At 46.7% G+C, this 72089-nt stretch overlaps 2 protein-coding genes across 2 annotated transcripts; both read right to left on the bottom strand.

Annotated features, from left to right (window-relative positions):
• Nucleotides 1–23013: 23013 nt before the first annotated feature.
• Nucleotides 23014–24249, bottom strand: LOC125760300 (uncharacterized). The gene has a single exon (XM_049420180.1). It carries the CDS (start codon nt 24247–24249, stop codon nt 23014–23016), a length of 1236 nt encoding a protein of 411 aa, XP_049276137.1.
• Nucleotides 24250–25464: 1215 nt separating this feature from the next.
• Nucleotides 25465–55868, bottom strand: LOC119372362 (uncharacterized). Its single transcript, XM_037642836.2, has 2 exons — nt 55640–55868; nt 25465–26745 (listed from the first exon to the last, which is right to left on the bottom strand). The coding sequence occupies exon 2, from the start codon at nt 26689–26691 to the stop codon at nt 25675–25677; it is 1017 nt and encodes a 338-aa protein (XP_037498764.1). The 5' UTR covers nt 26692–26745; nt 55640–55868; the 3' UTR covers nt 25465–25674.
• Nucleotides 55869–72089: the final 16221 nt, after the last annotated feature.

Here is a 72089-nt window from a genome sequence, read left to right as displayed (position 1 = left end):
CGGCACCAGGGGTGCCGAAGTAGTGTCCATTGCCTGCTGGGAGGCACTGGATGCCCGCACGTGCGAGCTGGTGGCTCGAGTTTCGGGCCTCGCCTGACGAGACGAGGCCTTGAGACCCGATGACCCTGGAGTCGACGGGCTCTCTTTGCGAGTCGGCGGAGTAGATTGAACTACTGCCGCCTTGGGGGCAGGCGCCACAGCCGACGGTTCGCTCTGCGTGGACCGAGGGAGTGGCGGAGGCCGATGCGGCGTTGCCCCCCGGCGCGCCGCATCAGCGTAGGGTGTGGTGTGAAATGGCGAGCACCTTTTACGGGCTTCGCGGAAAGAAATGTTCTCCTTGTACTTTAGTGTGATTATTTCTTTTTCTTTTTGCCAGTTTGGACATGCGCGTGAGTACGCCGGATGATCGCCGTTACAGTTGACACAGTGCGGTGCGCCATTACAGTTGTCGGATATGTGGCCTTGAACACCGCATTTAGCACACGTTTGATGACCACGGCAGCTCAATGATCCGTGGCCGAATCTCTGGCATTGGAAACAACGTCTGGGATTAGGAATGTATGGTCTGACAGTTAATTTAATGTAACCTGTTTCGATGGTTTGGGGGAGAACACTAGATGCAAATGTAAGAATGAGATGTTTCGTGGGGATTTCCTTGCCTTCTCTCCTAATAACGATCCGTTTTACATGGGTCACGTTTTGGTTCTTCCATCCCTCTAGAAGTTCATCTTCAGACAGGTCGATGAGGTCGGTTTCCGAAACGACTCCGCGTGAGCTGTTCATGGACCTATGGGGTGACACTGAAATGGGTACGTTTCCAAGTGTTACGAGACTGCCGAGTTTCTGGTACTGTTGTTTGGCTGGGACCTCGAGAAGAAGGTCACCGCTTGCCATTTTGGTTACCTTGTAGCCCGGCCCAAAGGCTTCGGTCAAGGATTTTGCAACTATGAAAGGGGAAATAGTTCTTGCTACTTTTTCGGGGTTCTGGCTGTGGAGTACATGAAATTTAGGGAACGTTTCTGTTGGTCGGGTCAAAGAGTTGAGTATTTCGTCGGTGCGCACCCTCTTGTGAGGGTAACGATCAAGGAGGCGAGGGAATGGAACAGTTTCCATGATAAGTGTATGTGTTTCGGCAGCAGTGGCGGCCACCCACCATGGAGTCCAACAAGGGGACGCTGCAGCACTTAACATGTAAGGCTGCAAACGCCAGCCGTACAATGCCGCTATAACCTAATATACTATGTCCAAGAGAGGACACATATACACGGTTAACCCGAGCCGCCTACGAAAACAGGGAAGTAACTGAAGAAAAAGGAGACAGGACAGAAAGGAAAGAAGATAGGAAAGAAAAAGATAAGAGAGGGGGATAGGAAAAGGCGACCGCCGATTTCCCCTGGGTGGGTCAGCCCAGGGGTGCCGTCTACGTGAAGCCGGGGCCAAAGGGGTGTGTTGCCTCTGCCGGGGGGCCTTAAAGGTCCAATCACCCGGCGTCGGCTCAACCCCCAGGATCCCCTTTTCCCCGGACACGGCAAAGCCACGCACGGCTAGGCGTGGGAGGGGTCGAAACCCCCCCGTTAGCTCGGGTCCGTGGTGTCGCTACACACCAAACGCCTGCTTGCGCAGACGCCCCTGCGGGGTCGAATGATTTAGAGCGTAGGGGGTTCCTCGCAAGTGCACTTGTATTGGTTGCCAAGGAAGCCTATAAGCGCAGATCCATTTCTTCGGGATCTCAGTAAAATTACAATGCTTTATAGCGTAGTGGGTTCCTCGCAAGTGCACTTGGATTGGTTGCCAAGGAAGCCCACGAGCGCATGATCCATTTCCTCGGGGTCTCAGTAAGTTCTCCCCCCCCCCCCCCCCCCCCCGTCTCTCTCCCACGTTCATTCTCCGCAGAATGACGAATAATGGCTCAGTAGGTGCTTCCCAACTTCACCAAAATTGTGATTTATGGCGTAGTGGGTACCTTTCTAGTCTACTTGTATTGTAGCCCCAAGAGAGCTTACAACTGGCTCTAGAAACGCCGCTCTTCCAGCTTTCGCTGTGACTGTGCTGCGGTTTCATCGCAGGCCTGGCGTTTTTTGACTATTTCCTTTGTATCTCAGTTTTATTTTACTTCTCGCGGTGAGAGGCCACATGCGTGCTTCCTTTGACGTCTCTTTCTGGTGCCTGTAATTTTGCTATTTGTTCATTTCCGGGTGAAGGGGCCAGAGGTGAACAAACTCAGCTCCAACTCAAATCACTTCACCTATCCCGCCGCACTCATAGCTCTCTGCAGTGGATTCTCCTGGACTTGATTCCAGATTCAGGCTTACGCCTCATCATTTATAATATGCCGTAGGGCATGCCGCGAAAAAAAAAATCCAAACTCGCTTGGCCTTTTAGGAGAGAACATCAGGTTCTGCTTTGTGAAAATTTTGAGTGAACTACTAAAAAATTTTAGTCAATATCACAGTTACGTTGGTTTTATAGCGAGTCTGTCGTTTTCGTATCGCACGGAGTTTTTTTTTTGTGTGTGTGTGTCTGCAATGCGTTCTGCCGCTTCGATGACACAAATTTTCATCTTCGCAGAATTCGATACCCGGGCGCATTACCCCTCCCCTTCTGTGCTGCTTCAGGACTGTAGCCTACTGCGCTACCAGCGATGGTAAAAATATCTACAATCTCTCTCACATAATGGAGTAGCCGGCAGCGATTTTCAGTTCACCAAAACGTATCACGCGAGCCTGCGTGTTCTGACGCAATCTCGGGGATCTGCTGCACACTACCACGCCGATTTACTCTCCTTCGAATCCACGTTATGTCGCGCGAGATTCGTGCAGCAACTACGAGGGCTGCACAGCTGGCTGCAGTGGGTACGAAGCCTTGTCGATGATGTAGTTTGGGATGACTTCATATTCATACCTGTAGGTGGGACTGCGGAGCGACGTTTTTAAGCTCATCGATTAGATGATTGCGCGTTAATCACGTATCGTTGTTAATAATCGTTATATATTTTGTTTAGCCTAGTCTGTGGTATATGAGCCTGTCTAATGTCCCATAAGCGCTGCACGGTTTTGAAGAAGACAAGATTGTGGTCAGCAGAATCACTCTTAGATCAGACGTGAGTTCATGGGTGCCAGAAGAACGAAGGAAGAGTATATGTGGGCTATAAGTGGAACCTGCGTAGCTGCGTTATTGTGACCCGAGTCACTCAATTAAGGTTTGGCGTGATATGACATCTCTTGGCGTACAATGCTCTATGTATAGTTCGAGCAGGTTTATTTTATTTTATTTTTTACAGAATTCGCACTTTGCGGTGAAGGTAAGGTCGTGTATAAGTTCAGCTCATGCGAGAAACGTTGACAGCACTTGATTCCGCCTGTTTGCTGCTCTCTTGTTGCTTTTTTTTATGTCATCATCATCGTCATCATCAACACATCAGGCCATCACCACCAACATCTTCTTCTTCTGCAATATGATCCATCAAAATCAATCACAGGATATGCTGTTCTTCATAAATCTCTTGCAACTGTTCACATATAATTTGTTGCTTTGCAACATCTACTGCGTAGATTTTTTTTTCAGGCAGGCATTTATTTTTTTATTTATTTACTCTCGTACCAACAGTGCCATAGAGGTATTGCAATGGAGGGTTGTGTAGAGCAAAGCGAACAACCTACGGTACTCTAAAAAATACAATGCAATGACAGCGGTGCAGGGTACCCAATACATTACTGTGAATAGCATTACCGTATGAAGCACGATTAAGACCACGAAAGAACAAAAGTACTCATACGTACGTTGTGCTGCTAGGGCTCAAACCAGTTACTGAGATTACGTGATTGGTCGAGCACTTTATCGATAAGCATTCCGGGATTGGCGACAATTTAACCGGAAGAAGCACTATCTATTTTTTTTTTCTTGTTACCCAGGAGAAATTTTTGTCAAACAATTATTTTCTTCTATTCGCTTTCAGGACGCCCGTACAACCCCGTAGCCTCTGGTCGCAACGTCTTCGTGGCCTGCCGATGCTCGTGTTTGCTTCCAATTATTACTAATTAACCCTATAAGTTAACAGTGATGCGCACGTTTCCTCTTGGACGTCATTCGTGATATACGTATCGCTGAAACGAATACACGAGTGCGGGATAGCCAGCTCTGGAGTAGCTCTCTCACGTCTTAATACCCGAATGCGAAAAAGAAGGATGATCTCCCGTTTATCGAAACAATTTAGTGTTCTTAAAAGTTTCTTACGAGGCGCAACACATTTTTTTTAGAATGTAGAAGAAGGTGCTCTATGACTTCTTCAACTTCTTCACATGAGCACCTAGCACTGTCACTGTTTCACATTCTACTATGTTATGTGGGGACATTGCATCTATTTGAATATTTGTGTTTCGTAAACATTTGTGTTGAATGCAAAGTTCTTTGTATTGAAGAACAGGGACTGAGCACGTCAGGGTTCTACCATGTGCCTTCGAATAGTTTTGTTTTTGTTCTCTTCTTTGCGATGGTCTATTGCGCAACAGAAGAGGAGTAGCTGGCCCCATGCATTAGTCCCAACCTCTGCTTGCATGCATTTAATTTAAAAAAAGAAGTAAATGCGATGGGTGACCATCGCGATATATACTCTACTGTGCTTTCGGTGATTTCACCCGCACAGAGAGAAAGAGAGAGAAAGAAAAGCAAGGGAAAATGGGGAGGTTAACCAGACGCACGTCCGGTTTGCTACCCTGCACTGGGTGATGGGATGAAGACAGGGGCGTAGCCAGGGGGGGTTGGGGAGGTTGAATCCCCCCGAATTTTTTTCAATTTTGCATGTGTATATATGCACGCACACATACAAACGCACGTACGAATATAAAAAAGGATGGTTTAACCCCCCCCCCCCCCCCGAAAAAAATTTCTGGCTACGCTTTTGGATAAAGAAGCGCAAGAACATTTACCGTAATCTGACGTTTTTATCTCTGTATGGCGATTTAGACTATATATTTTTCTCATGCCTTTTGTGTATCTGTTAAGAAACAAATCGATGTTTATGAGACAGCTAGCCGTGAGTTAGCTCCGTCACGTTTTAATACCCGAAATAAATTTTTAAAAAAGTATGCCATCACACCAATCCTCCATAGTACAAATGGGTCTTACCGTAGCGCACTTGGCCAGCGGCTGCAGATAGGTCCCAAATCCAAAAAAACGTGACAAGCGCGACGGCACGGGTACAAACACCAATACTGCAGCCATAATCCATGGCTCTTGCAAAATATTCGCAACACCGGCGTGTGGTACGAATCGTATTCCAGACTACTATGGAGTGACGCGCGATGCCCAGAAAAGTTCGTCCTCAAAGAGGCAAAACTCCGAGGTAGATTGTTTTTCGATGACTGGAGAACCAGCGAGGGGCCCTTTTTTTTCGTGTTCGCGCGCGACGACGCTCTGAGGCGAAGTGGCAGCAGCCGTTGCCGCTGTTTTCGTTCGCCGCGCCGCGCCGAGGTTGGTTGGGACGCGCGGGAGAAAATGAACCCAACACGTGGTTGAAGGGCGTGCAATAGCGTGCAAAACATAGCTGGTTGGATGATCTTCATGGTAAAAGCAGCGCAAAAATACGACAAGAAGAGAAGAAGAACGACACAGGACAGGTGCTGGGCCCTGTGTCGTTAATTCTGTGTCTTCTTCTTCTGTGTCGAAGAACGACAGGACAGCGACTGTCCTGTATCGTTCTTGTTCTCGTGTTGCCGTCTTTGTGCGCTGGCTTTACCATGAAGGGCGGCTTCGCTTCAGCAGGTCGCTGTGCCAGTTGGTAATAGTTAAATATGCCCTGCCGACATGCATTATGATCGACTGTCCAAAAATCCCTAAAATCTATATAATTTGATGCCGAGTGTCTGAAGACCGCACTCAAAGCAAGCGTGATTCTTTGAATGAATTAGTGTATCTTAGAGTAATTAACTGCAATGACAACATCAATAATTCCATAATTATTGTACAGTCAATCATGCTATATTCCTTAGTGAACTGAATTTAACGACCCAGTCAAAAACAAGCGATAGTTACCTGCTGGCAGCGATCATTCCTAAAAAGTCAAATAAGTTATTTGAAATTCCTGCCGAAACCTCGAAATCCAACGTCTCGTTAAACACGGTTCTGTATTAGCCAATGCGAGCGTGCGTAGTAAAATATTTCAACCAGAAGTGACGTAAAAGAACTTTAGGCGACAAAAATGCTTCATTCACCATCGGCTCACAGTTTGCGTTCTCTTCCATGCGAATAATACAGAGAAATCACAAAAGATAGTCCCGTGTCCAAATGAGGACGCCGTGTCGCAGAGGGATATGAAAATCAGGACATCTTTGTCGAAATCAAGGAAGAGAAATGCGCGTGGGTGGGCCTGTAGCGGGAAGGAAAATAACCGCTGGTCATTAAATAAGGGTACCAGACTGGGTTCCAAGAGAAGGCAAGCAGTTGAGGGGGAGGCAGAATGTTAGGTGGCTTGAGTTTCTCTGTGCATGTCGTCTTCTTCAATCGTCTCCGATACGCATTTAAAAGGTGGCAAATGTTCCGAATTTTCGCTTAAATTATGCGTCCCATATGGACCAAACACCCGTGAGTTCTCAGTCAAGCTTAGATGCTCAAGCAGCCCACATTCGTCATAATAATCACCTTAGTTTTCATAATCATACTTGGGTCGGACAGCATACAATCGCCACGACTGCGGGGTCCGTCAAACAACTTTCTTGGTTTGTATAGTAATCATGAACTGCGACATCGTTTTTTTTTCTTTTTGTATACCGAATGCCATTAGCAATCGCCCGTGATAATCACGTCATGTCGCGGCACATCTGGCTGCTGAAGGTAATGTTGCCTCAGATGTAAGTGTACGACTCAAAATTACGCCGATATGATGCAAACTGTAGAATCTGGAAACAAAAGAACGCGTATTACTTAGTTCTAAATTTTCGCGTGCCGACAACAAAGTAAAGTTTACAAATGGAAGTACATGCCGCTCGCTTATTGTCGGCGCAAGCTAAGCCTTTCACTTAAGCCTTTCACGTCAGCACAGGATGCCCCATCAGTGGAGCGCACAAGACTGTTACGAGGTCTCGTGCAACAACACTGCATACCTTATCGTGTACCATGAAGTGAACAGCGTCCCGCTGAGGCATTAAGATGGAGGGGGCACCATAAGCGGGGTATGGATGAAAGGCCCGGCCTTACATTTTGAAGCCATGCCGAGGTTGTATACTTGAGCTGTGTTATCTCATTATGCAAACACGCGCACCTACACGCCTCCGAAAGTGCATCGCTTTGCCTTCCCAGTCCACTCCACTCCATTTCCATATTACTGTCTGCGATATCGTTCGCTTTACCTCGGCAAGCTTCGTAGGTGCGCATATTGGGGCGTAATTAGAGGGGAACCACGTTGTGACCCGTGGCTAATAAGCTTTGGGTCGTCCTCTCTGGAAGGGACGATATTGCGTTGCCGGCAAACGACGGTCCATCTCAATTGACGCGTCGATGAGCGCCTCGGGGTAGAAGGGATGCGGAGTAAAGCTTAGGTATTACCGGATCTTTGGTGGAACTTGCAAGTTAAGGACATTGAGGGCAGGTTGTCCCGGTATTAAAAAGCGGTGTTAGAGCTGATCCTTCAAATTATCGGCCGATATCGCTCACTTGTATCGCCTGCAAACTTCTCGAACGCATTATCTACTCTCATGTTGCCTCTCATCTTGAAGTGAACTCCTTTTTTTTTCAGTAATCAGCATGGCTTCCGCCCAGGACGCTCATGTGAAACCCAACTATTTGAATTCACCACCGACCTCCATCTAAATCTTGATTCTCTCCTCCAAACACACGTGATTTACTTAGATTTTTCAAAAGCCTTCGACCGCGTACCTCATCAACGGCTAATGGTCAAAGTAAATAGCTTATCCATCCATCCACTAATCTCGTCATGGATCCGTTGTTTCCTAATTGGCAGATCGCAGTCCACAGTGATCGGGAACCGCCACTCTACAGTCACCGAAGTATTATCAGGAGTACCGCAAGGTTCAGTCCTTGGACCCCTTTTGTTTTCAATTTTCGTTAATGACCTTCCCACCTGTATTTCATCTTCCATCCGGCTCTTTGCCGATGACTGCGTCCTGTACCGCCGTGTAAGCTCAGATAACGATCAAATACTTTTACAACGTGATACCGCTACAATTAAAAAATGGTGCACTCAGTGGATCATGCAACTAAACGTCAAAAAATGTAAGTCCATGCACGTATCGCGGAGACACTCTCTCATATCATACTCCTACTCTTTGCATTCTCTTCCTATTGAGCTGGTTCAATCGTACAGGTACCTCGGGGTTACCATCACAAGCAAGCTTACATGGTCGGAACATATTCATAATCTGGTTATTGCAACTAACAAATCCCTGGGATTCATTAGACGGTCACTATCATCTTCATCACCTGTGATCCGCAAACTAGCATATGATACATTTATCCGCACTAAACTGGAATTTGCATCGGCAATATGGAATCCACATCAAGCGTACCTCGTCGACCTACTAGAAGCCGCCCAAAACCGCGCAGCCCGGTTTATTACATCCCAGTACGACCATCGGCTAAGTGTCACAAACATCAAATCATCCTTGGACATCAAATCATTAGCATTTCGCAGAAAAACCTCTCGGTTATGCGTCTTTCATAAACTGTATTACAACTTCCCACACTTACGTGACCTGCTTCTTTTTCCGAAGCAAGACTGATAGTTGGGCTAGTTGGTGATACATTATGGGCCAAACCGCACATCACGCCGCCTGTCAAACTCCCTCAGTCTTCAAAGAATTCATGGCTCTACTAATTCCTTCAACAACTCCTTCCTGCCATTAGCGATTGCAGAATGGAATAGCTTACCTGACCTTGCTGTCACTAGCGAGTTTTAGTATAGCGGAAAACAGCAAACGCAAGGATTTAGCGTTAGCGTTAGCGTTGCGTGCTCCTAACTGCGCATGAGCAGAACGTAAACGTAGCCCGAGCACTTACGTACGAACGCTATTTCTGGAATATAGCGTTCAACGCTAACGCACGCAAGAGATCCCGTACGTAGGGCAAGATGGCGGTGCCTGTTGAAGCGAGAGCCGTCCACTTGGAATCTTTGTAGCCGTCGTCCTGCATTATAAAACTTATTCATTCCCTAATAATGTTCGTGTTTGATTTAGATTTGAGTAATGAGGCTTCGCCAACCGTGTACCGCCGATAAAATAGCTCCGTTTTTGAGATACAAAGTGGATTTGCGCTGCAGAAGGCTTAGAAAGATTTGTTTGCAAGGTTCGCTCATGTTTTCTGTAGCAGCGCAGAGATGGCGACGCTGTCTTTAGTCGCCTCTTTCCAAGATACGGCCACAAGTCAAGCAGATACATGTCAGGCGTCGTTTCCCTTCATGCCTTTCACGGCAGTGCATGAATGTGACGCGTGATGCGTCCCAGCTTAAAAAGGCCAGATAATAGGGGTCTTGAAGAATTCTCGAACGCGGCATGTCGACAGAAACCAGTGTGTTAGAACTCAACACTTCTGCAAACGCGACATGGAGACGCAACAGTGGTGACTTTGGATCAGCTCGACTTGGTGGGACTTTTGTGGATTCTACAGTGCATTTAGTGTTGTTATGTCTAGATGGCGCCGTATGTGCTTGCGTTAGCGTTAGCGGGAATGCCTTCCGCTGTACTAAAAGACCACCAGTTGGCACGCAGCGCGTTCTGTTCTAGCGTTAGCGTTGAGACGCACGCTAACGCTAACGTAAGCGTTTCCCGCTATATTAAAACTCGCTACTGTACGTGACCCCACCAAATTTCCAAACGTACTAATTTATTGAGTGCTGCTGCGTAACGTATTCCGAGTTTTTTTTTTTTTTTTGTAGCGCATTATTCTACCTGTGTATTTTGACTGTCTTGTAGTTTCACCTCGTTCCTTTGTATATGTTACTTTTATTGTATTTTTAGTGACTGTTTGAACGCTCCTTTTCTCTTATGTATGCTCCCCCCTTATGTAATACCCAACAGGGGCCTTTAAGGGTTAATAAATGATGATGATGATGATGATCCAATGGCGCGTGCATGGAATCTTAAGCAAGCAAACAAATCTAAGTGGGTGTTGGTTTCAAGAGATCAGTTTATAGTGCCATGGTTTGATAAGGTTACGAGATTCAGGCGGGAGTACTTGACGTAGAAGCGTTTACAAGAAATTCAGACGGCCCCCTTATGCATTTGCCTAAGACGACTCGACGGCGAAAGCCATCTTGTTTATCTCCTCAGTCGACTGTACTGAGCATCCTCCCCTCCCCCCTTCTCGGACAGCTTTTGCAGCGAAGGTGGTTTTGCAGTGCATCCAGTATATCGACCCAACTTTAACCAAGGGAAGATGTCATGTAATGACATCATAGCGACGTTATGATGACGTCACAAATTTTGGCTACCAGTGAAGTCATCACGTGATGACGATTTTTTTCAATCATTCATGTATACTTCGACAGTCGCTTTTCAAGTTTGATGAGACATCTAAGGCTTTCGCCTCAATATAGTCGACTGCGAACGTAAAGGCTAACCGGTTCGAAATCTCAACGTGTCACTTATGCACTGCAGCAACACAATGCAAGGAATAATCCCCGTTGCAATGCAACAGATAATCACCGGCGACTACAATTACTCCATCCAGTAATACGGGCTAAACAAGACGAGGTACACACTGAGCCGCAATATGCATGTCGCGCGTAAATTATAACTGGTCCGCCTCCGCAGTCACAATTCTTCGAAAGCAGCTTACGGGTTTGAATATCCGGCATTTGCGAAACTACAGCGGCACACTCTTAACGAATGCCAACACAAAGGAGGCTCTCCGGCCTGTTTAATGTAGAGCATAAACGTTTCGACGAGCCTGACGTAATACTTCGAACCATGGAGACTCGTTTAAAGCCATCGCCGTCAGGCGGCAAGCGTCACTGAATAGCTCCAAGCTACGCTTACATACCATTCGAGTATGTGTGTGTTTGTCTGTGTGCAACTCATAAGCGCATCATTTATTCGCTAAAAGCGAGGCTTAGCCATAAAATGGTTAAGTATAGTTAACCCCTGTGGGCGTCATGCCCCGATTCTCAAGAACCTCGCGTGGGCGTACAAGTGTGACAGTTCTCATTTAAAGCTCGGTTTTAGCAAGGCGCCGCTAATGAGGCTAGCCGTCTTGACGGCGGTCGAGACAGTGCGACGCCAGCCCACTGTGTATGGAAATCACGCTCGCGTTACGTGGCTCTCGTTCCCTTAGTGCAGTTCTCCGCTTGCTACGAGTTCTCACACAATGTCGAAGGAACGTTGAGCCCGTTCCTTCCTCGTTGTACGAGTCTCAAACGCTACGAAGTTTTTCTCTCTGCAAACGACAACGCGTAAACTTTCCCAACAGCTTCTTTGCTCAATACTAGTGCAGTTAGGTAGGCAGTACACTTAGGAATTATAGAAGTCCGAGTCAACGCACGTTCGATACGTTTATTTTAAGCTGGATAGTATTGCAAATGTCATTGCGAAGGAATGGTTCAAAGCCGAGAACTTCTTAGGTCGAAAGCATTGGATGCCTTATCAACCGCTCATCTTTTGCAATAAGCAAGATCATGCGTCGTTAATTCTTGCGTCTTGTTCAGAGATTTCGTCTAATACGACCAAGATTGTCATTCTTTTTTTATTGCCTCTAGAAAGGTTGAACTTGTCGTAAACCGTATTTCGCAAAGGACCTCGCTGTGCGAGTAACCCATTAATACGCATGCGCAAGTCTTGACAGCGGTACGGGTATACGACAGCCGGGGCAAGCGAAGGCACTCTAATACGAAACAATTACTTTACTTCCTTGATGCTGCATAAGCCATTTTGGTAAAGAGATAGTGGTTCTTTATGACATGCGCCCGGGATAAAGCGCATATGCAAATTAGAAATGAACCGGAAAGAACATGTTCAGGCAAATGAAGTCAAGGAACGTCTTCAGAGTCTCTTGCAAGGCTGTGCCCATATTGCCTTTTTTGTTCTTTTTCGATATTCTAGATCAAAAATCAGCATCATTAATCAGCATTGTGGCAGGCGACGCATAACGTGAGCAACAAAGTCGTTAGTGTAGATACCTTCGCTTACCATCGCCCGAGGCGTTTCATTAAAGCTGGAGATGCGACGCCATTCCCTTGAAAGGGCTTACTCTCTGTTTCTGAAAGGATTTATCTGTCTGAGCAAATGCTAATGAAGCCGCAAGCTATTGTAACCGTATGTTTAAGCCACTCACAGCAACGGGAAGCGTCGAAAACGTGTCTCTGATAATCTGGTATTATTTGTGATGTCTTAATTTAGCTTTCTTTTTCAGAATCTGTTTACATGTTTCTTCAACTTTCAACTTTTATTTTGTGACGATGCGATGGTGCAACCGTGGAGAATTGTTTGATTTAGATCCAGTGGCGACCACCGATGAAATTTCTTCCGATTGTCTTCCGAATTTATGCAACGATCAACTGGAACTTACTTCCGGCGATCCCGTCTCGTCATAAACCGATGTCTTTCTTACTACTTACCAGAGCTTCTTTTCTGTGGTGTTAACACGCACATGCATGCACGCACGCACGCATGTACACTCACTCACTCACTCACTCACTCACTCACTCACTCACTCACTCCCTCACTCACTCACTCACTCACTCACTCACTCACTCACTCACTCACTCACTTGCACTCGAACATATTCGAAAAACAGCGCAAACACGACTCGGACACGACGAGTGAGCTGTTTTTCGAATTAATTCGAGTACCATCCCCAACGGGCCCAACTTGCGATTTTTACCCTCTCGCACTCACTCAATGTCACACTCGCACTCTCACTCACTCAATGTAGCACTCACTCTCACACTCACTCATTCTCTCTCACACTCACCCTCCCATCACTCTCACGATCTCACTCACTCTCACACTCTCTCTCACACATACACACTCTCTAGCTCTCTCTGTCACACACACACAGTCTCAGACACACGCTCTCTCACATACACACACACACTGTTCTCTCACACACACATACACACACACACACTCTCACACAAACACGCACACTTTTTCTCTCTCTCACACACACGCACACACGCAAAATTCAGCCACGTTCCACGCCGTGAAAACCGATGGGCAGCCAAGCTTTAAAGGGACCGACAGCTGATTTTTCTCGGCCCAGTTTTTTACGGAGCGACAGGAAGCTCACCCTTCGTAGCGTTTGTAGCTGCAGTGGTTTATCCGAAAAGCACGTAGTTATTTTATAAGCAGTATTTTTCGATCTGAAAGGCTCCAAACACGCATGGAGGCTTGCTCCAGCAACTCTGAGAATTGATAGCTCTGCCGCTAGCCCTTGTGAAAGCTGTCGTTGTTCTCCTTTCGCAGGAGTTACTGTAGCTATGCTTAACCACCTTTATTTTTAGCTTTCCAACTATTTTTGAGAATAGCAAGCTGTTACAATGAGATGTGTGGCTTTATACACCTTCCAGGTATTTGTACAGCGTTGTGTGCGCCTGCGCCCGAGGTTGCCTGCGCCTGTGTCATGGATGGCTTGTCCCGGCGTCGTTACTCTCTCGATACACGAGCCAAGCCAAGTAATCGAAAACGTAACTGTGCATATGCACGGCCGCACCGAGTAGCAGCGCGTGTCATTTCTGAGACGAAGTGTAGGTAGCAAAACTATGTCGCTCCAAAATCTTAGCGACCTGCAAACTGCGTGCACGGTTGCATGAGCACGCTGAAAAGTTGCTCAAGACGCGCTGATGAGCATGGGATCATTACGTCACGCGAAGGCAGCACCACTTTAATGCACACTACTAACGCAGGCCTATATGCACATTATTATGGAGTAATACCTTTTAATATAAAGAAACGAACAATATTTCAATACTAACAAAAAAATCGTCGACTGCGTACAGCAATCAACGGTCACGTGGCCGTCTTCATCGGATCATTCATGTTTTTGCCGCGAGAGGCGCCACAGGTCATTTTTCGCGACTTTCAATTAAGAAATAAAAATATAAATCCATCTCTCACGAAAAAAACAGGGTTGGTTTGAGTCAGTGCAACGGACAATCTTTACATCAGCGTAGTCACCTCATTTCATATTCTGGGCAGTTGTCGGTCCCTCTAAGCGCGCGAGTGTACGCGATTGGCTAGCGAGATCACGTGACCTGCAGGTGGTGGCAGTAGTGGCGTAGCGAACGCCTACCGCCACGTGATTTGTCCGCGGCGCCGCCGGAATCCTGCTCAGTGTGCCCTACCTGTTATCTTCATGACCCTCTTACGAGCCCAGTTGCCTTCCCTTGGTTCCCTTGGTTTATTACAACTATTGTAAGTATCTGATTAATGTAATACTGAAAGGGCGAATTGATATTCAGGTATTTAAACAAAAATCATCATCAATATCATCATTTCGAGCACCATCTTCATAATTTTTTGTTTATGTGAGAAAAACCATCATCATATCTTTTTGTTTATTTCTTTAGTCACTCCCCTTCTGGTCACGTGGCCTGCTGAGGCCAACTACTACTACTACTACTACTACTACTACTACTACTACTACTACTACTACTACTACTACTACTACGATGACGATGGCACAGGATAGATAGCTTCGCTGTAGAAAAAACAACTAAAGCAATAGTGCGAGTTCACTTCATGCGACATCTATGTTGTGCTCGTTCGCTGCAGACCTGATCTCAGGTTAAGATCGGTTGCATGCTAATGGCAACGGTTTGCCCGCGGCGATAGCCTCGATTTTTGCGGATGTTGACGCACACGCAGTCTTCAGTGCACCACTCTAGGCAAATGCCATTTACTCGAGGAAGCCATTTGAAGAATTCACTGGGGGATACAGACAGAATATCCTTAGGCATGGTACATACATCTACTAGTGTATGCGTACTTTCTTTACGCTATTCTGTTACGTTTGCCTGGGATCACGTTCTGCTTTGAAATTCGCTTATTATTTCGTATATTTTTCCGGTATGTTTATTTAGTTGGATTTCTGGGAGCAATGCTTGTAGTATGTAGTTAGGATACGCGCTGATGAGGCGCGTGTTTACACACGCATTCTCGAGGCGGACAATACGCGACACCATTTGTTTGCGCAGCCACTTATGAGTATGAACTGAGGGGCTCATTTTATGCGCGCTTAGCTGCGCAAATGTAGTTATGCAAACAAAATGTGTGTTCGCTACAAAGAATTGAGATAGGCTTTTGTGAACCATCACAATTAACCGTGTGAAAAACACCAGGGCTGCACGTTTCAGCTTCGGTAGTTAACCATCTCTACGGAGGTCCTCGTGCGGTGACATTTTGTTATGGCTTGCTAGAGTTAACAATTTCTACGGAGGTCCCCGATGACACCCTAAAGGCGCTGCGGACATACATACATTACCTACTTTGCATTCATTTACACGCTCAGTTCTGATTTCTACGTGGTTGTCATAACGGGATCTTTTCTTCTGCCCACACGTGCATGCTGTGCACAGTTCGACAGAGTTGGAAAATGAAATGCAAGAGTTAAACTTAACGCCATCTGAGATGTTGATGTCGGCAGTTTTTCTTGCTTTCTTGAAAGTGCTTTAATTTTCTCTTTACATGATCATAGATATAAACATATCTGTACTGATAGCAGGGAAGGCAAATTTCCGGTCGCGAGTTAAAAATAAAACAGACAGGTCAAGTCCAGAATTTTACACCGCGTATTGTATTACATGTCATGATGTCCGTCGCCCGTAAACTACTTCAATTGTCGCGGTTACAATCTGTACATTTTTCATAGAGTTGCGGGTTTAAACCATGGGCCACATGATCTATTGCGCCCGGAACATACAGTGTCCCAACTTACAGGACCACACTGCGAATTCGCATACTACAGCGCCATGGTTGCAACACTGTAAGCCTTGTTCACTAACATTAAGGGAAATGTTGTGAGGATAAATTCGCTCGCTTTGTACTGAAACCGAAATCGTAGCAATTTTACCGGATCGTTACACCATCAGCTACGACAACCGTTTTGTGGTTGCGAGGGCTAAGAATAGAACTGTTTATGTAAGTTGAACACCAATGTTTTTGTCTAGCTTTTAATTGCGGAGCTGCTTAAGCCCAGCAATGGTCTGCCACACTTGAACAGAAATGACCGTTGGCATGAACCGGCACGCGCTCTCTTCGTCCTCTTCTTCTACTATTTCACTCCCAGAACACGTTCGTCGATTTGTCCGGCGTGACATGCGATAACTCTGATGGGCTACAGAACGAATACAGAGATAGAGAGAAAGAAAGATATATGGCGAAAAAATTTCTTAGCGAGGCGGGATCTGAACCCGCGTACCCACGATTCGAAGGCGAGCGTCCTAACCAATCGGCTATCCAGGCATGCTAGCAGAGCATAGCATAGCCGTGTATAGTATAGTATAGCAAGGGGGTTTGAAAGGGAAGTGAATGTGAGGAGGAGAGGTCTGAGGGTGAAAAGGAAGGAAAACAGGAGGGAAGGGTGTCAAGCATAGCATATACAGATAGAGAAAGGGAGAAATAGAAAGAAAGGTAAAAAAGAGAAAGAAGGATCGAAAGAGCAAGAAAGAGAGATAAATAAATAGAAATAAACAGTCAAAGATACATAAAAATAAACAGAGACAAGAGAGGAAGCAAGAAACAGAAAACTAAAGACAAACAAAGCAGGCCTCCCAGCTCCGCGCTTCCGTGAGGCTTGGCGCCATTCGTGAGATGCTGCTTTAATTTTTTTTTAGTTAAGTTTTCTAGCTCGCATGTTTTTTGTAGCCACAAAAACTTGGAGTAGTAAAAGAATAGACACTAGGCCTAATTACCGACAAGGACTTATTCCAGGTAACCATTGTGATTCACATACACAGAGCTGCAACACTTCATCAGTGCGCAGTAGCGTGAAAACGTAGAGGCACCAATCGTATATTCTACTCAACGATACATATCTCGCACGAAATTAATAAAGCTCTAGGAACACATTAAAGTATTGTGGGAGGCATTGCTACCAAACTCCGACCTTCAATGCTAGGACGCTTTATTGGGAGGGTCAGGCGGGCAGCCGAATCCAGTGGTGTCGGGGAGTGAGGACGCTCCCCACACAACTCCCTAGTTATCTTTACAGCGAAAGCTGTTATGAGATGACAACAGACGATTTTGGTTGCGTAGTTGTCCGCCGCCGCCGGTGCCCGTAATAGCTATCGCGACCAGTGAAAAACAAGACAAAAAAAAAAATCGGCAGATCCCACGCGTTGTGGGAATCGGTTTCATGCGAAGCACTCGGCGAGCCAAACTCGCCTCACAGAACCTGGACCCACAACGACGTCTCGTTGCCAGGGCCAAGGAGGCGGCGAAGCGAGAGGGCTCCTGGAATGAGGAGGCCTCCCGCCTTGGGTAGACGCGGGACAAGCACCGCGATGCCGTTTCGTGCAATAAACGTTTATTCCTCCTCCGCTTCCGCAATGTCATTTTGACTTCACGAAGCCTTCACAACTCCAGACACAAATTAGAGAGACGGAATGCGTTTCAACGCAACGAACGCAGCCCTCAGACATCCGCTTGTGGTAGCACATCTCTGAGGCCGTGAAATAGCTCTGATCGTGTTAGCCATCGAATTAGGTTCAATCCTGCCGCCCGTCTAACGCACCTGCGAAGGTCGGTACGCACTCCGTGCATCGTTCTCAAACACCTGGGACACATTCATGTGAAAGTTCAGACTTGACAAGTTCCGGTTGTTGCATATTTCGTCCACTTTCTTCTTACGCTGGGAATGGGCTGGCGGGTTTGGTGCGTCGACGTGCTTAAGAGTGTGATGGCGTCACGGCTCGCCGTTTTAGGGGCGAAGCTCCTTAAAGCGGCACGCGTTCGTCCCTCGTAGTTGTCGTAGTCGTAGTGCGTAACCAGTCGTAACGCTAGTACCAGATCTTGACCTCCAAGGTGGTGCCGGTGGGAGATTTTCCCTGTGCTTTGTTGAACAATAAAACATTCGCAGCGTGCGCGTTAACTAAAAGCCGAATTCTTCTGTCTCTCATTCCTCATTAGCAGCCATTGGCATGTTCCAGTAAGAAACGTTAGTAGAAGTAGAAGTGTAAGTGTTAGCTAAAAGCCGACTTCTTCTGTCTCTCATTCCCATTAGCAGCCATTGTTTACCTCCAAGGTAGTGCCTGGTGAGATTTCTCCTGTGCGTGATTAAACAATAAAAATTGTGTTCAAAACGCCGTTGATTGATGAAATAAACCAACGAAAGACACCAGATGTTTTCTAAAAGCAAAACGAAAGAACGCCAGACGTTTCTAAAGCAAAACGAAAAGACGCCAGCTACTTAACGAAAGACGCCAGATGTTTTCTAAAGCAATGGTTTTCTAAACAATGAAAATTCACAGCGTACATGTAAAATTAAAGTGAGCTGCAAGTCGTCATAACTCATCGAACCTTTAGTATACACGCGCCCGATCTCACGTCGGTGATGATGTACTGGGCAGAATTCACGGAAGATTCACGGTTTACCGATGAACCTCCGCAGCTTCGCCCACTCATCATCATTCACTCCGTGGATATGCTGTGATTTTTTCGAGTAACTGAATCCGCTCTGACGAAAGGATTACGGATATCTCCTTTAGACGGACACGTCGAGAATAGCTTCCCGGAAGTTATTTGCCCTATCTTTCTCTCCTCCAGAGGTCTCACGAGTATTGCCTGATGACAACGCTGCGGCTTCCTCCGGCCTTTGACGTCGATGACCCAACTCGGTGGATAGCATATTCCTGGAATCTTGGACCAAGTGCACCCTGCATAGATAAATAAAATAGATAAGTAATATATAGCGATGCGTTAGTATGCTTTCTTCTTTCATTTATACTCGAGTAAATTGATAAACAAATATGAAAGTAATGGCAATGAAAAACTGAGAATAAGAGATAGCTGAGCTAGTTGGTAGGTATTCATGTTGAAATGACAGGACGTGCAAAAGCGAACACAGAAGAGAAGATAAGTAACAGTTATTTGTCACGTAGACCACCGCGCTCCTGATTGAAAGGTATTGCTTCTTGCCCGGGAATACGCATATAAGTATTTGTGTCCACCTTCTTTTCCGCCGCTGTATGATTTTTCACTTGTTAGCGGCGATTGTGGTGTCTTGACTACTTTCTTGGGTCCGTGTTTGCACGCCCGGCAAAAGGGCCCCAAAACGTCCTCTGAAAATACAAAAAACGAGCGCGTCATTCTTTCTTGGCGTTTCTTGTCTTTTAACACGAAAGTGTTTTATGCCGGGGTCCACCAAGACTTTCATGACGTATTTCCGTCACGGAAGTACGTCAGCAAAATGAATGCCATCAGATGGCAAAGAAAAGAACAATAAGAAAAAGTCCGCTGACGGGAATCGAACCCATGACCTCTCGGTCCACGATGATAGCTGGCGAGCGTTTAGCCCGCTGAGCTACCGCCATTTTTTTTTTGTCTTTATTGCAGGGCTTCAGTTTTCAACCGTGAGAAGAGAGTACATCCTGTCTACAATTGTTTCATGTGCAACAGCAATTGCATGCGAGGTACCCAATCGGGTACATCCTTTTGCATTTTTTGCAATTCAAGAAACGAAGTCAGCGTCTCACAAAAGTAATCTATGGCTCGCCGAGCGTCAACATCAGCGTTACGTACAGCCATTCGGGATCTCCAAATGCTGTAAAGCGGCAATAACATTGTGATATCATAAGGAAATCCATCATCATTTTCAATCATCAAATACCTTATGCCCTGTGCGTCCAATGGGAAATCCTTCTTTAGTGTCCTTTGCAGGACGTCCCAGAAGAACACCCCGTCCCAGCATTCCAGAAAGACATGCTCAATGGTTTCTGGTTTGCGACATAAAAAGCACTGGTCACCCCACGGAACGAACAACTCCTTTTCAGACAACCACGTCTTAACTGGCAAGACACCAGCATGAAGCTTTAAGAAGAAAGTTTTAACCCCCGGACGCACAGGCATGCATTTACGCGTTTTAGCACTTTGCTCCATTTTCCACCACAGTACTGAGAGCGGTACAAGGGAATGGGGAGAACAACATCACATAAGTCTTTATATAACTTTTTACGGGACACAGTGCCTAAATATTCAATAGAAAATCGTGCCTTGAGGAAGCGAAATGACTCGATAATCTCTTTAAAGTAACCTTGTGTTCGACCTTTCAACCTAACAGAAGACACTACAAACTCAGGCAGAGCATTGGCCAACCGCACTTGGCAGACCGTGCGCAAAAACGGGTCTTGAACGTCACGAAGGTACAAGAAGCGATTTACAAGCTGTCGCAGAAACAAATGCGACAAACCCAAACCACCGTCACGCACACGTCGAAAAAGATTCGTCCTAGTAGTCTTCTCCCAGGTGGAACCCCAAATAAAGACGGCAAGAATACGATGAAGTTTTTGAAGGTTGGCTCGAGAGCAATGAAGTACTTGCAACACGTACCACAATTTTGTAATAAAGAACACGTTACAAATGGTAGCGCGTGCAAAAATGGATAAATCCTTGGCCTTCCATTTTTCTGCTTTTTCTCGGATTTGAGATGTCTGCCCGTGCCAATAAGGTTCACTGTCGCTGTAATTTTCGAGAGGAATGCCTAAATACTTAACCGGTGTTTTGAGCCACTGGACGTTCATGAAATAATTTGGCGTGAGCTCCCAATCTCCATGCCAGAAACCAAGACATTTTCCCCAATTCACTGCGCTTCCACTAACCTCACAAAAGCGTTTTACGATGTTAACTGCTTATGCAATACTTTCGAGGTTTGTACAAAAAATCGCTATGTCATCAGCATACGCCAGTAGCCGCACTTTACATGCATGAAGCCTGAATTCTTGAATTGCGTTACTGTTCAATATACTGAGACAAAAGCTTTCAATGAATATGCAGAAAAGGAGAGGAGAGAGCGGGCACCCTTGGCGTACAGAGCGCTGCAATTCCATAGACTTTCCTACCTCTTTGTTAACTATCAGGCGAGTAGTACATCGTGTATATGCCATCTTAACGGCTTCTGTTATCACTTTACCAACGTTCACGTGCTCTAAGACTGCTATGAGCAAGTCATGCGGAACGCGATCGAAGGCTTTCTCCAAATCAACCTGAAGCATCGCAACCGGAGAGTTCATGACATCGCTGCACTCTAGTACGCACCTCCCTTTATGAATATTCGTGAAGATGCTCCTCCCCTTTATTCCACATGTTTGATGCGTACCTACAATTTCTTTTATTGCGCCCTGTAACCTACGTGCAATTATTTTCATAAAGATTTTGTAATCTACATTGGTTAGACTGATTGGTCGATAAGCGGAAACCTGCCGCAATTTGATTGGATCATCTGTTTTAGGAATGAGAATAGTATGGGAGGACAGAAATGACGGAGGCAGAGATTTCACCTCAAATGCTTCGTTGAAAAGGTGCGCCAAAATTGGAGACAACTCGTGCTTGAACTTCTTGTAAAAAGCCGCACTTAGGCCGTCCGGTCCAGGCGACTTGCCGCAGTTGAGGTGATCGATCGCTCTCTCTACCTCACCCACCGAGACAGAGAGTTCCAATCTATCTTTAGTTTCATCAGCAACCTGCGGCATGGACGACAAAAATTCTTTTGTGAAGTGGTCACGATCTACAGGACCTATTGCAAACAGCTTGCTGTAATACTCGTAAAAAGCCTGCGCAATGTCATCTCTGGCATTTGTTAGAACACCATTGTACACAATCTGTGTTATTAAATTACGCTGGGCATAACTCTTTTCCATACCCAGAGCGCGTTTCGTCGGACTCTCATCAGTTACCATTTTTACCGCGCGGGCCCTAATTATAGCTCCATGATATTTCTCGATGTCTAGAAGTTCCAATTTTTCTTTAACAGCACGAATGTCTTCCTTAAAGTTTCCCGGCATTCGGCTCTCTTCCTCTAAAAGTGCGTCCAAGTTTGAACGTAAAACGTGCTCATTTCTGCGTCCTTCGAACTTAAGAATAGTGGACTTTTCTATAGCTTTCATTTTTATTCTTTGCTTAAATGTTTCCCACTTTGGACCAGTTCTAGAGCTATTGTCGTCATTTAGCTCTTCTATGCTCTCTTGTATTAATGTTTGGAAAACGTCGTCATCAAGGAGTTTGTTATTCATTTTCCATAAATCCCAATTAAATTTTCCTTTCCTTTCTTTTCTGCTGCAAATGGTAAACTTAACCAAACAATGGTCAGTGAAAGATAGAGGAGTTACAGAGTAATCTGTACACAAAGGTACAATATCAAGCGACACGTAGGCACGATCAAGGCGAGAGTGACTTAATCCCTGAAAATGCGTGAATTGGACGCGATGGCCACTCGAAATACTTTCACCTAGATCCTCAAGGGCGTAATCATTTATCATATCTGCTAACTTAATTGTACTCGCCTCGCGATATGGGGTAGAACTCGTTTTGTCCCGTGCCGAACAAACGCAATTAAAATCGCCGAGGAGGTTAAGAATGCGGTCAGTGTTACAATAATCACATACACGGCAGAAAAAGTCTAGACGCTGAGCAACGTCAGTTGGTGCATACAAACAAACAACTCGCCATTCATTGCCGGCGAAAACAAAGTCGCAAATAACAAGGCGACCCGATTTACAGCTTGTGACCGACTGTATTCCAATGCCCAAGCAGTTACTAATAAAGAGAAGGCATCCTCCGGACGAGCCAACAGCATGACTAACACACACATTGTAACGCGCCGAAAAAGGGCGTACCATGTCATCGGTCCGGTCTGCACGTTCAATTTTCGTTTCCTGAACTGCAATTATATCTAATTCCTGCTCCGTCGCAACACGATATAATTGGTTTTGTCTCCTTTTAGCTGCCAATCCACGAATATTAATTGTTCCTACGCGCAGGGACCATTCCAATGACACAGTTCTGCCGCCGTTCGAGGCCGACGGCAAGACGCCCTCGTCATGCATATCGACGCCTTGCACCCACGCCATTGTGGCGGCTAAAGATTTGCATCTTTGTCGCCCCTTGATAGGGACGAAGCACGCATGCGAACAGCACCGCGCGCTTTCTTCTTTGCAGCACTGACACCCACAGACGCTTCTATCTGCCTCATACGCTGATCCTGCGACGCGGCAACCACATCCTCATGGCGACGTTTTGCTGGTGCTGCCTCGGCGTCCATCTCCTCCGCTGCAGTTGCGATGACCGCCGGTTCTTTGCCCGCTGCCTCTGGAACTTGAGAGACGCTGCATGCGTCCCGCTGTTCTCTGGCAGATTCCTCCGCCAGGTTTCCCACGTCGACGCCGTCCGCGTTCGCTTCCACCGGCTCTTGACGCTTACCGACGCCCGCGTTGTCCATCGCCGACGGTGGGCACCTGGAGACGCTATCGTCCTTGGCCGCTCCCTGGTCTTTTCCGTTCATAAAAATTGCTACAGGTGCCGCAGCCTGTTCTGCCTCTTCCTCGTCCATGATGAGCTCGCTCTGGTCTGAAACAGCAGGCCGTCCTACCGCTCTGGCGTAGCTCCGCGTGCAAGCCTCCTGTGTGTGGCCAAATGCATGACATTCGTTGCATTTTGGAACTCTGCAGTCCCGCCGTATATGGCCCGTATGTTTGCAGCGAAGGCATAACGGTGCTCGCCCTGGCGCAACAATGAGCGCTGTACCGCTGCCTAGACGAATCTGATGCGGTATATCGTCAAGTGCAACACCTTCCTTCAAAATTAGTCTCACAAACTTCGTCAGGGAGTCAGCACATTCACATCCTTCCACTTTCCACCTGTCGTTTGTCACCTCCTTTACTTCACCATACTCGCTAAATGTCCTTCGAATGCTTTCGTTAGAAACATCTAAAGCCACCCAGTGCAACTTTAGACGCACCTCTTGCCTGTTAGGGTCAATGACGATGCACAGCCGGTCCTTGACTACCAAGCGACCTGCTTCCACAAGCTTCTTTTTGGCCTCATCTGTCCGCAGGTTGACAAGCCAGACGTGTGACATCTGGTAGGCACCGATAACCGCCACATCTTTGATGACACCGGCGTCTTGCAAGGGCTTTCGAAAATCTTCGATGCGATACGGCCTTCCTGAAATATCGCAGTGCAATACGACTGCACGCTTCATAGCATCACCTGATGAAACAGTGGGCAGTACAATCCTGTAGTCCTTTGGCACGGTAAAAGATGGGGTACCACGGCCGTAAGCGACCGCTGTCGCAGCTCTCTGGGAGCTAACCATCCTGCGTCCGCACGCGTCGGTGACCAGAAGCAGAATGAGCTACCGCCAAACACATTACGGAGGCGACATGAACGCACCTTTTATCTTTCACACTTGCCTCTCACAGTGACCTTGGATAGATGGATGCTATGAGCATCCCCTTTATAACGGGGCAGTGACATCTGTGCCACCAGGCTCGCAAAAAACAATAAAAAAAACACGGCGTTGCAACGACTGTCCCATTCGGCGCGTTTCCAATACAAGTTTAATTTCATCAACGCTTTAACACACCGTGAGGTGGCGGTTTCAGCGCAAGCCTCGCTCATAGCATCCATCCATATCGACAAATAGCTCTCCGACGCTCGCCTGACTGTCGCACCGCGTTCCCTGCTCTCCCTGTGAGAAGAAACGGCCAGGCTATAGAGGAAAGACACGACGCACGTAGCGTTTCTCTTCGCATTTCAAGACGCTTTGAAGGCGTGTATATCGAGAATTAGTGTTTATTATGTGCTTGTTGATGCCATCGTTGCGCGGGATTCACCCATATACGGAATCCACATATATGTTAAGAACCTCAGCTACCGCAAGGGTTAAATCATGATCAAGGGCGTTTGTGCGATGAGTCCACATCAAGCAGTGCTATATCTGCCAAACAACAGTAGACATTGTACAAGCTCTCATATACCAATGCACAATAAACAATGAACTACTTCTGTGACGACACGCTTCATTTTCGTGTTATACCGATTCCTATGACGGAGGGATCAACCAAACATCTTTTTGGAGCACTTCGTGGCGCCAGAACGGTGATTCACATGACATCATTAGGGTACATATTCTCGATTGTTTCATATACGAGCAATATCAGTTGTGAATTGTCTCCCAACTTGCTCTTACTGCTTTTGATTTGCGGCTTTTGAATACAACGTTTGCATTATGCACTAAATTAAAAATCGCTTCAACTCTCAAGCGGAGGCCCGAGTGACACGATTACGAACACATCTTCTGGGACCTTTTTATGAAGCTTAATTACAAAATGCCACTTTCTTACAAACCCCAAGAGGGTTTCCCACTAAAATTACCACAAACAAATGATACTGAAAACATATAATACACAGTAGAATCAGCGGTAAAATATGAAGAAATGCTACCGAAAAGTTGTGTAAGAAACAAGCATTATTAGGAATTATACAGCACGTGTTTTATTCAGCCCCCACAGTTTAATCAGAAAACAAAATTCGTCGACACAATCACACCTAAAACTGAAATGATTTTACTAGTGCAGCATGTATTCAATCAAGAATGACGAATTGCAGTTTTTCTTCTTTATGTGATGCTATGACATGTTCTCTCTTACAGCCAGCGTTATTGGAATAAAAGACACAAACATGACATACACGAAGGGTGAAGCGCAACCCTAGGTACTCGAGCGTCGTGCCTAGCATGTTATTCAGGTGAGACCATGATTCCAAACTTGACGTTTTTGTCTAGTACGCATATCTGCATTGTCTCGTCAGTTTGTATTTCTGAGTCTGTGCGCCGAGAAGTTGCCTCAGTGGTAGCATAGCACTCGCAATCACTTCCGTGCCAATAGGAATCAGGTGGAAACGTTCCGCTTAGATCGAGCTTGATGACAGGGGCCGGAAAGGTCAAGCCATGATGCTTCCCATAAAACTGAATTCGAACTCCGAGTTTGCATTCATAGACGTATAGTTGAACAGTAAAATATGAGTCGCTCGTGTGTAACACCGTCACATAAGCAATGTTTTTTTCGTGCGATTTCTTATGCAAGGGAACGTTTTCGAGCGTCACACCATACGTCACAATTTCACTTACTGTCGTCCATGTTCGTGCCGTCGACAACGTGCCTGTTAGCTCTATATCGCATTTAACACCTTCAAGGAGATACGTAATGGCATGCTTTGGGTAATCTTGTGAGGTAGTATTGCGCATCGCATTCAGAACACCTTGTGAAACGTCTGCAAATGGTTCCGGCTTCTGAGGCACCGCTGGTTTCTTGGAGCATGATGCAGACGACGTGCTGGCGTCCTCAGTCGTATTCTGCCGACAAGTTCTCTCTTGGCAAGAGCTCGAGGGACTCGGTGTTGCGTCTTGATCCATCTCTGTCCTTACAGGTGCTGCGACATTGTGAGGGAACACAGTGAATCTGGATTCCTGGCTCCTGATCTGTTCAATCACTTCATTCATTGGACACTGAATCGCAAGCAGCAGCTGCTTGTGGTCATTCCTCAACAGCGTCTTCAGTTCTTGGAGAGCAGCTGTCATCTTTTGAAGGGTCATTGCTATAGATTTCGACGAAGTGTTCTTTCTGCCTGCTAGGGAAACAGCGGCATCGCATCCGGCCGCGTAGTGCTTTGACAGTGCCCTGTGCGAGACATGCACTCCGCATCGCAAACACTCCACGGTGTGGAATGTGCATTCATTCTCGTAGTGTCGCAGCATAAAGTCCACAGCTCCTTCAAATTTGCAACCGTGCGCTTCGTTCCAGCAATGAACCTACGTTGCAAGAAGAACAAGAAACAAACGAACATGATTTCTTTAGAAGACATCCGTTATCTAATAATAGGTGGACGTGAAGAAAATATCTCAGCTGATAGTTTTGGACTTACTAGCATGTATGCGCCTATCTTATGTGACGACACAGTTTGGCGGCTTAAGAATTTGTTCTCTTTCTTTTTCTCTGTCTCTCCCTCTTTGAAAACAACAGCTGCTGCTTGATGAATGATAACCTTGATGTCGGTATTCTTTGAAGGTTAAAAAAAGGCAGAATTTTTTTTGTTGTTGTTCTTGCCTTACGGGGCCTGTTCAATGACCTGGTTGGTTGTCTTCTTTTACAATTAAGCAAATACGTTTCACTGGAGAACAACGTCTCACCTGCCCACGATTCTTTGTTGTATGCACACTTACAAAAATGTTTCAACTAACGACTCTTATGGAGTGGAAGGTGACCAATGTTCACGTTTCATATGGCTTGTTTTCTTGCGAGCTTTTTCAACGGTTCTCGCAACTTCACTTACCTTCGGTGGAAATCTAACCCATGCACTTCAAAGCAGTGTGGGTACGCATAAAGATTAGTGAATAACGATTAAAGAAGCTTTCCACTAAACCCATTTTTCGGGTATATCATTTACAGTTTGCGTTAGTTACAATTTCATGAGGGCTAACTTAGTTCATATTTAAATCAGCGGATGAAAGAGCGCGAGCGGTTGCCCCGTGGCCTTCGTTCCTTCATTGTCATTGTTCTAATTGCGCTCTTCCATCCTTCGTTTTATATTCACGGCTTGTGAGAGCTCTAGATAACATTCACACGCCTCAATGACCAGCCGCTTTCAGAGCACTCAATTTTCTATTGCCAGAACTTTTGAGCTTCACACCAGAAAGCGACGAAGGCGCTGCAGATGTTTCCGCTGTAATCTGTCCTCGCTGAACAACTGACACTCTTTAGCTTAAGTGTATGTCTCTCTCTGTCATGACACAGCTTATGATTTTTGAAGCTGGATAACCCGATTGATTAGCTTATTATGTTCATTAATATCTGGCTTACAGAACACTTGTTCTCTGGCCCTGGCCCGAATGCTAATTGAATGCCATAAGCGACAAGGTTTGCGCTTGGCAGTTGGTCATCGATTAAGTAAAATGTCCGTCGCGCGGGTATCGAAAAAGAAGGAACGGAATTCCTCTCGCACTTGCTAACTTGTCACATTGGTTTGAAGAGGCAGGTTTTGCTAAATCACGTGCAAAGCGGTCGCTATTGAGATATATCCTATATAGTTAGTCAGGACATTGCTTCAGTGAGATTGGCGTTTACCTAAAAGCGTTTCAATCTGAATCTGCTTCGAAACAACGAAATTTTTCCAATGTCCTGCAATTTTTATCGTTGTGAACTACGTTTACTCTGGTTTTTCGTGCCTCTATTATCTCATCTGCGAAATATTGTGTGCCCAAAAAGCCAGTGATCGGAAACATTTTGACTTCGCAATGAAGCACTGTACTAATATGTTGAACGCTACAACGCTTGCGCTCGTTATCCTCATGAACTGTATGTTAAAGTCACGTAGTAAGATATACAGAAGTATCACCTTATAATAAGCGCTTATCTTAACGTTAACCAGTAGATGAGTTTGACTAGGCAATATGACCAGCCTCGCAGTGTTAAGCGCGCATATATGCAGCTACGAAATTCGCGCTTTTCATTGTACGAAGACGGACCGAGTACACACAAACACAGAGAGAAGACTAACAACTGGTTTATTTATCCATCCATCAATATTTCTTAAAACAATATCCACTTCATACGAACAAATTAACTCTTTTCATGCGCATGGCCCATTTGAATATTTTATCTTGCTTCGGGTTTTTGCGATGCTTTCCTTTGGGTATATATGTGAGGAAAATGTCTTGAAATAAAGCAGTTGCTACTCTGCGCTTTGTGTTTGTGTGTACTCAATCCATCCTCGTACGATAAAAGCACGAATTTCCAAGATGCAACACCAACTAGCCCCTATAACTGCTCGTATTTCATATATGCAGCCGTGCAAGCAATGCATTGGAAGAGTTTTCCGTAAGAACGACCGCAACGATACGCTTACCTTCAGAGCGTTCGCTGTTCTCGTAGGCCAATCACTGGCTAACACATTGCGCTTCATCGAACCGTTCCTTGATCCAAGGGACACCGCCCACCGTATCCTTGGGAGTTGGCTGCGTGGCACGACTGGCATAGAACGTGTGAGCATGGCAACAGCACAGTCCTCATTGGAATCATGCGACAGAGGCCACACACACGCGAACTGGGCACCTCGTCGACAAAGCGAGTCGGCCGCCAGTTGACGCCTGCGACGGCGTGGTCGCGGAAGCAGTGCACTCTAAGATCCGGCATGGTGGTGTGAATTCAGCCGCGAATGCTTTACCCGCGCATGTGAGCGAGGCTGGCTATATATGTCCTACCGCTATTGGTTTGTCTCATACACTTCGGCTGTCATAGCAACCAGGAGAGATAACAGAAGAACGCATTTTTGTTATCGCGCATAGCACGAGGCTCACTTGTCGGGCGTTCTTGCAACGCTACCAGAAGCGACACAGTTATCATCCGCGGCGGTAGTGTTATTCCTGCTTTTCGTTTGCCTCAGATGTCGCACGATATGGCACTGATGAACGCGTCTTGCACTTCGTTTACGCAGGCACCACCGTGCCTCGCTGACCAAATGTGTTGGGAGTCAAGAATAGCATGAATACGATATGCAAATTCAAATATTCAGTTATGCCAATAAACATCTCTGAAGAAGGTTTCCTTTGATAGAACGCACTCGGTTTGCAGACACCTGAAACTGAACGAATAAAAGAAGCTTACTGTCCGATTTTACATGTAAGTATTATTCTTTGCCCCCTCATCCTCTGCAACTTCTCAATATCTCGCCCGCTCCCTCTGCATAGTCAGATGAGCGGTCATATGCACAGCGGAAAAAGTTGTTTTCGAATGGACAGCCTCTGCTTCCCTCTCTACCGTGTTATTGCAACAGTATGAACGAATTACGCTCTTCCCGACGCTGTCTTGTGGCTGCGGGGCCCATTCCGAAACAATGCCTCTATGTCGATTCCGAAACAACGAATTAAGGGCTGCTGCGCGAGAATGGGCTCAACTATGGGTTTATGCAGACGGCGTGAGACAACCACCCGGTGTTATAAGTGCATTGTGTTCGAAATTATCGGGCAAGTCTCGGCAGTGTTAGGCGCCGCCAGAGAATGTGAGTGGCAGGAGAAAAGCGAAAAAATATTCTCGGAGGTGGAGGGGGAAGGGTGAATTGTCATCCACCATTTGTTTATGTTCGTGCGTCTGTTTGTAGGTGCTCGCGTATATATACACATGCAGAAAATTTCGGCAGATCTCACGCATTGTTGGAATTGGACGCATGAGAAAACACTCACCTAGTAGCTGTCTGCGCGGAATTTCGTGTTTTGAGCCAAGCGTTTCTAGGTGGATCGTCGTGTTTTCGTGGGCCTATCAGCCACATTCACTGCACTTGAGTTTAAAGGGTATTACCCCTTAAATTTTAACGTAACATCAGCACTCACGTTAGTGTGCAGACGCCAGTTTTATTGAAGTGAAGTGCATGCAACGACGCGATGATGCGAATATTGCTCGTTGGCGTATTCCTCCGGGGTCGAGCAACCCTTCAATATAACGTGCTAAGTAATAGGAGTACGCATTTAACGTTTATTAGGCTGTTATAAAAGCGGGCGCACGCTGTATCCACCATTGACTTTAACCCGACATGACGCCTGTATCATAAGAGTTCACCTGTAATGTTTATTACTTTGTTATAGAATTAGACAGCCAACCCTGCAACCATAATTGAAGTTTCACCGCCATGACGCCGGCAGAGGATCTTTGTTCCAAAGCCATTTCAAGATCTATCTTGGCTCTGTGGCCGAACACTTGACTGCCGCGCAGAATGCCTGGGTTTGATTCCAGCTACCATCCTGATTTTTATTCTTTACATTCGTCTGGTCAACGCTGCCGATCCCGCATTTTATCAATGTTCACACATTTGGATTAACAATGTCTGTTCTTGCCGTAACTGGGTAGATATTGTCACGTGGTCGTGACGTCGACGAAGAAAGCAGCCGGCGTGTTCAAGATGAAACTGTTTATTTGGCCGAACTTGTGGCCGGGAAATACAAGCTCAAACTACAGTAATACACGCTGTACACTGACAGCGGCGAACAGGGCGTCGGCCGTCGATAAATTGACAAGCGGTGAAGCGCGTCGGCATTTATACATCTGCCGCCAAATATTCCATTGTTATCGCTGGTTGTCGCACAAGCTCTAGAATAAGCTCGTGCGTTCGCGCCTTGCGCGCAATCATAACAAAACGATCTACAATAATCGCGAAGCTTCTCGAACAATGAGGCGCGGTTTGCGCGGAACGTTGCTGGCAGTCTTTGTGCGTGAAACCCGAATACAGCAAAAGTGATAATAAGAACCGCACGTGGCAATGACCCCTTCTGAAAAAGCATCGTCCCGATGCTTAAAACAGAACACGAGGGAGGGTGGGGGGGATGCATGCAACAATAAATAACAACAATGAAGCGAGAAGACACAATAAACAATAAGCACAAGCAAGATAGTACAACAATAAAGCAAAAGTACCGTCCTCATATTAACTAACGCGCGTAATATGGCTTGAAGCGGACTACATGGACGACTTCAGGTCACGCACTGCGCCGCTGAGAGTTCGTAATGCCGTCAGGGACAACCTCGTAGTCTAGTGCGCTGAGGCGTCGAAGTACACTGTACGGTTCGAAGTATCGTCGAAGAAGCTTCTCACTAAGACCCCGTCGGCGTATTAGCGTCTATACCCATACACGGTCACCAGGTTGGTGACCGTGTCGTCGAAGCTTGTAGCGGCGGCTGTCAGTCGTCTGCTGGTTCTTGATACGCAGTCGGGCGAGCTGTCGTGCTTCTTCGGCGTGCTGTAGGCAGGTGGTCACGTCGATGTTTTCCTCGTCGGTCATGTTTGGCAACATGGCGTCGAGTGTCATTGCCGGGCTCCGTCCGTAGACGAACTTGTATGGCGTCATCTGCGTCGTTTCTTGCACGGCCGTGTTGTACGCGAAGGTCACGTACGGAAGGATGGCATCCCACGTTGTGTTCGACGTCGACGTACATGGCCAGCATGTCGGCGATGGTCTTATTTAGACGCTCGATCAGGCCGTTGGTCTGTGGGTGGTACGCGGTGGTCCGGCGGTGGCTTGTGTGGCTGTATTCCAAGATCGCCTGTATTAGGTCAGCCGTAAACGCCGTACCTCTGTCGGTAATGAGAACCTCTGGGGCGCCGTGTAGAAGGACGATGCTCTCAACGAAGAACTTGGCTACCTCAGCGGCACTGCCTTTGGGCAGAGCTTTTGTTTCGGCCTAGCGGGTGAGGTCGTCGGTAGCCACGACAATCCATTTATTAAATGCGAAGCATTTCTTAGCGAACCTCTGGCACTTTGAGCGTTTCTATCTACGTATCTATCTATCTATCTATCTATCTATCTATCTATCTATCTATCTAGCCGCCTACGTCTAGGTGCTCTCATGATCGCCTCCTTAATTTGGTGTAGACCAAAATTTGCATGGGAGGGTAAGAGGATTTGACGAATAGGATTGCGGGTCATGACATGAATAACGTTAAAATCCTGTCGCGTACGTCGTCAAACCCTTTCCACAAGACACTAGTGGCACATACCCGTTTGCCACGGGCCACGGTGTACGGGTATGCGCCACAGGTGACTGACAGTTTATATCTACCCAGGAACGGCGAGAACAGACATTGGTAACTACTTAAATGCTAGGGCGTTAAGGAAAACCAATATCGGCAGTGTTGACTCAAAGAATGGAAAGAGTGAAAATTAGGATCCCAGCAGGAATCGAACCCCAGCATTCTGCGTGGCAATCAGGTATTCTACTACTGAGCCACGGCAGGTCTATAAACTGGTTTCGAAAAACAGCCTACGCAGGCGTAATATCGATGCAACGTCAATTGTGGTTGTGGTGCTGGCTATCTAATTTTACAAGAAAGAAATAAACACTACATGATGCTCCTACGATGTGTACTCTTACGATACAGGCGTCATATCAGTAGTGCTGGGCAGTATCGAAGATATATGTATCTTAGATACTATCTTAGATACTCTATGGGTATCTTGTATCTGTATTGCGATACGTTTCTAAAGACGAGTATCTGTATCTGTATTTCCGATAAATTCGATAATGTAACGTGTATCTAAGATACAAGATACTTCTATCGCAACACAACCGTGCGAAACAATAGTCGCTGGCCAATCTCCGCTTCTCAAGCTGGTACTGGTGCCACTAAGCTATCTGATAAGGTCTTAGGGCAGTGACGCAATTTTATTTTTCCGCCAGAGTCTACGCCCAGCCCATGTACTTTTTGTTTTCTCGTCTCTTTTCTTTTTAGTTGCGCCAGTGCCGCGACACTTGCTCTTAGCCACTGTCCTGCGCCGCGTACTCTACTGCGTGCGGCGTCTATCGCGCAAATTCTGATATGGCTACAGTGTCGTTATTGAAGATTATCTTGCGTCTTGCGTCTTGCGTCTTGCTCCGTAACGAAATGTATTGGAAGGAACTCGTGGATGTAAGTTTGAATTGCATGCAATGAATTTACTTATATGCAAATAAGATTCTAACAACTTTAGCTGGTACTGATGCTAGATCTAAAAGAGCAAGCGTTTACCTAACATACAATATCTTGGCGTACTGTATTTGTCACTTTCTGCTACATTTATTCAAAGAAATCATGAAATCATCAGTTCATTATTAGCACAAGTGCTTTCTTAGCTGTCATTTTGCATCTCATACATAACCTAAGTCTCTGCACTGTTTTTCCGGTCTGGTCACTGCAGTAGGTCTTTTGCAACGCGCTCCCAAAATAAGATCTCTGCTTTATTCTTCTGCTTTATTTCTACTACTGTTCACACATTTTGACGTTGCCAAGGCGATTTTGAAAACAAATATATAATTATGTGGGCGTGTTTTGAGCATACAGTACAAACCATCCAGCTTACCGCTTAGAAAAATAGCGAAATTGAGTTTGCATTATAATAATGAAAATCATTAGGAGCCATCTTAAAGATGTTAGGAAGGGTACTCGGGAAACGTTGTTTTACTGAATGCTCCCTTTTACTCATGAGCGTCCCAACGAGCCGTTTCAGGCAATTTTTCATAGGCAGTGAATTTTCTGCTATCTCAACAGGTACGTTGACGATACTTCATGCTAGATGCTATGAGCGTCCCCTTTACAACGGGGCGGTGACATGTCTGCCACTAGGCGCGAAAAAAAAACTTCCTTGTTTCATGTTGGCCTAATACCTTATCTACATTGATTAAATATATGTTATTATACCAAAAAAAAATAAATTCACGGTCCATCTCTCTGCCTCTTAAGGCAGAATGACCTTATTTTCCCCATTATTTATTTTTGTATTTTCTACTATCTACTATAGACGTGATCTACTATAGACGTGAAGCTTCTCGAACAATGCTTCGCGGACAGCGTCGAGGGTTGATAACCGTCCCTGCCGGTCAAACCCGAATACATCAAAACAAGACAAGTGGGCGTGGCATTGCCCCCCTCTGAAAAAGCATCGTCCCGATGCTTGTGAAAGAACATAGAAGAGAGAGAAAAAACAAGTGCATACAAAAATAAATTACAATAACAAAGGAAGAAAAATAGAGTCCCCAGGTTCGCTAACGCGCAAAAAACGGCTTTAGGCGCACGACATGGACGACTTCAGGTCGTGCGCGGCGTCGCTGGGAGTTCGTAATGCCGTCCGGGATCACCTCGTAGTCAAGAGCGCCGAGGCGTCGAAGAACCTTGTATGGCCCGAAGTATCGCCGAAGGAGTTTTTCGCTAAGCCCACGTCGGCGTATCGGCGTCCAGACCCAAACACGGTCGCCGGGCTGGTATTCCGCGAAGCGTCGTCGAAGATTGTAGCGACGGCTGTCGGTGTGCTGCTGGGTCTTGATGCGCAGGCGGGCGAGCTGTCGAGCTTCTTCGGCACGTTGTAAGTAAGCGGCGGCATCGAGGTTTTATTCGTCGGTGACGTTGGGTAGCATGGCGTCGAGCGTCGTCGCCGGGCTCCTTCCGTAGACCAACTTGTACAGCGTCATCTGCGTCGTTTCTTGGACGGCCGTGTTGTATGCGAAGGTCACATACGGAAGGATGGCATCCCACGTCTTGTGTTCGACGTCGACATACATGGCCAACATGTCGGCGATGGTCTTGTTTAGCCGCTCGGTCAGGCCATTTGTCTGTGGGTGGTACGCTGTGGTCCGGCGGTGGCTTGTTTGGCTGTATCTCAGTATTGCGTGAGTTAGGTCAGCAGTAAACGCCGTACCTCTGTCGGTGATGAGAACTTCTGGGGCGCCATGACGCAGGACGATGTTCTCAACGAAGAACTTCGCTACCTTGGCGGCACTGCCTCTAGGCAGGGCCCTCGTCTCGGCGTAGCGGGTTAGGTAGTCTGTAGCTACGACGATCCATTTGTTCCCGGTATTGGACGTCGGGAACGGCCCCAGTAAGTCCATCCCGATTTGCTGGAACGGCCGTCGAGGTGGCTCGATAGGCTGCAGAAGTCCGGCTGGCCTAGTGGGCGGTGTCTTGCGTCGCTGACAATCCCGGCACGTCTTCACGTTACGAGTGACGTCGGCGGAAAGGCGCGGCCAGTAGTACTTCTCCTGTATTCTTGCTAGCGTGCGAGAAACACCCAGGTGTCCAGCCGTCGGGTCGTCGTGCAGAGCCTGGAGGACCTCTGGCCGCAATGTCGAGGGTACCACGAGAAGGCAATCGGCTCGAAGCGGCGAGAAGTTCTTCTTTAGGAGAACACCGTTGCGCAAGAAAAATGACGCCAGTCCCCGCGTGAATACCTTCGGAACAACGGTGGTCCTGCCCTCGAGGTATTCCACAAGGCCCCTGAGTTCTGGATCCGTTCGCTGTCGTTCGGCGAAGTCGTCGGCACTTATGATTCCCAAGAAGGAGTCGTCCTCCTTGTCGTCCTGCAGCGGTCGGTCGACGGGGGCGCGAGACAGGCAGTCAGCGTCGGAGTGTTTCCTTCCGGACTTGTAAACGACGGTAATGTCGAATTCTTGAAGTCGTAGGCTCCACCGTGCGAGGCGACCTGAACGGTCCTTCAAGTTAGCTAGCCAACACAATGCGTGGTGGTCGCTCACAACTTTGAAGGGCCTGCCGTAGAGGTAGGGGCGAAACTTGGATGCGGCCCAGATGATCGCTAGGCACTCCTTTTCTGTTGTGGAATAGTTCGTTTCTGCCTTTGATAGCGACCGGCTAGCATAACTGATGACCCTTTCCTGCCCGTCAGTCTTCTGCACAAGGACGGCGCCGAGTCCTACGCTGCTTGCGTCGGTGTGGATTTCCGTATCGGCGTATTCGTCGAAATGTGCTAGTATCGGAGGCATCTGAAGGCGTCGTTTCAGTTCTTCAAATGCTTCGATTTGCGCCGTTTCCCACTTGAATGGCACGTCGGTCTTCGTGAAGTGAGTTAGCGGTTCGGCGATTCGTGAAAATTCCTTGACAAAGCGCCTGTAGTAGGCGCACAAGCCGAGAAAACGGTGCACGGCTTTCGTGTCGGTGGGGGGCGGGAAGGCAGCGATGGCAGCTGTTTTCCGCGGGTCTGGGCGAACACCACCCTTGCTGATCACGTGACCCAAAAACAGCAGCTCCTCGTATGCAAAGCGGCACTTTTCAGGCTTCAAGGTGAGGCCAGAAGTCTTGATTGCTTGTAGTACAGTGTCAAGGCGCCGGAGGTGTTCGTCGAAGCTTGAGGCAAACACAATGACGTCGTACAAGTACACAAGGCAAGTCTGCCACTTCAATCCAGCCAGCACGGTGTCCATAACGCGCTGGAACGTCGCAGGTGCCGAGCAAAGACCAAAGGGCATAACCTTGAACTGGTACTGGGATAACCAGGTACTGGGATCGGTTACCCAGCACCTCCACCAGATGTCACGTGGTCGTGACGTCGACGAAGACAGCAGTCGGCGTTTGCAGGATGAAACTGTTTATTTGGCCGAACTTGTGGCCGGAAAATGAGAACTAGAGCTACAGCAATACACGCTGTACAATGATAGCGGCGAACAAGGCGTCGTCCGTCGATCAACTGACAAGCGGTCAATCGCGTAGGCTTTTATACAGGCGGTATCGAACTTTCCAGCAATATCGCTGGTGGCGGCGTTATCTCTAGACAAAGCTGGAACATTCGCGTGCGGGGCGCAATCTTAACAGAACGATCTACTATAGACGTGAAGCTTCTCGAACAATGCTTCGCGGACAGCGTCGAGCGTTGATAACCGTCCCTGCCGGTCAAACCCGAATACATCAAAACAAGACAAGTGGGCGTGGCAATCTCTACTTTTCTGCCACCAATACTCTAACCATCTCTTACTTATTTCTATCGCGGACGCGTTCTGCTTTCCATCGTTGTCCCTAAAACCCAAGGCTTCATGTAGACTCGTGCCCACACGTATACCTGGGTGAATATCGCCACATTCAATCAGTACATGTTCCATCGTTTCCTTAGTTCCCCCGCAGCATGTACATTGTTCTTCTTCGTTACTGAATCTCGATTTATAACTACGCGTTCTAAGGCAGCCCGACCTTGCTTCAAACAATAAAGCGCTTCCCCTTGAATTATCATCAAACCTTTCCCTCCTTATTTCGTTTTTCCCTTTAGGTAGTTACTCAGAGCCGGCTTCTTTTCCATCGCTGCCATCCAATAAGTCTTCTCCGCCTCTCTGACCTTCCGCTTAATGCTCCTTGTTGCCATATCGCCCGCGCTGTTAGCCGTATATTTACTGGTGAGCCTCCTAGTTCTTTTTCTCCACTGCGTGTCAACGCTTTTTCTCTACAAATACCTGAAAACCTTCTATGCCCATCTACTCTTCTTCATTTTCCTCAGCCTCTCTTCGAATCTCATTTTGCTCTGAGCTTCCCTCACTTCAAAGCCTGTCCATCCCATGTCACCCTTTACAGCCTCATTTGTCGTCTTCCCGTGAGCGCCCAACGCGAAGCGGCCCACCGTCCTTTGATTTACATCCATTCCTGATTGTACCTCTGACTTCATGCACACCACTGAGTTCCCAAATGTAAGCCCCGGGACCATCACACCCTTCCACAGCCCTCGAAGCACCTCGTACCTATTGTATCCCCATAAAGCTCTGTGCTTCATAATTGCAGCATTCCTCTTTCCCTTTGTTACCGATGCTTGTACCTCCATATATCTATCCACCTCATTTACCCATACTCCGAGGTACTTGTACTCGCTTACCCTCGGTATTTTTGGCCCTGTATTAAGACCGCATGGTCTTCGTGATCATTGAATACCATCAATCCACATCTTGTTGCACTAAATCCTAGTCCTAGAGCCTCACATTCCCTTCCGCATATATCTGCCAGTCGCTGTATATCATCTTGACTGCCGGCAAATAAGACAGTATCATCAGCATAAAATAGACCTGGAAGCTTCTGCTCAACCATCGTGCCGACCTGTTTGTGTGACAAATCCAATGTTGCTACCTTCTAGCGCTTTTCCCATCCTCACCATGTACAGCATTAATAACAGCGGGGACAAAGGACATCCCTGTCTAAGCCCCTTGCTAATTTCAACGCTGTCCTTGCTACTTATTCCTTCCCATTCTATACAAACTGTATTTTCTCGGTATATTTCCCTCAAAAGCTGTATACAGTCGTCCCCTATGCCCACTTCTTTCAATATATCCCACAAAATTTCCTGATTAACGTTGTCATACGCCCCGGTGATATCTAGATAAGCTACGTATAAGGGCCTGTTTTCTAATTTCGATATTTATATACACTGGGTAAGAACAAACAGATTTTCGTCTAACCGCCTGTCGATTCGAAATCCATTCTGAAGTTCTCCCAAAATATCATTTTATTCTACCCACGCTTCTATTTTTAATTTTACTGCCTGCATCGCCAACCTATATAGCACCGATGTAATGGTTAGCGGTCTATACGAGCGAATGTTATCCTTTTCTCCCCTGCCTTTATAGATTAAGTTCATTCTACTTTTTCGCCAACTGTCTGGTATTTTCCTCTCCTGTAAGCACTTTTCTACGGCTTTCAGCGGTGCTAATAGCTATTAAGGGCGCCCTCTCTATTGTGTGCAGTACTCATTCAATGTGAATGTTTGACACACAACCACCTCTCTATTTTACTTACATTTGCTGTCCTGTTTTAGGCCTTCTGAAGTATTTTTCGTATTACTAATCGCCACGTAATGTGAGCTATAAGCTGCAATAGCGTTAATAGCGGCGTTGTCCTGCGGCGCTTTGTGCAACTATACAATACGCCTGAGACGTTTCTGTGTTGCACATGTTCTATCGTTGAAGAAAAATTGCTAAAATATTGCACGTTAGTGAGTCTATCAACAAAGAACCCTTTACGCCAGCAGGTAAGTAGAATATGACAATTCATTGCAGTTTTACGTCATCTACGTATACACCAGGGGTCTCAAACTCAGCTTATAGCCAGCGGGCCGCCGTCGCAAAATCTGCAAGGGCTGGGACAGTGAAGATGGTGGGTTTGAAAGGACCCCATATCTCATATGTAGGTCATTTCTAAAGGGGATTTGAAATCAGGATTCGCGAAATATCGATACCGATGTACACAATGAGTGAAATCTGGAGGCGGATTCGGAAATATAGAGTGCTTGTTCCGCGGTTATATTTCAGCACTTGGTGACCACGTGTTCCTCACGAAGCGAATGCTTGCGACCAGTCATGTCTGTGCAGCTCACGAACATACTTATTTAGAAAATGAAAACAAATGGGATGAATACGGTCATGTGTGCGGGCCGGGCCACTAGCGAAAGGTCTCAAACTCCTAGTGTACACCATAGGTTCCACCCCGCCAACCCCCCCCCCCCCCCCCAAAAAAAAAGAAAACAAAAGAAAGTGTCGCTACCAGCGTTGTTGCTGCTGTACACCTGTCCGGATATACGGTATTGTGGAAACTGTCTTTGACGGACAAGGTAAAATTCCACACCGGTATTTGCGCCGTCGTGGGAAGGCTTCCTACTGAAGTTATTGTGATTACACAGCAACCCGCAAGCTGGTCGGCAAGCTGAGCAGCGACTCCCATCAAGGGCAGAAATAACAAGCAAGAACCGCTGTCAGCGAAGTGTATGAAGAGTTATCCTGTGAAGAAACTAAAACAAACCCAAATAAGTTGTTTTGGAAAGAAACTAATGTACTTTGAGCAAGAAGGACAATACTTTCGAGATACTAACAGACATTTCTTTCAAGTGAAACATAATAGGTCACAGATAAGTAATTTTCAAGCAGACATTTTCGTGCATAGGCGTTTGCTGCTACATTATATGGATCTATAATAACAAATTTGATAATGTATCGAAGTATCTTAAGATACAATTGCCAAGTATCGTATCGGATACAATTATTGCGGTAGTATCTTGTATCTGTATCTCCAATACTTCTTGCCTGAGTATCTTGTATCGTATCGCGATACAATTTCAAAGTATCTTTGCCCAGCCCTGCATATCAGATGAACGTCTGTAGTTCCAGTGTTAGCTCCGCTTTTATAGCAGTCTAATAAACATTACGTTTGTATTCCTATGATTCAGCAAGCTATATTGAAGCATTGCTCGAATCCGGAGGAATACATTAACGAAAGTTACATATGATATCCACATCACTGCACCGTACAGTGCATTTCGTCCACCAGAACGACGCGGTGTCCTCTTCATTTCTTACGAGGCTGGGCGATGGCCTCATGCTGACCGAGAATGATGCTAGATTGATTGACAGCCGCTTTGTAGACTAGGCTACGTAGGGCACATACGCCCAGGTAGTCTACGAATACGACAAACACCATCTACTGATGTTGGTCTACGTAGCACTATCCAGGCCTACCAGCCTCGACGGCCTATACCTCACCAACGCGAAGGGTGACTTCAGGTTCCGACACGTCGCCGGCTCTATCTACAGATAATTTATCGACAAAGTGACCGAGGCATCCACGATTTCCAACAGCGGTACTCTATCTCATACTTCGCTACACATGAACCCCTCGTCTCCGCGATCACGACCGGATCCGATAACAAGTCATGACCAGCTGCTGGTGCTCAGTGATCACGGTGATGATGTCCTTGTTCAAGAACTGTCAAGAACTTCTTGCACACATGCACACGGGTTCGTGAAACGTGCATGCGTTCTCGGGACACGTATAGGCACTACATATCAGCTTACCGGTTCTGGTGTTGGTAATACTCACGTTGCCATTGGCAGCGTTACCCCACCGTAAACAACTGGATATATAACACATATGCGGCTCTTCAACATATATATGTGCGTGTATTAAATTTATAGAAATATTTAGCGTCATTTTGTATCGTGTCGCTGAGTAAAAAAAGTTACGCCACAGTCACCTACCCGCCGTATGCTTCGCATAACATCGACTCCCACGGTGCGTGGGATCTGCCGAATTTTTTCGTCAAGTCGACGTTGGGAATGGCCCCAGGAGGTCCATCCCGATCTCCTGGAATGGTCGCCGAGGAGGCTCGGTCGGCTGAAGGAAGCCTGCTGGTCTTGTGGGCGGTGTCTTCCGTCGCTGACCGTCTCGCCACGTCCATACATAGCGAGTGACGTAGGTGGCAAGGCGCGGCCAGTAGTACTTTTCCTCTACTCGTGCGAGCGTGCCGGAATGTCCGAGGTGTCCAGCCGTCGGGTCGTCTTGCAGGGCATGCAGAATTTCTGGTCGCAGTCCCGAAGGTACAACGACAAGGTAGCTGGCTCAGGCAGGAGAGAAGTTCTTTACGAGGACGTTGTTTTTCAAGGAAAATGATGCCAATCCTCGCCTGAATACTTTTGGCACAACGATGGTGCTGCCCTCCAGGTATTTCACGAGACCCTTCAGTTCCGGGTCGGCTCGCTGTCGTTCGGCGAAGTCGTCGGTACTTATGGCTCCTAAGAAGCTGTCATCCTGGTCGTCGGGCGTTGGTGGGTCGACGGGGGCACGAGACAAGCAGTCGGCGTCTGAGTGTTTCCTTCCGGACTTGTACACGACAGAAATGTCAAATTCTTGAGGTCTTAGGCTCCACCGTGCGAGGCGACCTGAAGGGTCCTTCAAGTTAGCTAGCCAACACAAGGCGTGATGGTCGCTCACAACTTTGAAGGGCCTGCCGTAGAGGTAGGGGCGAAACTTTGACGTAGCCCAGATGATGGCGAGGCACTCCTTTTTCTGTTGTGGAATAGTTGGCCTCTGCCTTAGACAGCGACCGGCTAGCATAACTGATAACCCTTTCCAGGCCATCCCTCCACTGCACAAGGACGGCGCCGAGTCCTACGCTGCTTGCATCGGTGTGAATCTCCGTATAGGCGTATTCCTCGAAATTCGCAAGTATAGGAGGCTTCTGCAGGAGTCATTTCAGTTCATGAAATGCTTCGACTTGCGCTGTTTGCCAACTGAATTCGACGTCGGTCTTCGTGAGCTGCGTTAGTGGCTCAGCGGTCCGTGAAAAGTCTTTGACGAAGACTTTTCACGGACCGCCGAGCCACGGAAAGAATTTTCATTCTTTCTGTTTGACGACGACGAAAAGCAGTCTTTGTATTGCAGGAGCAGGGTTTTAGCTGGTCTTGCTTGACCTCCGGAAGGCTCGGCTTGACGTCAAAATCTGGTTCGGGACCTCGATTCGTCAGCAGGTTCGGCAGCATCGAAGAGGGCGAAAGCATTGCTGGCGGCCACACATTCATCTATGTAGGCGACCGGCGTACCAATGTTGATGTGCCTATATTCGTGGCTGAAGTTTGTCAGCACAACATTTGCTTTACCGTCACGCATCTCGGCTATACCTCCTGCGAAGCACATTTGACGGTTCAGGAGTAGGTGCTGATTGCCATCGATGACGCCTTCAAGGTTTGCAGGTTTTTCAGTGCCGACGAAAATAATGACGCTGGAGCGCGGCGGAACGGTCACCTGCTCATCTATCACATTTATTGCATGGTTCTCGGGCGTCGTGTGGGCGGGGTCGCTTTGTCTGAGGTTAGTGTTATCAACTCAGACCTCAGGTCGATGACGGCGCCGTGGTCACTTAGGAAGTCCATTCCAAGTATCAGATCCCTGGAGCAGTTTTGTAGGATTACAAAGCTCGCAGGATAAGTCCGATTATTGATGGTACTCTCGCCGTGCAGACACCAATCGGCGTTGTCAGGTGGCCTCCAGCTGTCCGGATTTCGGGTCCACTCCAAGCGGTCTTTACTTTCTTCCGCTTGGTTGCGAATGGCCCACTGACAACTAAGGTCCCTGTATTTTTCAAAGGTAGCGCAAACCATTGTCCAAAAAGGAAAGGGAGAATTTCCTACCCCCCTCTGCGTCTCTCATCTCTTCTTCACCCTTTTGTGCTCCCCTATTGGACTAGGCTCGACACGTGACCAGTTATACCCGTGGACCCCTCCACCTCTTGCTCTGGCGCCGGAAAACGACGCCGTTATTGGGCGTAGAAACACCGCCGCACGTGCGCGCTGTACGTGAGCGCGGGCTTCTTACAGCTTTTTACAGTTTGCAAGATGCCATCGGCTGCAGTCAGATGCCAACTTGTTGCGCTGTTGGCTGCTCGAACAGCATTGTCAAGGGTGTCAAGCTTTTTTTTTTGTTGATCGTGGAAAGGAAAACCTCGAATGGCGAGCGATATGGTTCCATTTTATCGGGAGAAAGAATTCTGATTGCCACGACGGGAGGTTTTGTGAGGTAAATCGAACACTACTAAGCCCTTCCGTGTATATTTGCCATTCGAACTCTTTTAGATTTAGCTAAGGCTCGACACTGATGCCTAAGTTAGACAAAAAAAAGCGACGTGACATTATCGGCCACGCCTTCTCGCACACTATATTTACAGCGAAAATAATTCTTCTGCGAAAATTTACTGCAACGTTTCAGAAATATATTTTTGCAAGATCGCTGTTTTCTCGCCCAACCCTGGCTCGGCCCGTAGATTTTGCAAAATTCATTTGCCAAAAGTCGTTAAAGAGCTTCTCAGAGAATGTTGTAGCTGTTCCTTTAGTGCTCATAAACAGAGGGTGGTGACGAGATGTGTACGATAAAGCAAGAGACATGGCAAGCAAGTAGCATCGATTGATCAGCGTAATTTGCTGAGCGCAAAAAAAAATTACTTAGCAATATGCTGCAAAGCTGCCCGTATGCAAACTATAATTTTAAACGCATGTTTGTTCTCCAACCCTCTAATTTTTTCCCCGAACTATATGTTTATTTGAAGCGGGTGTAAGTTTTTATTCTTTGTGCTGTCGGTTTTTATATTTTTAAATTTATCCGCATTTCTCAGTGTTTCTGATTCAGTGTTACTGGTACTCTGTGTTCAATAATAATTATAAGACAGTTGCTGCATGTTTCTCTTTGATGCGCTTTATTATTTGTTGTAGTTTTGAACACTTCGGCCGCATGTCGTTAGGCAAATTACAGAGGGCACATTGGAAGATGTCTGTATATTTCAGAAACACTTCACGGACGATCAGTTCGAGCCAGTCATCCTTGCGACAAATGGCTGCAAGAAGCTAAAGCCTAATGAGGTTCCCTCCATATTTCTGCATCGGCCAGTCTGGAACAGTCTCCAATTAAAGAGCTAGCTCAAAATAATGAGTGCGAGCAGCACGCGATGGAACCAAAAAGATATTTACCTGAGGGGCAACAGAAGCGCGTCAACCCAGTTCGAAATTCAAAAGAATGCGCGATGGGGGTATTTAGTAAATAGGTTCTTCCGCCGTGTTGTGTGTTCATAATTTGACGTAGCGTCTGATTTTCCTAAATGCGCCTTGTGAACAAACACCACGGTATTCGAAAAGAAAAACGGCAGCTGCAAGGACTTTCTAGGATTGCGTTTAATATGTTCAGCCTCTTGTTCGCCTGGTGCGAGCGACGCATCCTATACTTATGAACTCAAATACAATGCAAAAATGCTAGGTTTTCAAGTTGTCAAAACAGGTGCCAGGTCCAGAGAGCTGTTCGCGCGTAAGGTGCCGCAATGAGATTTTATATATGCCGGCACCAGTCTGCGATTTGTTGCTTATAAAACGCGAAATGTTAGCTAATTTACCGACCAACCACAAACTATTTTTACCACACATCTTACGTACGAACAGCTATGTGAATCTGCGCCCAGAATTGTCGCGTTTCTAAGCAAGTGCAAGCAAGCGCTTCGACGCGCCGCATGCGGGCCGGGCGCGCCTTGAGAGTCTCGCCCAATAATGACGGCCGGGCGAGGAGGACACGGCGCTGAGAGGAGGAGTTTGCGCTACCTTTGAAGAATAGAGGGACCTTACTGACAACGGAATAGTCGGCCCCAGTGTCGACGAGAGCGGTGATGCTGCAGCGTTCGGTAAGAACGTCGTGTCGCTAGTTCGTCGTGTCGCGTTACTGTTACGTCAAGGCATCGGGTCACGGCTACGTCGGTTTGTTCCGGTGCTTCCACGTTGCGTCGTCAGGTCTATTTTAGTCTGCGAGGTTTTGTCGTCACGGCTCTGTCTGGTTCGCGTCGTGTCCTGAAAGTTTCATCGCGGCGTCGTCGTCGGCGGCAGAGGATCTTCGGTATTTCGTCGTACAGCAACCGCACCTCCATCGGTTGCTGCCCCTGGTTTCCCGGATACGGGATAGGTGACCGGCCCCGGGTTCGGCCAATGTATGGTCGGCGTTGGGGAGAGGCGTAGCGGCCTGGCGAAGGTGATCAGGAAGGTCCTCGGGGGGTCCACTGCGCTCCTGTCAGATAGTCGGCGATGTCACATGGTCGTTCACCCCGCTGTGGACGAGGCGCGTCAATGGCGAACCCACGCAGTCCCATCTGTCGGTAGTGGCAGCGGCGGTAGGTGTGGCCGGCTTCTCCGCAGTGGTAGCAGAGTGGACGGTGGTCGGGGGCACGCCACACGTCGGTCTTCCTTGGCGCGTTCCGCTGGCCGACAGTTGGGCGGTATGGCGTCGGTGGCTGCGGCGGCGGTGTTTGGCGGCGGAACTGCGGTGGTGCGGCGTCTTCCCGTGGGCGCCGAGGGGGAGCGCTACGACGTGCTGCAGCAGCGTAGCTCATAGCCTCCGGACGCGGCTGCGGTGGTTTGGGGATGCCCAACGCTTGCTGGACTTCACGAACAATGTCATTGATCGAGTCCACTCGAGGCTGCGATTTCGAAACATCTTACGCAGCTCTTCACGCACGACCGCTCGGATGACCTCGCGCAGGTCGTCGGTGCTGAGGGCTTCAACATTTGTGTAGTTGGTTATTGGTGAGCGGTGGTTGTACTGCATTGTCGGCATCTCAAGCACCATTTCTATTGTTGTGGCCTCTGTAAGGAATTCGTTGACACTCCTTGGTGTGTTGCGAACAAGGCCCGCAAACAACTCTAGCTTGACTCCTCGCATTAGGAACCGAACCTTTTTCTCCTTAGACATGGCGGGGTCTTCTCTGTATACTCGGACATTCTCGTTTGGGAGCTGCATACGGCTTTCCAGCACGGATTCGGCCCTTTCCTTACGCACGACACTTGCGAAGGTTCCTAGGAATGCGGCACGAAACAGGTCCCAGGTCGTCAGGGTGGCCTCTCTGTTTTCAAACCAGGTCCTGGCGCTATCTTCAAGGGCGAAGTACACGTGGCGAAATTTATCGTCACAGATGCAGTTGTTGAATTGAGGAACTCGGTCGTATTTTTCCAACCGAATTTCCGGGTCTTCACATGGTGATCTGCGGAAACTCGGCGGCTTCCTGGGCTGATTCATGACGACTCGTTGAGGGGACAGAGTAGCCGTCATGGTGCCTGTCGTATTCGTCGTCGTGGTCTTGCTCTTGTCGGGTAGTGGTCCGTATTCTGGTGGGAGCCCCTGCTGCCTGCGGCTGTCTCGCTGCTCAGCGTTGGCGTCGGTGTCCCTTTCAAGGTGTGGGCTTGGCTCACGGTTGGTGGGGGGTGTTCGGTAGATGGAGCGTGAAGCACCTCCACCAGATGTCACGTGGTCGTAACGTCGACGAAGACAGCAGCCGGGGTGTTCAAGATGAAACTATTTATTTGGTCCGAGCTTGTGGCCGGGAAATGAAAACTCAAACTGCATCAATACACACTGTACACTGAGAGCGGCGAACAGGGCGTCGGCCGTCAAAAAAGTGACAAGCGGTGAAGCGCGCTGGCATTTATACATGTGCCGTCGAATAATCAAGCGTTATCACTGGTTGTCGCGCAAGCTCTAGAATAAGCTCGAGTGTTCGCGTCTTGCGCGCAATCATAAAAAAAGATGTGCAATAATTACGAAGCTTCTCGAACAATGAGGCGCGGTTTAAGTTGAGCGTTGCTAATAGTCTTTGTGGGCGAAAACCGAATACAACAGAAGTGATAATACGAACCGCACGTACACGACAGGATTTTCACATTATCCATGTCATTATCACACAGTCATGTTCGTCAGTACACCTATACACCTATAGGACACCTATAAACCAATACACTTATGCTGCAATACACCTATAGCACACAAAACGGGCAAGAGACTGAGGTGCGACCCGAACACGGCGCTAACGTCCAACAAATGATTGATTTTACGAAGCAGTACAAGCTAAAATATTGGAACCAGGTAGCGACGCACAGGCGCATATGTACGAGATTTGAACTTTTAAGGCGTGAAAGATAGATGAAGATAAGATAAAACTGCAGTGAAAGATATATTTGCATGACTGCCAGGGCATCTTGAAAAACTATTTTCGCCAAGGCACGCTTAGTGTCACATTTAAAAATGCAGTTTATTTGACAGCTCAAATGTAGGCGCGCTAACGTGCGTTTCCCCCAAGCTAGCGACCTTTGTCACCTCGAAATTTTCCCTTTTTGTCGGCACTTATCTTCGTCCTATAATAATAATATTATCTGGGGTTTAACGTCCCAAAACCACGATAAGACCATGAGAGACGCCGTATTGGAGGGCTCCGGAAATTTCAACCAGCTGGGGTTCTTTAACGTGCACCTAAATCTAAGTACACGGGCCTGAAGCATTTTCGCCTCCATCGAAAATGCATCCTCCGCAGCCAGGATCCAATCCCGCGACCTTCGGGTCAGCAGTCTTCGGGAAACCGTGGCGGGGCATGAGCTTCGTCCTATCACACTGCACTGTGAATACAAAGAGACACAACCACACGTCCTGCACTGAACAGCGAGATGGCCCTCGCTGTCGTTCCGCACATTGTATACGCGCTCACGCAGGTTCACGAACCTTCCCGTTCGTCCACTGTATTTCTGGCGCAAGTCAACGGACGATCATATATGGAAACCCCTCACTATGGTCAGTCCCTTTGGGTAAAGTTGATAGGCACCTCGTTAGTGGAATCTCGGCTCAATGCAACTACATCTTGTATTTGATACATCGTTTACACTACATCGTTTATCGCTTTAAAAGTACTGATTGGCTAGAGTTTTGAATTATTCGCCAATAGGTGGCATTATTAAGCCTTACCGTAGGACTCTTCTAAGGTCACCCTTGTGATGATGGCTATCGCTACGTAGCCTTCCCAAACGACGGTTCCCAAAGGCCAGTTTTGTGATATGCAACGGCTTTACAAGGGTCGACTGGAGAGCTCTGCAGACGGACTAGCGATTATCATTTATTTTGGATTTTATAAACCCCACGGCACTTGCTTAAAACATAGGAACTGTAAAACATCAAGTTGAGCAACAGAATAGGGCTTGTTCTTGTTCGTTCACCTTTTAAAGTTGCTCCAAGCAGGCACTACACCCACCGAGGAATAGAAGACAAGACCTTGAGCGCCGCGTGAGGTGATTCCTGAAGAACCTAGTGTACCGCACCGATTCCGTACGAAGAAATTGGCCGAGGCGCTTCCACCCTGGCCTCAATCAGTTTCGCCTCCATCGAAAATGCGGCCGCCGCGGCCGGGATTCGGTCCCGCGACCTGTGGGTCAGCAGTCAAGCACCATAGCCACTAGACCACCCTGGCAGGTGAGAACCGCAAGCGGGTCTCCCAGTAAAGTCGCAATAAAGAAATGATACAGCCAACAGATAATAAATATTACAATTAGGAGTGTGTGAATATCAAATTTTTCGAATACGAATCGAATACGAATATTCACCTTCGCATATCGAATCGAATATCGAATATCAAAGGAAAAATGCCTCCACAGTAAAAATATTTTATTTAGCATGTAGCTATTTGATAAAGTAAACAGCCTGACTGGCAAGACAACATACACTTTTATCTCCAGAACACAATGTCCAGGCTGGCACAATGCACATCACAACACAAGCAAATATCACGGCACAATGAAAGTAATGACTAGATGTTATCATGAAGAAATATGAGTTTCTCCACATTATCAGGTCGCAGGCGCTCTCTTCTAACAGAGACAACCCCCTCTGTCACTGAAAAGGCACGCTCGCTTGGAACAGAAGTGGCTGGCATAGGGAGGTGCATGGGGCAAAACTTTGCCAGAGTGGGGTATCTGAAGGTGCCTAAAGTCCGCCACCAGTCACATGGGTCACTGTCTTTCTTCAGAAGTGGTCCCGCATAGTGAACGAGTGGTAGTGCGGCACGTTACGGCCGCATAATATTGAAAATGTACGGTTACATGATCGCCAACAGCGCTGCACGTCGGAGATGCACCAGCAATAAATCATACGTATTGCGGCGCTCGTCGCAGGCAGATATCGTGCCTCCGTGTACTTACGATGTTTATCGCTCCTCTCGGCAACGTTTTTAGCTATACGAACGCAGCAGAAATGTGGAAGACGATTTATTTTGTGCATGATAATCGAATCGCATATTCGAATTTTTCGAATATTCGAAACTATTCGAATGCACGATTTTCGAATCGAATACGAATATTTCGAATGTAACATTCGACGAATATTCGAAACTTTCGAATATTCGACACGCCTAATTACAATCGTAAGTAAAATATGAGAAAATACTGCCGAAAAGTTGTCTAAGAAACGAACATTATTAGGATAATCTACAGCACGTGTTTTATTCCGGAACCAAAATTTAATCAGAACATTACTCGTCGTCGTAAGCACACTTAAAACGGAAATGAGGTCAGGCGACGCAGGACGTATTGAGTCAAGAGTTGCGAACTGCAGGTTTTAATCTTTATGTGAAGCTATGACGTGCTCTCTCTTGCAGCCAGCGTTATTGAAATAAAGGAAACAAACATGAAACACACAAAAAGTGAAGCGCAGCGCTCTCGAGTGTCACGACTCTGCGTGTTATTCAAGCGAGATCCTTGTTTCAAAATCGACGTTTCCGTCTATTAGGCATATCTGCCTTGTCTCGTCAGTCTGTATTTATGAGTCTGTGCGCAGAGAAGTTGCCTCAGTGGTAGCATAGCACTCACAATTACTGCCGTTCCAATAGGAAACAGGTGGAAACGTTCGGCTTAAATCGAGCTTCCAAAAAGGGGCCGCAAAGGTTAATCCATGATGCATCCCATGGAACTGAATTCGAACTCCGAGTTTACATTGAAAGCCATAGTGTTGAACCGTGAAATACGAGTCCCTCGTGTGTAACACCGTCATATAGGCAATGTTAGTTCCCCGCAATTTCTTATGCGTGGGAACGTTTTCGAGCGTCACAACTTACGTCACGATTTCAGGTACGGTTGTCCATGTTTGTGTCGTCGACAAAGGGCCTGTTAACTCTAACTGGCATTTAACACCTCCAAGGAGATAAGCAATGGCAAGCTTTGGGTAGTCTTGCGGGCACCCGTCACGTTTTCAAGGGTGAATGCTCCAGACTGCGATGGGCTGTCCTTTGTGCCTGCAATAGAAACAGGGGCACCGCATCCGGCCACGCAGTGCGTTGACAGTTGCGTGCGCAGGACTTCCTCCCCGCATCGCAAACACTCCGTGGTGTTTAATGTACAATCTTTGTCGTAGTGTGTCAGCATAAGCTCCATGGATCCTTCAAATTCGCATCCATGTTCTTCGTTCCAGCAATGAACCTACGTTACAAAAAGAAAAAGACACAAACGAACATGATCTCTTTAGCAGACATCAGTTATCTCTTAATAGGTGGCCGTGAACATGCTTCAGCTGATAGCTTTGCCCTTCTGTAACGACACAAGTTGGCGGCTTTGGAATTCGTTCTATTTCTCTCTCTCCCTCTTTGAAAAGAACAGCTGCTGCTAAATGAGCACCCAGTGATAAACTCTATGTCGATATCTTTTTAAAGGTCAATCGAAAGCCTGAAATGTTTTCTGTCTTTCAGGACCTGTTTAATGACCTGGTTGCTGCGCTTTGTTTACATTTAGGCAAATATATTTAACCGGAGAACAACCTCTGACCTTCCTACGACGCTTTCGTGTATGCATGCTTGCAAAAAGTTTCCACTGATGACGCTTATGGAGTGGAAGGTCACTAATGCCATTCACGTATACTGTGGCCTGTTTTTCACCAGTGCTCGCAACTTCACTTATTTTCGGTGGAAATCTAACCTATGCTCTTTAAAGCGCTAAGAGTATCTATAAAGATTAGTAAAGAGCCATTAAAGAAGATTTCCACTAAACAGATTTTTCTGTTATATCATTCATAGTTTGCGTTAGTAACAGTTTGATGAGGCCTAATGTGGTTCAAAATTAAATCAGAAGAAACAGCGCGATTAGAACAAGGACAACAAAGGGACGAAGACCAGCGGTTGTCTCGTGGTCTTCGTTCTTTTTTTGCCCTTGTTCTAATCGCGCATTTTCATCATCCGTTTTCCATTTACACTTTACGAGAGCTGCTAATAACGTTGGCAAGCCTCGATGACCAGATTCTTTCAGAGCAATCAATTTTCCATTGCCAGAACTTTCGAGCTTCACACCAGAAGGCGACAATCTAAAAGAACTTGTTGTTCGGCTAGTTGGTAGATCATTTCCAAAAAGCTTAATTAGAGCGCAACCACACAACACTTTCACACACACACGCACATCCACACACCCAGGCATCAACGACGTACAGCGCTGTACGTGGTTGCTGCTTGGGTGTGTGGGTGCGTGTGTGTGTGTGAATCTAAATGACAAACAAATAACAAATATAGCCGCAAGAGTCGAGGAAAAAGTAGACGAACTACCAGGCAAAGACTGGAAGTATAGTGAGCTGCTACATGTAATCACGAAAGAAATGGAAATAGAGAAGAAAACTATTTGTTGGAAAGGAAAGAAAAAGCCAAAAAGTTGGTGGAACAAAGAAATCCGGGAAGCGATCGAGATGCGACGTCAGGCATCACGGGAGCACAGACAGGCAAAAAAAGGAGAAGCGGCCACAGGACGAAGTCAACCAAATATGGGAAATATATTTAGAGCAAAAATCCATTGTGCAGAAATTAGTCGAGGCAAAAAGTAAAGGTGAAAGTGAACGCTGGATGACAGAGATTCGCGAAAAGAAGAAGGCCGCGCCTAGGATATTTTGGAGCCACCTAAAAGCGCTGGGTAGGAAGTCTGTCACAATGCAACAACATATGGTAGATGAAGGAGGAAATAAATTGGAAGGATATGAAGCGCTAGGTTACATCCGAAAGATAACAGCCGATTCGTTTAAAAAGGTCCCCCAGGGGATTCCCCCGGTGAGTAAAAGTACGCAAAGGGGTGCAACCGACGACGATGTAGTACTAGAGAATTTCAATTGGAAGAAGGCCGAAGGAAAAATTCCTAAGCGCACTACTCCGGGCTTAGATGGGGTTTCCGTCAGCCTCATTAACGAACTCGGACATAACACTAAAGAAACACTGCTGAAAGCCGTAGAAAAGTGCTTACAGGAGAGGGAAATACCAGACAGTTGGCGAAAAAGTAGAATGAACTTAATCTATAAAGGCAAGGGAGAAAGGGATAACATTCGCTCGTATAGACCGCTAACAATTACATCGGTGCTATACAGGTTGGCGATGCAGGCAGTAAAATTAAAAATAGAAGCGTGGGTAGAACAAAATGATATTTTGGGAGAACTTCAGAATGGATTTCGAATCGACAGGCGGTTAGACGATAATCTGTTTGTTCTTACCCAGTGTATAGAAATATCTAAAATAGAAAACAGGCCCTTATACGTAGCTTATCTAGATATCACCGGGCGTATGACAACGTTAATCAGGAAATTTTGTGGGATATATTGAAGGAAGTGGGCATAGGTGACGACTGTGTACAGCTTTTGAGGGAAATATACCGAGAAAATACAGTTTGTATAGAATGGGAAGGAATAAGTAGCAAGGACAGCGTTGAAATTAGCAAGGGGCTGAGACAGGGATGCCCTTTGTCCCCGCTGTTATTCATGCTGTACATGGCGAGGATGGAAAAAGCGCTAGAAGTTAGCAACATTGGATTTAATTTGTCACACAAACAGGTCGGAGCGATGGTTGAGCAGAAACTTCCAGGTCTATTTTATGCTGATGATATTGTCTTATTTGCGGACAGTCAAGATGATATACAGCGACTGGCAGATATATGCGGAAGGGAGTGTGAGGCTCTAGGACTAGGATTTAGTGCAACAAAATGTGGATTGATGGTATTCAATGACCACGGAGACCATACGGTCTTAATACAGGGCCAGAAAATACCGAGGGTAAGCGAGTACAAGTACCTCGGAGTATGGGTAAATGAGGGGGATAGATATATGGAGGTACAAGAGAAAGCATCGGTAGCAAAGGGAAAGAGGAATGCTGCAATTATGAAGCACAGAGCTTTATGGGGATACAACAGGTACGAGGTGCTTCGAGGGCTGTGGAAGGGTGTGATGGTTCCGGGGCTTACATTTGGGAACTCAGTGGTGTGCATGAAGTCATAGGTGCAATCAGGAATGGATGTAAATCAAAGGACGGTGGGCCGCCTCGCGTTGGGCGCTCACGGGAAGACGACAAATGAGGCGGTAAAGGGTGATATGGGATGGACAGGCTTTGAAGTGAGGGAAGCGCAGAGCAAAATGAGATTCGAAGAGAGGCTGAGGAAAATGAAGGAGAGTAGATGGGCAGAGAAGGTTTTCAGGTATTTGTATAGAAAAAGCGTTGACACGCAGTGGAGAAAAAGAACTAGGAGGCTCACCAGTAAATATACGGCTGGCAGTGCGGGCGATATGGCAACAAGGAGCATTAAGCGGAAGGTCAGAGAGGCGGAGAGGACTTATTGGATGACAGCGATGGAAAAGAAGCCGGCTCTGAGTAACTACCGAAAAGGAAAAAACGAAATAAGGAGGGAAAGGTTTTATGATAATTCAAGGGGAAGCGCTTTACTGTTTGAAGCTAGGTCGGGCTGCCTTAGAACGCGTAGTAACGAAGAAGAACATTGTACATGCTGCGGGGGAACTAAGGAAACGATGGAACATGTACTGATTGAATGTGGCGATATTCACCCAGGTATACGTGTGGGCACGAGTCTACATGAAGCCTTGGGTTTTAGGGACAACAATGGAAAGCTGAACACGTCCGCGATAGAAATAAGTAAGAGACGGTTAGAGTATTGGTGGCAGAAAAGTAGAGATAAAGTACAAAAATAAATAATGGGGGAAAATAAGGTCATTCTGCCTTAAGAGGCAGAGAGATGGACCGTGAATTTATATTTTTTGGTATAATAACATAGATTTAATCAATGTAGATAAGGCATTAGGACAACATGAAACAAGGAAGTTTTTTTCTTCTTTCTCGTTTTTTTTCGCCTTCGAGCCTGGTGGCAGACATGTCACCGCCCCGTTATAAAGGGGACGCTCATAGCATCCATCCATCCATCCGTGTCGTGTGGTTGCGCTCTAATTAAGCTTTTTGGAAAAGAAAGCGACAAAGGCGCTGCAGAAGGTTTCTGCTGTCAACCGTCCTCACGGAAAAACTGACACTCTTTAGCTTGGTGTGCGTGTCTCTCTGTCTTGACACAGCTTATGGTTTTCGAAGCTGGATAGCCCGATGGATTATCCTATTATGTTCGTATTATCTCGGTCACAGAACACTTGTTCTCCGGCCCTGGGCCGGATGCTTACTGAATGTTCGAGGCGACAAGGTTTGCGCGTGTTGGTTGGTCATTCCAATAAAATTTGTTGCTGGGCTAGTTGGTTCCTTAAGCAGAATACCCGTCGCGCTGGTGTCGAACAAAAAAGGACGGAATTGCCTTGCTGAGCGATGGCGAACCGCCCTTCTCAGCGAGGCCCCCGAAGACCAGGAGTGGGCCGTCCAGCGGGCCAGGGCCGTCGCCGAGGACCTCGAAAGATGTTCCTCGAATGGTGGATCCCTGGCAGCCTAGCCCCGGGCACAATATCAACCGTTGGGCAAATAAAGTTTATTCAACTCAACTCTCGCACTTACCAACAGGGCACAATGGCATAAAGAGGCAGATTTTGGTAAATCACGTGCAGAGTTGGCGCTATCGAGATATAGCCAATATAGTTCGGAAGGACATTGCTTCACTGAGGTCAGCGTTTACCTAAAGCAGTCTCAATGTAGATCTGCTTGGAAACAATGAAAAATTGCCAATTCTTTGCAATTTCTTTCCTTGTCAACTACGTTTATTCTTGTTTTCCGTACTTGTAGTATTATCTGCGAAATATCGTGCGCCGAAATAGCCAGTGATCGGGAACATTTTGACTTCGCAATGAATCAGTGCAGTAATATCTTGAACGCTACGACGTTTCCCCTCGTGGTCCCAATGAACTGCATGTTAAATCACGTAGTAAGATATACAGAAGTATCACCTCATAATAAGCGCTTACCCTATTGTTAGCCACTAGATGAGTTTGACCACGCAATATGACCAGCCTCGCATCGTTAATCCCGCATATATGGAGCAGTGCATGCAGTGCACTTGACTAATTTTCCTGAAGAACGACCGCTACAGTTTTCTCACTTTCAAAGCGTTCGCTGTTCTGGTAGGCAAATCGTAGCTGACATATTCCGCTTCCTCGAATGGCTCTTGATCCAAGGGACACCGCCCACCGCATTCTTGGGAGTTGGCTGCGTGGCACGACTGGCATAGAACGTGTGATCATGACAAGAGCACACTGGTCTTTGGAATCACGAGACAGAGGGCACACACACGCGTACTTTGCACGTCGTCGAGAAAGCGAGTCGGTCGCCAGTTGACGCCTGCGATGGTCTGGTCGCGAAAGCGGTGCACTCGTCCGACATCCACCATGGTGGTGTGAATTCAGACGCGAATGCTATGCTCGCGCATGAGAGCGGACTGGCTATATATGGCCTATTGCTACTCATTTGTCTGATACACTCTGGTGGTCATAGCAACCAGGACAGATAAAAGACGACCTTTTTTTGTTATCGTGCGTAACACGAGGCTCACTTGACACACGTCCTTGCAATGCTACTACAAACTACCCATTCATTATTCGCAGCGGTATGGTCTTTCCTGCATTTTTTTGCCCCGGGTCGCAGCAAGTGTCACTGATAAACGCGACTTCCACTTTCTTTACGCACGCACCGCCGTGCCTCGCTAAGCAAATGTGTTTGGCAGCGAGAAAATCACGCATTCGATATACATACTCAAATATCCAATTATACATTTTAAAACATTTGAAGGCTTTTTCTGGGACATGATAGAAATGGCCGAGTTTGCTCACACCTGAATCTGCCCGCATAGAAGAAGGTTGCTGTCTGATTTTACATATAATTACTATTTTTTGTCCCCCTCTACTCTGCAACTTTTCAATCTCTCGGCTCCTCCCATGCATAATTACAGATCAGCGGCCATATCCAAGTCTGTTTTCGAATGGCCAGTCTCTTGCTCTCTCTCTCTCTCTCTATCGTAAAATTGCAGCAGTATGAAGGAATGACGCTCTGCCCGACGCTGATTGGCCGCTGCGGGGCCGGTTCCGAAACTATGCTTCTATGTTGATTCCGAAACTGTTAAGAGTGATTTAATAAATAAGGACATGTGGTCTTTACTGAGCACGGGCTGGCTCCGAGCCCTCCTCTTCCTTCTCTATCGCGCTTGCCGTAAGCCCCTGCCGCGCTTGTTTATTTTCAACAGGTGCTGTGCAAGAATGGGTTCAACTATAGACGCTACGCAGACGGCGTGAGACAACCACACGTGGGATATATGCAGGGTGTTCGAAATGGTCGGGCATCTTTCGCCCGCGTTATGTGTGGGAAGAGCTGGTGAACCGCAGGAGAATAGGGAAAAAAAATTTTCGGAGGTCGCAATGGGGGGTGTCAACCTTCACAATGCATGACGTGCGTTTGTTTTATGGGTGCGCCTATATATACACATGCAGAAAAATTTGGCAGATACAACGCATTGTGGGCACCCACCTGTGGGCACTCACCTAGTAATAGCTGTCTGTGCTGAATTTTTTGGCTTTAAACCAAGCAATAATAGATGGATCGCCGTGTTTTCTTAGATGGAGTAGTTGTGTACACATCGTGGGCTTACCAGGCATGTCGACTACACTGGAGTTGAAAGGGTAACTTAAGTGACCCTTTAAACTTGGGTCAAGCCATAATTAAGGTCCGACGCGACGTCAGCACTCACGTTAGAGTTCAGACGCCAGTTTTATTGAAACGAAGTGGTCATAAAGCATGTAGCGCAAAAATTACGGGGACACAAGAAAGCAACATAAACACGAGACGAGCGCTATCTCCTGCCGTCGAGTCATCGCTCGTCTCGTGTTTATGTTGCTTTCTTATGTCCGCGTAATTTTTGCGCTACATGCACTATGATGAATTCTTACAAACTCGCCCAGATTTCCGTTCTCATGAAACCAAGTGCATGCTACGGCGCGATGGCGCGAATATTGTTCGTTAGCGCATTCTTCCCGAGTCCAGCAACGCTTGAAGAGAACTTTTATTGCGATAGCAATTATTTGGACAGTCTCGACGGGTTTTTGCCGTCGCCATCGCGGTCATGCACCGTATAAAGTCCGAATTGATAAGATCCCCTCGCGCATCGTATGTTCTACCGCGGGTAAAAGTGCGCGAGCGGGGGTGTCGAACGCGGCCGAAGCAGAGATCAAACGAGCCGGCCCATTTCTGTCGCTCGGAGAGCGCTTGTGATAACATTACCGCACTCGGGAAACCTGCCGTCGAAGCAGACATGAAAAGCCCCGTCCGTCTTGAATGAGCTTGAAGAAACGCGACGGAGGGGGGCTTCACTCGAGCAGAAACTCTGAACTTTAATTCTAAACTTGAATTCGTGAGCACAGCAGCTGGCGGCTCGTATACCCCTTCTACATGCTGCGCTCTCAACGCTAAGTGACTAGGCGGACAGAGCATCTCTCCCTGGAGCGGCAATATTCTCTTACACCAGTGTTTTGTAGTTATGCGAGATCGAATACAAAAGTGTGAAATATTAGAAGAAAAGGACGACGATGGGACTAGCGCATTTTCGAGCGAGCGGCTCGTGTCTCGCGCTGAACTGAATTTGGAACGGCCTAGTATGGACGCTTTGCAAATGTGCTACGGGCAATAAAGTCGCCCCTTTTTCTACTTTTCTACGGCGAAGCTTCCTTTCTTTTACATTTCATGGTGCCGAGAAACCCGGGAGTTTTGTGAACCAAGCGACCCGACCACGAAAGCACTTCAACAGCAACGAAGATGGATCGGATCAAGGGCAAACGAGCAACTCAACGAGCTTTTCACACGCGTCTCCGCAACGATGCAAGCCAACTCATTCAATCGACTCAGTTTAGCGCCCCGGCGCTTCGAGTGCTACACGACAGGCTGAAGAACTGCAACGACGGACTGCAACTACGGATGCTCAACGAACAGCTGGAGGAACACTTCACGGACGAGCAAGCTGCCGAAGACTACCTGTCGGTCTCTGAGTATGAAGACAACGCGGCAGCAATGTTGTCCCTTCTCTGTTATCACATCGAACAACTTCAGCCGTAAACGACGGCGGACCGAGGCCTGCCGATGCCCAACAACGTAGCAACACCAGGTACGACTTCGGGAGATCGTTCCATCGATCGGTGATGCCTCGAGGCTGGTTGCCTGTGCTTCAAGAATACCGAAGCTTGACTTAGTTCACTTCAACGGAGCAGTGCTACAGTGGCAGCCGTTCTGGGATGTATTCAAGGATGCCATTCATACAAACGCCGGTCTGACGAACGTCGAGAGATTCCACTACCTGAAATCCCTTCTGGTTGGACCAGCGGTCAAAGCGATCGAGGGAATTCAAGTGACGGATGCTTCATATGCCGATACCATCGAAATTCTAACCAACCGCTTCGGAAACACCAGGATCATCGAGCAGAAGTACTTGGAAAACCTCAGAACACTCAAGACTGTGCGATGCTCCACTGACGTGACCACCATGAAGCTGCAGAAATGGTCCACTAATGATGATGAGCCCAGGCGACACATCACTAATGGATTTGACTCCTTCTCAGCAGCGTCTCTTACAAAGGGTCTTGGTTTGCTATGGGATACGAAAACTGACAAGCTTGTTCTAGATATGAAATCCCTGTTGGAGCTTCTCAAAGAAAGGAACGACACAAAGAGATGTGTCCTCCAGACGACCGCACGGTTTTTCGACCCATTAGGTTGGCTGTCACCATTCATCATTAGGATGAAAGTGCTATTTCAAAGATTGTGGGAGCACGGTACAGCGTGGGAAGAAGTTATGCCTGAGCAACTTAAAAATGAGTGGGAAACTTGGTCCAACGAACTGAAAGGATCTCAGCCCTTCTCACTTCCCAGGTGTGATTCCAAGTTATTACAGCCCGCCTTTTTCGCGACGTCGTTGTACTGCGGAAAGAGGCAGCCGAGCTTATGAACTAATGCCCAGGTAATCTGACAACGACAGGCGCCGTAAAGGATAACTGAACGTGCTATACTAACCCCGCAGTATATCGTTATAAATTCTCCGTGCACGTACTAAGCTATGGTCGGTGCACTGGACAATTAAACGAACTGAAATACAGCGTATGTTACAGTGAGTTTCTTCCCGATATTCCAGTACAGCCGTTGGCCACGTTTCGGGTACGTTATACGGGGTCGTTGCTCCGGCTCCGTTCTATCGATGCACAACCAGTTTCGAAAGGCTCTTCTTTGGGTAGGCTTGTGTTTTATTATGTTTTACGGATCAGAGGACCTTTAGAAATGCCTACAGAACAAAAGTAAAAGTGAGTAACTGCGTGAACAGCGAGAACTTATGACTCGCAATCGAGATGAAGCTCTGACGTGACGTCGACGAGATTTTTATAGCATATTTTACTTTTGTGACGTATCATTAGATTTTTACGGTCAATCATGTTATGCGACACACATACCGGTGCTGATACCCAGATGCTGAAAGTTATTGAAGTAACCACGACAGGGTCAGGATGTGGGCGAAGGAGTTCGTCATGCCGGATATGTGCCTTAAAGCAATGAATTGGGTAGTTGATTAGTGTGTACAATGAATAGTCATGTATGTATTAGTTATAAAGTTATTTGCTCCTAATCAGCGTTATGCTCACATTTGTGGATGTACGCTGCATCGGACCATTATCTTTTTGTTATGCTGTCTTCTATTAATCGGGAAACCGGTCTCTATATTTTATGCAGTTTTTCTTAAGAACACCACGTGTATGGAGGCGTTTGTTGATATTTCCATTTCGTGCATTTACGAATACAGTATATATCTCCACAAATAAAACTGCCGATGTACTATGCGGCCGTGCATCGAGCAGCAGCAACCACTCCAGAGTGAGTGAGTGAGTGAGTGAGTGAGTGAGTGAGTGAGTGAGTGAGTGAGTGAGTGAGTGAGTGAGTGAGTGAGTGAGTGAGTGAGTGAGTGAGTGAGTGAGTGAGTGAAAACATTATTGTGGTCCAAAAGTGGCAGAAGCTGAAGGCGACTGGAGGTCGCGCTAGCTCAGCCAGGTGGCTCCACCCAGGAAGGTGCCGGAAGCTGGAGCCTCTCGGCAGTGTCCCGGACCCTCTGGACTGCCAGGAGTGCTGTGGCTGGGACCCTTTAATTCGGGGTCAGGATTACCAGAGAAAAAACATCCTGGGAGGCTGCCTTGCGCAGCGTGGAGTTCAGCAACCAACCACTCCTGATTTAGAATTTAAACGCATACAAATCATCGCTGTAAAGGGCCCCTAAGCCACTCCGAGTTCGGAGATGAGTGACCGCTTTCTCGCCTTCACTATCCTTCATGTAGGCGTTATCCCTTCCTCACCACTCGCCTCTTCATAAAACACGTTGAGCAAGTTGGCTACATGCTGTTATCTCCGCTATCTCAGTCGAAAACGCGCAGAACGAAGTGAAATCAGTTGATCTCGCACGATATCCATGTGTGACAAGGCTGAGCGGGCTTCCGTCTGCATGGTGCAGCAGCGTAAGATACAATTCGCAAATGATATACGTTGTATAGGGACCAATCAACAGCTTATTTCTTTATGACATCGGATGAAAAGACTGGAAACGCCAGGAAAGAATAACGCGCTCATTATCAGTATATTCAGAGGTTTTGTAGCAGCCCGTGAAACGACATCATTCTGTGCAATCGATTTGGCTCACACGGGCAGCCCACGTGTAACGCAAGCCAAAGAGACAACAACGAGAAAAGGAAAGCTTCGTGAAATTCTACTGAACCTAGAGAGTTAGAGGCTGAAAAATAACGTATAACAAGGATAGCTGGACCAAATTACAAAAACGACGTTTGTGGACTGATTCTGCTCAACATGTCGTGTTCTTCCACTATCAGCCGCGGCCGCCCTTGTATACCCTGAGGGCTTCAGTTTTGATAGTTTATTGCTGCCGCTTGTTTGAAAACGCGCTGAAACTGGCTCCCAATAAGGAGGAAAGAAGTCCAACGTGCCTTTCTCGAAGGCGCTATATCTCAGACGTATAATAAAGGTGCCTGAGGCATAGGTCGGCAAACTCACTCATGAATCGACTCACTCAGACTCACTCAGACTCAGATCGAGCTGTGAGTCTGAGTCTGAGTGAGTCCGGGTGAGTAATAATTTCGTGAGTTTGAGTCCGAGTGAGTCCGGCTGAGAAAATTTTCAGTGAGTCTGAGTCCGAGTGAGTCCGGTTGAGGAACATTTTCGTGAGTCTGAGTCCGAGTGAGCTCCAAGGGCAAAATATATTTCATGAGTGAATGTGAGTGAGCTCCACACCTTTTTGCCGACCACTCGTTCTATCTTCACCTCTTCAGCAATATTATCAGCCTTATGTCAGCTCACGTTTATAGTCCCGTCGACTCACGCATACTTCAAAGCCCTAGAGTTCATACGCCAGCTCAATATTTATTGATCAGAAGCGTGAGTTACAGAGGTGGGGGGTGCCATGACCTGCCCCCGAAAACTCTTTCACAGGAAGTTCTTGATAAAATATTTCCTCTGAGTCATCCCTTTAAATAAAAATGTCCTTACTGTATTTCAACCACGGATAACTCATATTTGAAGGTACGACATCAAAAAGCGCCAAGTAGAGCACCAATTATGCGAGATATTGGAGTGAAAAAGCATTGACACCATAGTCGATAAAACCAATTATACGCTAACAGACTCATGAGTCGACTCACTCATACTCACTCAGACTCAGACAAAGCCGTGCGTCTGAGTCTGAGTGAGTCCGAGTGAGTAATAATTTCGTGAGTTTGAGTCCGAGTGAGTCCGGCTGAGAAAATTTTCAGTGAGTCTGAGTCCGAGTGAGTCCGGTTGAGGAACATTTTCGTGAGTCTGAGTCCGAGTGAGCTCCAAGGGCAAAATATATTTCATGAGTGAGTCTGAGTGAGCTCCACATTTTTTGCCGACCTATGGCCTGAGGCACACAAGCAATCGTTTCTTTTGGGTTGGTCTCAGGACTAAGGACACTCGCTCGAAAGTGGGCGTTTCATTATTTTCTCGGCTATGACCCCGCATTCCAGACGAAATGGTCAACCGTTTCAGCAGTTGGAAACTGCGTCTGATATAATGTCGGTTATTTTCAACAGCATCTGAATTTCTTTGCTCCGAGCAAGAATAATAATATGGTGTGCGATAGCAGACACGCGCCGTACAATGCTCGGAGAAACTGAAGTGTGTGCTTTACATTTTTTTTTGCAAATTTTGGAAAGGACGCGAACGACAGAAAGGAAGGAAATACGCTGCGGATGTAGTTGAAACCGTGGTATCCAGCGCAAATATATTCCTATTTTGCGCAGAAAGAGTTCAGCGGGTTCCTTTCGAGACAACATTAAAGGGGGCCTGCAACACTTTTCCAAGTAATCGTCGAATGGCTTCATTAATTAAAAGACCTTATTGCCTCACAAATAATACGCAAAGGATGAGCGGGGTTACAGGGATTCGTCGCACGCTTCAGGCGCTTTCTCTCTCCTTTCGTACAAGCAGAGTGCCTTGAAGGACTCTGGTACAAGCGAGCTCGCTGAAAGCTCCGCAGGGAGGGTGATGACAAGGGACCAAGAAGATACGTCCGTTCGTCAGCGCGCGTCATGAACCTGACAGCTTTCTTTTCTTCCTTTTTTCTTCGCGCAGCTTTCTTTCAGTGTGGTCGCGAGCGCGCGGGCGGCCACGTGGCTGCATCCCGTGGCGGTCATAGTAACTATGCAGCTCACGATGCTCTAATGAGCCAGTAGCCGTGGACACTGGGTCTATGGCACGTTCATTTGGGCTTACGGTCTCATTTTCCTTGTGAAGAGGGAACGATTTCTAGTTGACTTTAAGAGCAAGTGTGAATTCCAGGCGGCGTTGTGCGCTATGTTTGGCTCGCGTGTTCTTAGGAGCCTCGGTGACTGAACGGCAGCGCTTTCCGACCATGCTGAAGAGTGTTGCAGGGCCCCTTTAAATTTCTCTGGCACAGGAACCCTGAGCCGTTGTCAGCGGTCAGTATAGTGTTAATAATATCTGGGGTTTAACGTCCCAAAACCACGATAGGTTAGTATAGTGTTGATCACGAATGTAGTTACGATATCAAACCATGTAACGTTCAACAATTCCTAGAACGCCACAATATGTGAATGAGTGAGTAGGGAATGAGTAGTGAATGAATGTGTGAATAGGTGAGTTGAGAGAGTGATTCAGTCAATGAGTGAGTGAACGGATGAGTGAAGCAGTGAATGAATGAGAGTGAATGAGTGGGAAAAATGAGTGAGTGAGTGAGTGAGTGAGTGAGTGAGTGAGTGAGTGAGTGAGTGAGTGAGTGAGTGAGTGAGTGAGTGAGTGAGTGAGTGAGTGAGTGAGTGAGTGAGTGAGTGAGTGAGTGAGTGAGTGAGTGAGTGAGTGAGTGAGCGAGCGAGCGAGCGAGCGTGAAATTAGATGATTAGCTAAACTTATCTAAGGAAAGTTCTTTTGACTGATCACCCACGCATGAGATCAAAAATTATTTCCTTAATCATTGTTCCTACTTGCCATATATGATCATCACCCCTCCCATGAAAGTTATCGCATGAATGTTCTCAAACACGTCTACCTTTTCCCACACGTCGATGATGGGGCCTTTTCGGAGTATTGATCACCACTGCAGAAAGTCCATCCAAAAAGGAACAATGAACGCAACTTTTTTTCTTCTTCTTTCACGTTAGTCAATGCCGTGACCATCAAATTTCGTCTCACATTTTCTCTAACCCACTGTGACAAAACCAGCCAAAGGCATCGCCAAAACCTCGGCAGCCCGGCATGTTTGTATACGTAACTTTACCCTCGTCCTATTATTCTCAATATTACTGTGTCTTTCCAACATGTTGCTGGTAGAAGGCGTACCCGATGAAAGACTACTAACGTCGATGTCGTTTCTCAAAATGATATTTGCCTTTTTCTCATGAAACAAAAATTGTCAAGAATACCTGTCTTATGGTTGTGTGTATATAAAACAAAAATATTACAGTGTCTTTTATGCAGCGTATGCAATGATCTTCTTATTTCTCTTCCCAGTCGACTGTATTGACAAACCCCTCCCCCAAGTTTTCTGCACCCACGTGGTTTTGCAGTGCCTCCGCGGCCCACTTCGACCGCGGAACGATGTCATGCCATCACGTCATAGTGACGTAGTCAAGTGACGTCATTAGACCTCACAAATACGTTAGAAATTCTTACATGATTATGATATTTGTAATGCTCCTGTCGACGCCGACGGTCACTTTTCACGTTTGATGAGGCATCTAAGAATTTCGCTTTAAAACACAGATCATTTTGGACACTGTGTTTCACTACGGCTACGCAGAGCGGATCATGTCACTTACATCCTCCATATTCCCATGAAATTGTTTCGTGTTTGGAATCGAGCAAAGGGAAGCCGCTTGTATACCCCGCGAAACAACTTGTACTGGGGTTAGTATACGCAAAGTTACCAGTTCTAGACTTACCTTTATGTAGTATGCAGTCGTGGTGTTAGGTGTACCTTGTAGCTCTCATAGCAATCTATCTTCTACGTGGCCTTTATCCGCGAGTTTCAATATATCATCAATTTCAACGACGAGCTGCCGCCTCTGTACTTCCTGCCAAGTTTCCGTTGTTGCTTTTTTCTACTGCGTCACGTGCCCACAGCTCGCAATTTAATACAGCAACACGTATTTATAAGTCATGTTCACCCAAGCCGGTTTTCAAAGCGCCGAACTCCTAAAGTAATGGCATCAGCTGTGCTTTACAACCACTTCTTCCCGTCATCACGGTGAACGTTACCTACATGTTTTCTTCACGTCGTGGCGTGGTCGCGTATGCGAAACGGTCAGTTTTATGGCTGCCTCGGAAAACAACTTTACGATCATATCACTCTGTGGAGCGCTCAGGCTAAGGCTGAGCTCCAAATAAAAATACTTCCTCGCGTCTCATGTTTAACTTAATCGGACGACCTTCAGTTCAATCTTTTTCTTTTATTTGTACGCCATAAACCGTGCACTGCCACTACTTTTTTCATTTGTAATTGAACCAGTGGCACTAATACATTGTCTGCAAACCACAGCAATTTTTAATTGGATATGTATAGTGGAATAGAGTAAATGTTTAGGGGACAATAGCCTCAACCATTCTTTTGTGCCGAATATATTCTTTTTTTGACCACGTGTGGCGTTCATAGGTGTTGGTCGTATGGTGTTAAACTTGGTGTCAACGTTGGTGTTGGTTGGTGTCACCTTGGTGTATGGTGTCAACGAGAACTGATCGTCACGATGTTTACTGCAATTACTTCATCTTAAGCTAACGAAGAATAATGCTGGGTTTCCTTACCTCTAGACGTTCTTCTAGTATTTCAATGGTTCCGCACTTGCTTCGGCGCTTTTGTTCGGTATAATTTCCGTAGTATATTGTAACAACGTGCGCGGCCTCATACACAATGTCATGCCACATCACTTGAATACTGGCACAATATTTGCAAATTCGCAATTCGGAAGGGAGGGAATTCGGCAAATGAAACTAATTTATCTATTTTTGCATGACGTTTGGCGAAATTCAGCACCGGTATGTAATTCTATGTGTGCATTTCAATTGGGAAGTTCTTTTTTGGTTTTCGAATATTTTGAATAGTGAAGGTGCCTTGCGAATCGAATCGAATGCCTAACTACTCAAATCCCATTCGAGGTTTCAAACATTCGCACCACCCATGCAAGGAAGCGATTCTGCAAGCTCGCTTAGGAACTGCAAATTCTAAGACGCATGTTTTCGGCTCAGAAATGTCGAGGAAGCGATGGTGAGCCTGCGATAGAAAAAGACGTGTAACTTTTCCAGGAAACACTGTCGCAAGACCGGCGCGCTCAAAAAGGAGGTTGTGTAGCCGCTGCCATTCCTTGGAATCCTGGCAACTCAAGGAATGCGACCCGACAGGGCAGTTGGAATGCGGTGACTACAGAAACGTTCGAGCATTTATGGCCAAAGAGAAACACAGCTCCGACCAAGGAAAGAACATAATTAATAAAAATGACGTTTCGGTTTGTGAACGAGGCTCCCGTGCGGGAGTCGAAACGTCTCTTCTTAGGAACATATTTTCCCTGCTGTTTTTTTTTTTTGTCGTTCATGTTATTCCCAGACCAGACAGGATTCCATTTAACCCTCAACTTTACAGAGAAATTTATGTTTTCGTTTTTGCTCGCCTATTCCGTTAGTTCGTAAACGTCACACAGCATGGAACGGAGGGTTCGTTCGCGACACGAAAGCCAGATGGGTTATGTCGGGTCCCCTTTGTGCTATTTCTGCATCAGTCATGAACGAACCAGCCCAGCATGCTTACCTACGTGCAGTTAAAAGAGGAAGTCGTTTTTTCGTTCGTTATTTCTTCCAAGGAAAAATCGAAACATGCAGTTTTTGCAGCTTCTCTTCCGTGAAGTTTGCTTCTTGTTCACGTTATTTCTTTCCTTGATTTGGATGCACAAATACACAAGGGTACAAAGGAAATGGGCAGGAAATGCCAACTAAAGGATCACAACGCCTACCTACTCCTTCGGGAAGGGGAATTATAGAGGGAAGGAAGATAGCAGAAAAGAAAACAGAGAAAAGAGAAAAGAAAGGCGGAATGTGAATAAATAACACATACGGGGAAAGATAGGATCTTAATATGAAAAAAATGTCTTTAAACACGAGACCAAGTAACTTTTGTACATAAAAGTTGGCAGGGCTGGATGGGCCTGCTCACACCGGGCAGCGCATTCTTCCGGAAAGAGGCAGTAAACAAGGGTGTAATAAGTCCATAATCCTTAACGAGAATTGTCCGCTGCATAATGAATGCGCGATGCGCTAATACAGAATGCTCAAATGTTCCGGAGGTGCCACAAGGCGTACATAACAAACTGTCAACGCGCCCTTGACGATATAATCGTTCGCGCACTAACGCAAAGCCAACTCTTGGATTGTATAAGAGGGCGGTGACACGGCGAGGCAAGCCTCGACCACAAACACGCGGAGGAAACGATCCGTTTGCAACACACTGGTCGGGATGCTGCTTTAGGAGATGTCGGCGGATCAGCAGACGAGCCTTTGTCAAACAGACCTGAGACTTATTGGCACTCACACTCGTTGTGGGCCCAACTTGAAGTGAGGTGATCAGCCTCTTCATTTCCAGCAGTGCCCACGGGTGAAGGTATCCACAGGCAAATGAGGGACACCCCAAGAGAAATAGTTTTACTGGCAAATTTTGCACGTTACACTACCAGAGCATAAGAAGTAAAACAGCTTACTTACAGTGATAGTAAAAAAGATACTTACAGTGGTAGTAAAACTTCGGAAGTGGCTTCTATTATTGCCATTAAATACAGTGCGTGCGTGCGTGCGTGTGTGCGTGTGTGTGTGTGTGTGTGTGCGTGCGTGTGTGTGTGTGTGTGTGTGTGTGTGTGTGTGTGTGTGTGTGTGTGTGTGTGTGTGTGTGTGTGTGTGTGTGTGTGTGTGTGTGTGTGTGTGTGTGTGTGTGTGTGTGTCTTGTTGACATTCATTGAACGGTTAGTGTCTTCCACTCAAATATTTGTGCTTCTGCTGAATATGACGGAGACGTAGCCCGCCGATGAGCAACAATCCCTTAAAGCGACCGGTCGAGCAAAACCACACGAACAAGTCGAACTCCCGTCTCTTACAACCGGCAGTCAGAAAGACGCTCAAGGTGCGAAACGCGAGAAATAAATTCTAAACGCGCCTCTCGGGGGTACTAGTGGTATCAAAAAAAAAATTGCATCCGGCCACGTTTTTACTTTTCTGCCAGCGCCAGAATCCAACGTACCACTTTTAGCGCTCTTCATACTTGCAGCTGCAGCGCACTAAAACATCCGCAAGCAATACTCGCTCAGGTGTTTCCGATATAGGTAACTGTACTACCCCCCCCCTCCTCGTTTTCTGAGAAAGTAAGTGCTGCTTGGTTCCGCAAAGTTTTACTACGAACTTGTTTGTTTTGTTGTCGATTACGTTCCACTAACTGCACAGTCCTCCGGCCACAAAAGCAGTCGGCTGCCCTCAGGCTGCTTCGATTCTCCAGGGCACGTGTCAGTACATTTGTAATGGACTGGTTGTGTTCCATTGAAAGTTACCTCTCCTATGCGTGTTTTGCTATTTCGAGGGATGAAGACGCCTTTGGTGCAAGCATCCGATTGGCCACACTGGAAATTTATTGAAATTACGGCACCGCAGTGCCTCTTTTCCTTTTTTTCGATTGAATATTTCTATGGGCAGTATCCACTTTCAAGTTCTGTATCTCGGGCCTTATTTTCTCGACGTGAAAAATGCTTCGTATATTGAATTTTGTGTTCTCACAAGCGGTTACTCTGTGAGTAATGTACCATATTAAAAACCTGAACTCCTTAATTATATTATAAGAGTTATCAGACATTTCCATAACCTTTATGAGCTCGAACTGTCTTTCTTCGTGCATTATCGAAACTTGCAATCAATGCTATCCACTGAGAAGAAAGAAATGCATTTTGCCTTCGAGTCGTCTTAAGCAAATGCATGAGGGACTGCATGAATTTTGCTTTCGTTCCTATTCCGAATATCAGCTAATATTGCCCTAAAGATTTGAAATGCGGGCGCTCAACCTAGACAAGGACGCAAAGAAATAACACACGGACAGCTGTTTACTACCAACTGAAGGTTTAATGGGAAAAAGAGACACATATACTGACAGATAAAAGTTTCGTAAGCACATCCGATAAGAGCACACCACAAACAAACCATAAAAAGAGTGATAAAAACTTTTCCAAAGCCCACTTTACCATACAGCAATTCCTTAACGCCTACGGCATCTGCCACTGTCAAGAAACTCAAGCTCCCTATCAGACAGAGCTATTGACCGTTTGCTCACGCAAGTCGAGCCGGCACGCGCTATGTTTGCAGCCTCAACGATAATCCTTGTGCGCTCATCTTTGTGCCTATCAACCACAGCTGTGCTATCAAATTGAACTTCGCATCCACACATGCTGACCTGTCGGGCCAGAAAACCATCGTTGCCATTGCGAACGTTGCACGCATGCTCACGCAGTCTGTCGTTAAGACATCTTCCGGTTTGTCCAATATAACAGGCGCCGCATGAAAGCGGGATTTTGTAGACTACATTGTTAATGCAATCGACAAATCGAGTTCTGTACTTTGTTTTGCACAGTTGCCTCTTGTGTTTAGCAGCACACGTCAACCTAGCCAGCTGAGGAAGCTTGTGAGGTGCAGAGGAAACTACACGCACTCCCATGCGTTGCCCAACCTTTTTCATGCGGTGGGTGATCTGATGCATGTAGGGAAGAACAGCTATTTTTTTCTTTTTCATGGTTGCTGTTAGCCCGTCTTTCTGCACTATTTCTTGCGCCATCTTTAGCCCTCCGTTTTCTACGGATCCCTTCCGCCACGGAAACCAAGACTGGCTCAGGATAACCAGCTGCCTTAAGCCTAGCGACCTGATTGTGGAAGCTGGCTTCAAACGAATGAACACAAGAACGGTCCATTGCATTACTAAAACAGGTATTTACATTGCCTCTTTTTACAAGTTTGCTATGAGCAGATGTGTACTGCAACAGCGGTTTACCTGCGCGCGGCTCATACGCCCAGCAGGTATGTTCGGCTCTAAACGTAAGCCGAAGATCAAGGAACCTGATGGATGAGTTCTCTGGCATTTCATGAGTCAAGTCGAGCGGATCCAGGTGTTTCATAATGAGGGACAGCACTCCTCTGGCTTGAGATACAAAACCTTGCGGATCACACTTTACTATTACTAAAAATCATCAACAAACCTAAACACTTTCGTCACTGCAGTGCTCCTTAATTCTTCATCAACCGCCCCGTCCAACTTCGCCAATAACAAATCGCTCAAAAGTGGAGCCAGACACGACCCAATTGACACGCCCTTTTTCTGCAGATACACATTGTCATTCCACTCTGCATATGTCGACCTGAGGTACATGCGCAATAAGTCTATGAAACCACGCGCACTCATTCTCGTGCTGTTCTGAAATGAAACTTCACCGAACTTCACAAGTGAACAGTGCATCATGAGGTAAAGAATAGTAAAGATCTTTTACATCAATGGAAAATGCCATGAGACCACTTTGACACTGCTGTCTGAAAAACTCTATTACTTCTTCCGACTCCTTGATTAAAAATGGGTCATTAATAGTGAGAAGTTTCAGCTTTTTTTTAGAAGACATTCCTACAGCCTTTTGCCAATAAGCACACTGGGATACAATAACCCTAAAAGGTACCTCTGGCTTATGAGTCTTAGCTGAAAAGAATATGTGTAGTGACTGTCTATCGGACTTATCTATTTTCTTTACCAAACCTAGCAAATTAAGTCCTCGACAAAGGTCTTTTGCTCTTGCTTTCACCTTTCGCAAATCGAGAGCATTGTCCATTAGGATGTCTATGGTTCGGCTTAGAGGCAGATGGCTACTGACAGGCTTACCGCGTTGAAGCATGTCAAGTCCTTCCGAGATGCACCGGTCAGAGTCTTGTTGAGGAACACGACTGGATACACGTCTAACAATGGCTAACAGATCCGGAGGGTCCCGCTTCTTCTCAACGGCGAATTTCGGTCCTAGGCTTAGCGTCCTTTTCACGAAGTCAGGAAGCACAACGTCACCGATCATACGCACCATTCCTTCAGTCCTTTGTTTTCCTGTAACTTCAGAACGCAGCGTACGGAGCTCGTTAGCCCATACGAAAGCAGAGTTGTCGTCTATCAGTGCCAAAAATTCTTCGAGCCTTCTTTTCTTGTTGTACGACCGATGTTCTTGAAGAACTTGCAGTTTTAAAGACTCCCGATACAATCGAGCCTGGGGATTCCATTCGGAACGCAGGATTTTGCATACCCTGATTCTGTGATCGGTCGAAGGAGTGAACCCACCAAACAGTGCTTTCACATCTTGTGGTATGTGCTTCTCACGAATGCAAAACGCCAAGGCTTTGGCTCGGCAGGTAGCCAAAGCGATGAGAGTAATTAGAATGGTGGGATGAAGAGAGACAGACGAAACGATGCCCGACGAACTAGAAACATAATTTGTCAAAATGGCTGACTGGGCTAGTTGGTGATTCAGTCTGCTTGCTTGAAATGCGAGCGCTTAACGTAGACAAGAACTTAATAGAAATAACACACTGACAGGCGCTTACTAGTAACTGAAGGTGTAATGGGAAAAAGAGACATATATAATGACAGATAAAAGTTTCGTAAGGACATCCGATAAGAGCACACCACAAACAAACCATAAAAAGAGCCATAAAAACTTTTCTAAAGCCCACTTTACATACAGCAATTCCTTAACGCCTACGGCATCTGCCGCTGTCAAGAAACTCAAGCTCCCTATCAGACAGAGCTATCGGCGGCTTGCTCACGCAAGTCGAGCAAACCGTCAGGTTTGCTCGACTTGCGTGAGCAAACTCTCCTCACTCTCTCGACTTGCTCGAGAGAGTGAGGAACGAAGTGATTAGGTGATACGCTCATGAACAAAAGTAAACTTTCTTGTGCA

This window comes from Rhipicephalus sanguineus, chromosome 10 (genome assembly GCF_013339695.2).
Source record: "Rhipicephalus sanguineus isolate Rsan-2018 chromosome 10, BIME_Rsan_1.4, whole genome shotgun sequence".
Lineage (NCBI taxonomy): Eukaryota > Metazoa > Arthropoda > Arachnida > Ixodida > Ixodidae > Rhipicephalus > Rhipicephalus sanguineus.
This window is presented reverse-complemented; position numbering and strand designations above follow the sequence as displayed.

What these genes read in the sequence shown, in the direction of transcription:
- LOC119372362 (XM_037642836.2), bottom strand. Translation starts at nt 26,691, where the DNA reads ATGCTGCGACACTACGAGAATGAATGCACATTCCACACCGTGGAGTGT.
- LOC125760300 (XM_049420180.1), bottom strand. Translation starts at nt 24,249, where the DNA reads ATGGTTAGCTCCCAGAGAGCTGCGACAGCGGTCGCTTACGGCCGTGGT.